This window comes from Strigops habroptila, chromosome 7 (genome assembly GCF_004027225.2).
Source record: "Strigops habroptila isolate Jane chromosome 7, bStrHab1.2.pri, whole genome shotgun sequence".
NCBI classification, from domain to species: domain Eukaryota; kingdom Metazoa; phylum Chordata; class Aves; order Psittaciformes; family Psittacidae; genus Strigops; species Strigops habroptila.
The window spans coordinates 55,327,828-55,399,016 of NC_044283.2; the positions used below are offsets into that span (position 1 = coordinate 55,327,828).

Sequence of the window (71,189 nt, forward strand, 5' to 3'; positions counted from 1 at the left end):
CCATGAGTAAAGTTTCAGCTTGAGGCTTTTCAGCTGTGTAGCAAACCACTGTTTTTCTCTCCTGGGTTAAGAAGACAAAGGCAGAGGCAGCCCACTTTGCCAGATGTAGGGAAGAGAAAATGGGATGGGCTAGAACTGGGTCCCTGTGTGCAAAATCCTGGGGATGGAGGCATGTCACTCCCAGGCTGGCTGATGGTGACAGCCCTGCTTCCTCGCCAGCCTCAGCTGCTGCCACCTCAGCCCTGAGCCCCTTTCTGGGTGGAAGCAGTAGCCACCTGGCTTTGCATGGCCATGGGAGAGGTGATGCAGGCAGCAGGCTGAGCTGCTTTCCACTGCATGCTCTTCACCATTCCAGTGACGAACTCTAACCACAACCACTGTTGTCGCCTTCCTTATCCGTGCCAGTTGCCTGGTGATCACGCTCAGAAACTCCAGAAAGGATACAAGCCATTGCAGTTCTTCCTAATGCCACAGCACCCTTGTCCATGCTGTCTCTCATGGCCTCCAGCTAGGCATGCCCTTCTGTCTCACGTAATCTTTAGCTCTCCATCAGAGAAAGTGCTCATCCCTCCCTAAATTTCAGTCTGATCTGGATGACTTAATTCTTTTGGCAAGTCTGCTTTACAAAAAGTGGTGATTCCAGCCACTGCTTGGCCACAAACTCTCCTTCAGATCTTCCAAGCTGGCCAAGGACAAGCCTGCCCTTCAAAAGGGCAGCGTGTGGGTCTGTTTGACAGACGACTGTATGGTTCTGAAAAGTGAAGCAAGCAGCAGCCCCCACCTCACATCATTGCAGGGAACCAGCTGGGAAGTACTGCAGCATTTTGGCTTTGTAACACATCGATGCATGTTTCCTAAAGCAGCCGTAGTCTGATGAGAGTTGGCAGGGCTACAGCACGTGTAAGCTTCAGAGAATTTAGCTGCACAACCCTAGCAAGTCTCTCCAGAGTAGAATTTCTAGTCCAAACTAGAATTTCACAAATTTGGCTGATATTACTTAGGAAAGCAAAAGGCATGTTCCTGACATCAGAGTAACCCCGTCAACAAATTCACATCCCTGTTCCCAAGTACATACAAGCCAGTGCTTTGCAGAGGGATGGAGGTGTTTTTCTCCCTTTAGAAAATGAGTCAAATGACAGATTAATTTCATTATCCCTGGAAATACTGGCTTAGCCATTTGTGCTGAATATTTAACCAAAAGACAAACAAGTCATCAAGCAAAGATAGTTGTCCTTCATGGATGTTTTTAGTATGAAGGAAAGTATGGAAAAATTTTAAGTGCCTAAAATAGTCTTTTACAAAAGACAATTTTACATTCTTATGGATGGAATGGTAATGCCATGTTTCCTAATAACAACATTTACTATTATAGACATCTCTGCCACACCTTTTGCCAAAGTACTTCTTCAAGGAACAGGAAAAAAGTTTCACAAGTAGTGTTAAAAATAATCCCACTCTTCTTAACTCACTAGCAGTGAAGTTAAATATGCTTCAGCATGGGATCTATCCCCCAGCTGCTTAGGTCCTGTTATCCAAAGGACCTCCTATGTGCTGTCTTCCCCTCTTCTACAGAGGCAAATTAAGCTGTCCCTATCCCATTTCCATCTTCTCCTTCTCACAGTTGTGGCAAGGCAGTTTTACAGTGCAGAAACAGAGTTGCAGGCAAAAATATCAGTGGCTCCTCTGCTTGCTTGGAGGCATCTAAGAGAATAAAGTGTGGTCTAGGGCTTCACCATGGGACCAGCATCATCGTCCCCCTCCAGGGCCTTCAAAGCAGTTGTGACCAACAGCATGCAAGGAATGTAGTTTCCATGCAATTCTTTTTGACAGCAATGTCTAATCTACTGAATAATATGATCCCATGGGATTCACAGCTCATTGGGGATAACCTAGATACATTGAGAAAAAAACTTCTCCCAAAATCTTCACAAGCACATCCCTGGGAGGGTCAAGGGCCTGAGTCTATGGCAGAAGGAGAAGCATCTTCCTGTGAATTAGAAATCATTGCCACCTTTTGCATATAGGTGCATTGAGGAAACGAGGTTAAGTGACATACCCTGGGTTACAAAGCAACCAAATGGTAGAGCAGAAAAAGAAATCTGGCATCCTGACTCCATATTTGTCTCTACTTTCTATTCTCTCATTCACTGATGCTTTCAAATCTGTAGTTAGCCTTGTAATAATGCATTTAGAAATTAATACAAATAAATATTTTTCTTGTGGGCAATAAAGATCAGTTGATTTTGCACAGCTGTAAAATTCTATTATGTATAAAGGATTCTCTATTTTATAATAGCTATTAGAATGTTTGTTTGTAGGATTTTCTTGGGCTGGAAACTTCAGAAGAAACATTACTTTGAGCTAATCATTTAGCAAAGGACAAAGATGCCTTAGATTGCTGACTTGTCCTAAAGTTAATGGTTCTCTCAGGCTTTTCTCTGTCAAATGTGGCAACTATGACATCAAATGTTATCTCTGTAAACACATGCCAACTCAAAATAGCACATGGGGGGAAGGACAAAGAGTTCCTTATCCTATATTTTAGCCAAGATTATGGTCACCAGCATGTTCCTCTCACCACAGCAAAAAAATAGACTTCAGTCTATGCTTTCCAAAAGTTCATTTTTAAAAATAAATGACCAATCCAACAAACTGTTTCACTTTCAAATTAGCCACCTTAAGGGATTACGCTCTGAGTGCATAAAATACAGAATTCTTATTTCTGGGATGCCAGAGTTTGAGTTATGATACATTATTTGCAGAGGCTCACTATGGGCACGGGGCGAGCTACAGCTACTAGAGACGTTTTTCCAAAGATTTCTCAGGACAGTAGGCTGGCAGTTCAGACAACCAGACTGTTTTGTTGATCTGCCACTGCTCTGCCATGTGACCTTGAGCAAGTCTTTTCACTTTTCTCTAGCTCTGTTTCTCCTCCTACAATTTGCCTTATCTATTTAAATGGCAGCCTTTCTGAGCAGGGAATTTCTCACCTTGTGGTAGCTAGCAGCGCTTAGCTGAATGCTAACCCATCTTCCTTAGGATTACTGTATTGCAAAGCTAGCAAGTAACACTACCAATTAAAAGCACTGGTATAAAATACTAATAAGCTGTATTTCCAGAGGATCTTAGTGCAGTCAGAGGAGCAGTAATGCCCCCTTCTTCAGTACTTCACTTCTGCTGCTCTTCATACCAAAGAACTGAAGCTGTGGCATGGCATCACCAACACTGCCACTTTACAGTCAAGTTTCTGGAGGCAAGCCTCAAAACCATGAAGATGTGGAGTGCAGCAGAGTGAAGCAGAGTGAAGCAGCTGTGGCTGCTGAGCCACACTTGGCTTAGGAGCAGATCAAATCCACTCCCATGCTGGGGTTTATCAAGGAGGATGAGAGGTGCTCCTAATCCTGGCTGTGAGTGAAAGTGAGCCTGCGGAACTGCCAAGGTTTTCCTCTGCCTGTGGTGCTGGACCTCAGCCATCCGTACTTGCAGCCCCACGCTGGCAGCATGCATTGTCCCGGGAGTTGGGTACCGCCAGCAGTGGCCAACTCCAAGGAGAGTTGGGCTCACAGGCGACACAGCCCTGCTAAGCCACAAAAAGCAAAGCTCTCTCCCTTTTAACCTGCTCACCCAGGTTGAAGTGGCAGAGGACAGATAACTTGGGTGGTTCACGGCCCACCAAGACCCCTGTATCTGAGAAGGTAGCTAAGACACAGCTGAGCAACATGCCTGGTGTTCAGTTTTTCTGGTGCGGATAATTGTCACTGGCCATGTCTCATAATGAAACACATCATGAATAAGAACAGGCATAGTGTACAGAGAGTTGCCATGCACACCTTCAAAGTCCTGGGTAACAGAGGACCTCTCCAGAATTTATATACAAGAGTCTTACATACCCATCTAGGAGGGCATTTGCATGTGTGACGTCTGTTCCGGAAGACTGGAAAAGGTATAAAATAAAACCACCCTAATGACAGGCTTTTCTTCCTTCTTCATGGCACATTATCTGTCAGCATTTCTGAGCAAGTAACCTGTACAGCCTGTGGAGCCGTATACTGCCAGACCCTTGGTTAGAGGCTGTGACCTATGGACCAATGATTCAAGGAAACTGTTTTCCCCAGAATCAGCAGCATTAAACACAGGTTGGAGCAGGGAGGTTTTCTGTGGCTGAACCATGATTTTTGAATGGAAGGTATGTTTTGGTTGGGGATATAGTGTGTGCTGCAGCTTGTGTTGACTTTGGCGAAGTAGCTTATTATCCTAACTAGGAGATGTTTGTAAATATGCCCAGAAATGTCTAATATATTTTACAAGCCAGGTGCAAGCTGTCAGCCTGCAACACATCCACAGCAGAGCCATTTCCTTAGTGTTCTTTCTATAAATTAGTAGAATGACCAGCGGTTCACTTCACAGAGCAGGATTTCTTAATACAGGTCCCAGGAGAAATACGCCTACCTACCTTTTTGGCACAATTTTGGGAGCTGAGGCTTTCTCCCAAAAGGGTTGTTCAGCTCACCATCTTCACAGCATCCTTTCCCCAGCCAAGCACACGCTTCCCCCCTGCATCTGCAAGCTGGGAAGAGTGAGCATAGGGGAGTGCAGGCTGCGCCTTTCTCTCTTGAACACATGGCAAATCCCAGAGCTTTCTGCCTGGAATACCCCGGAGTCAGCAAACAGCTGGGATTCTATCCCAGTCAGGAGGCAGCTCTCAGAGGAACATCTGGCTCTGGTCTCTATCTTGTCTGCCGCTCCTTCACACATCTACTTCCCTACAAAGAGCTTACTGGAGGGGAACGGGAGGGGAAACTGGCTCCAGGTTCTTCTGGCTACTTAAAGAGGACCACCCTGACACACTGTCAAACAGAAGTTATATATTTCCCACAAAAAATAAAACACTTAAATAAGGAAGACAATTAGATGTAGTTGGACTTGCCTGTTGCAATGCAACTTCAACATCTTTGGGATGACTTGGAGGTTTACATGCAAGAATGCTGTGTGCAGCTCTTCTCTTCAGTTCAAACTCCCAGAGTGTTAAAGAGGGGCGTCTGCATAGAAAGGGCTGAGCGAAACATTGGGGGAATTGCATTAAACATTAAGCAGGGATGTCAGTCCATGAGCCTTCCAGACAAAATCTGCTTTGCAAATTGCCTCAAAAGAAGCCAGTGGCAATTTTTTAGAGTCTCGTATTGCTTACTGTGAATAACAGTGGGCAAGTGTCTTCTCCGACAATTTCCAAATAAGCACAAGCCAAATGAGTGAGAAGAAGAACAAAGGACACTGCTGTGGGAAAATAGATTTGAGGGAAAAAATTGTGATTTTGTGGTCAGTCAAATAAGGAATGTGCTGATGGTTCCTTAAGATTTTCTAATGGAAAAATCATAAGCTGCAAATAGTTAAATCAGAGTCTCTATTTCTCAGCAAACATCTTAAATTACACATAAAAATCTCTTAAATGCTTCAGCTTAAGGGAGGCCCTGGCTAGCTCTAGATCCTTCACCTTTTGGGGATTTCACAGCAGACCACCCACTGGGGAAATGAAAATTTGGCATCTCTACCACCGTGGCACTTTTTCTGGAGACAAGTCCCTAAAATGCTGTGCTCTTTTCCGTGGGGAGATGAAATGAAAATGTCTAACGTAGTCAATGGGATTTGACAAAGTAGGGAGGTATAAATCACCCATGACATGACTTTTTCTAAACTATTAGGTATTCTATTTACATGTATTCAGACCAAATGTCCTGCTTCACCCCGCTACTTACATGTAATGTAATCAGCCCACACTTGTGCAAATAAGTCTACAATTTCACACAGAGACATGCTATGTGCTATAGATACCTTGTCTCAGATAACGAGCAAGTTGTATTAATTATTATAAATCTGTCTCAGCCTATTAAAATCTTTCCTTAATGATGTTGCAGTGAGGTGGCCGCTTCATTCTGAGTCAGTTTCTCCTGTTGCTACAGTTGCATTAGATTGAAACCTTTTGTGGCACTCAGTGGAGGTAGGCTATTTCCAGTTTATAGGCCAACAAGCCACTTTGTCTCCAAAGACTTTTGTGAAGATTATTCTCTTCACCTGAATAAAAGGCCTGGAGTTGGAACTGCTAATCTTATGTATGGAAAAAAAATAACAAAATTGCATGTATGCATTATGCCCAATAAGTGCCCATTGCTAGGTAGAAATTAGGGATTTAGTCTGCTGTCCATATACTGAAATTATCTTCCTTACCATGTTAGCTGAGTGTTTCACAACTACCAATGCGCTTTTATCTTCACACCACAGGGGAAACAATTGTTGCTCTAGTTCAGGGAAGAGCAGCTGAAAGTGATACCCTCACAAAGTTTGTCTGAACCAAGCCTGCATGGCATGTGAACTACACAGGGCTTTCCAGGTGCCCGTCTCCTCTGGCACACACCAAGGACCTGACAATAACACACTGTGTCTCCTTCTTACCTCGCTTGCATGCCTGGCTTCCTTCCCATGGTTAACTGTTCAACATGGTTTTCACTGCTTAAAGCCTTACACCAAGCTAGATAGCCAGGATATGCACCTGGATCTGAAGGTTCAGAAGCATCCCAGATCCATCAGTTTAAACACAGTCTTAGAGGCTTGAACTTGTCCATGTGCCTGAAACATGAACTAGCACTGGTGTCCTGCATTTTGCTGAGTTCATCAGATGCAGGGCCAATTTGACACCTTGTTAGCTAGGCTCAGCTTTGGGAGCTGCAATTTTGGGCCAGTAACACCACAGTCAAGGGCCCTATATGTAGAAAGGTCCAGGAGACATGGTGTGTCTGTCTGACCCTCTGTGCTAAAGGCATAAAGTTGTTCTGCACTCATATGCATAATGTCCAGCAACAGTCTCATCCTTTTGGTACTGGGGGCCCAAACTCAACTCAGCCCCCAACCCCCTTGAGTTTTATTGTTTGCTGGCAGAGGGAGTTGGGAGAGAAGAGCTCACTTTCCAAAGAGAGATCACATCCATACACACTTCACAGGGCAAACGGGAGAGCGGGAAGCATCTGAAAGACTGGTTAGTACAGTATCTCTCACAGGAGTCTTTTGGCTACAGTCTAAAATATCAAGAGCCCCTCGGGGTACTGTAAGCACTTCCAGCACCAGTTACTAAGCTAGATTGCACGACAGCATTTTAATCACAGAGGCCACAGAGCCAGGATTACGTATCTAATGTCATGCCCTTAAGAATTAAGTAGCGTTGGACTATAGCATTATGCGTAGATGAGTGTCAGATGCAGTCTTGAATTTCTTGCCAGGATATCAATAACTGCTTTTTGTGATTTTATACTTTTCACTCATTTGGCTAAAGTCCATGTTTGCAGCCTCAAATCAGGCATCTCCTAATGGACAGAGTAAGGATTTTCTTTGTCCTGCTGAGATATCTCACTGCACTGAGGTCAACTCCTCAGGCAGGTACCTTCTCAACAGGGAGCACCCCACAGTTTCCTCCAATGGAAACGATGGAAGAGAGGACCAGTGGATTTCTTCTTAAGGCTTATGCTAAGCTCTGCTATTCTCCTAGTTACAGCCTGGCATTCATAATCCTCTGGGATAGTCGGGGTGGGCATTCTGCCCACAACTGTCCATGTGCTCTGCTTGCACATATGTGTAAACTAAATTTTGCAATGAAATTAATCAGATGCCATGAAGAATAACAAAGAATAAATTATGAGAATCGTAATTACCTTTATAGAAACTGCATTAAGATTACTGACTTAGCAGTCCCATTTTCCCTCTGCAAGCTTATTTTGACTAGATTTCTTTCAAGAAAGTGAAAGTGTGCCATTAAAGTAAACCAGTAAAACATAATTGCTTGGAAATCATCACCAAAGTATGAAATTCAGAATTATCACTCCTATAACATACCACCCCTGAGCTGATATAAAGAGCACATAGACATCTCTTAATATGGCTGCACATTGGCTTCAGTGACATTATATTTGAGAAAGGTTTCTTCTTGTGACAGTTTCTGCACAAGACATCTCACAGGAACCAGAAATAAGATCTCTTTTCTTCTTCTCAAGGTGCTCCAATTTTTCTTCTTCCTCCTCCTTTGGCTTCATTTCTCCAGCCAGAAGAGAAAAGTAAGAGAACTGCCCTAATGATGTGATTTCTAATACAATGTGTTTCTAACACAATGTGTTTCTAACACGAGACTGCATTGGTGCCTGCTCATGCTCACAGCCTCCAGACAAGGCCAGCATGGTCTTTGTAGACTGGGCTGCAGGTTCTCTTCCTCACCCCATGAAAAGCCTTCACAGAGCTCCTTCAGAGGATTTCCTCCAGTTTTAATTCATCCATTTCCCTAAACATCAGACATACCCTGGTCCCAAACAGCTGATCGATTTCTGTGGCAGGAGATTAAATATTTTCGGGTCAGGAATTCTTTTTTTTTTCCAGGCATAGTGGAACCTGCCCACTTATTCTCCTTGCCTAGCCATGCAAGATGAAATAAGCCTGTCTAAGGCTGTAAGAAGGGAAGTCCTTTCTCTTCAACCATGGAGCCTGGTCCTGACTCAGCATGGCCTACAGGCACACGCTCCATCCCTGCTGTCTTCCAGTAGAAGATGAGCATGTGCTAATTTTTCCTTGGAAGCCGATGGGATCTAAGCATATGCATACATGCCCCATTGGATCGATGAGCGCATCATGGCTTCTCCTTCCAGCAAAAGGAGGAAAACACTACACTGACCAGCGTAGGCCCTTAATATTTCCACTTAAACAATGCTCACTCAGGTCCCCTAGCTGTATTATGTCCCCAGAACTGCCAGCTTCACCAGAGGATTTCAGTGGCCTCTAATGGCAATGCCTGGCCATCTCCATTGTCATGGAGAGAATTGTTAGATCTGATCTCCAATTGTTAGATCTTAGCCTCCAAAAAGGCTTCAGAAGCCTTTTTGTTAAGAAAACAGAAAAATGCAACATTCCCTGTGCCCTAGGCAATTAAAAGGAAACACCCTGTAAGATGCTGAGAGCCTACAACTGTCACTAAGTCAGTGATGAGGCTGCTTCTTGGGGTAATTAATATCCCTTTTTGTAGGGAAAAAAGAAAGTAGAACCAAACCCAAACAGCCATTTCCCTTGCTCTCTATGGGGAGCTGAATTTCTAAGCAGCATCTCAGGTGCGTGGGCCAGGTCTTAATAAAAAGGCCTGTGCTATGAAATGTTCCTTCCCTCATCCTTTGCTCAGACTCTCTGAGCCACAGCTGTTGACATGCGAGAATGGCTGTCGCCCTGATCGTGTCACACTGACATTATTTGCCAGGGACGTTGCCGGTCACCCACTGATTACAAGCTAAAGTCTCTGACCTCCTGGCTCAGCCAGCAGTTACAAGTACATCAAGTAGGACAAAGGTGTCCTTAACATCCAAATACACCATGAGAATAAAGCCTGACTGCATGTTGGTGTTAACAAAACACATGGAGTATTTTTATCTCTGGAAAGCTATTTCCTATTTGTAATACTACTTGAAACCCCTTCCAAGTCTTCATTTGATGTTACTCGTATTCATATATTTTACATGTCTTGTTTTCATTTTCCAAACATGTTTATTAAAAATGTTCTCAGGGTAATGGCGCTTGTGGTAGGAATTTCTGTTTTGGGGGAAGAATACCAGAGTTGGAGGTTTTTGCCAGCAGGATGTGAAAGCTGAAGGAAATAACAATGACTGGGGCTAGAGATTTGTCACAGGGAATTAGAACACGAAAATTTACAGTCTGGCCATGAGACAGTCCAGGCTAAAGCCATGAATTTATAGGACGCATTGCCAAAAGCTGGATATTATTATTTTAATCAAACTCTGTTTTACTTTGTAAAAAAAAAAAAAAAAAAAAGAGGGTTGCCAGAGCCTTTGACTATGCAGATAGAGGAGAAAGAGCAGAAAAGCCACCTCCATCCCCACTGCTCTTCCCATCCTGCCTTGGGAGTGGGAAGCATGCATGACCTTCCCTGGAGAAATCATGGGAATTCAACCACCCCAAATCTCATGAGGAGTGTTTCTGCTTGCTTGGGAACTCCCCTCGCACTCAGTGCTGCCAGCTCAGGCTCTGCTGACTTCAAAGGAGCACCAAACGGGCTGGGACCCACTCTGACACTGACATGCTGTCCTCCAGCCTGGCCAGAAGTTGCTTCATACCTTAGCTCTGCATCCACAAAAGCGGGTGAAAGAATTTGCAGCTCAGAAGATTGAAAACAACTTCTTCGGTACAGGGCTTGTAGATTCCTGCTCCTCTCCATATAATGCAGCCTTGAAAGCACCTGGTGAGGATTTTCATAAAGGAAAGGCTTTATGCTCCTTTATGGTTGTATTGTCCTGGTGACCTTAATTGTTGGTGAGGGTTTTTTTAATTGAATGAAAGAAAAGAGTTCTCTTCACTTTTATCTTGAAAGTATAAGGTCTGCATCTGCTGAAAAATTAGTTGTGAGACCTCTGGACCTCTTATTTGTACAGAAGTAGCCACTTATATTTATTGCTTTACATATGGCCACAATCCAGCAAATCACTCAAGCATGTGAATAACTTTAAGCATGGAAGTAGTCCCCTGTGAGCCAGTGGAACCACCACCACACTAAATACACACATTAAGTGATGAGCCCGGCTCCACCCTTGTGTTTTCCCCAGTGCTGCCATTTCTACACACACACCCACCCAGCAGGCCAGGGGCTGGTTCCTCGGGTTCCTTTCCAATTGCATAAATCTCGGTCGCGCATTTAAACTGTGGGCTGCATTGACTGCTGCACACTCATCGATCCTCGCCTGCCGCCAAGCCTGCGCAGCACTGTGTTCCCTTCAGATTAAATATTCTTCCTTTTTTTCCCTTTAATCCGGGGAAAATGTAACGAATCTGCAGGGGGAAGCCTTGCTGAGTTTTATAGGACCTTGCTGCCATATACAACTATCCCTTCTTATCGCACACGTAAAGGCGCAGTCCCCCTGGGAGGGCGGGAGCAGCAGGGACATCTGCGAGCCGCCCCCCTCAGCTGGCTGGAGGAGGGAGCTCCTGCCGCCCCACAGGGTTCAGAGCAGTGTCTGTCCCGCTTGTTGCTCTCCCTCCCCGCCGTTCGGAGGGAGTGGGGCGGCCCCAGAGTCCCCGACGGCTGCGGCCGCCGGCACCTCGGGGGTCCCCCCCGTGGGGCCCTGTTCTCCTCCAGAGGTGGGGGGGTGGGGGGCGATCCGGTCCGCAACCACCGAGGGCATGCGGTACCGGAGTTAGGGCTGCACGCTGGATTTCGGGGCAGAGAAAAGTGGGGAGAGAAGGGGATGGCAAATACCCCGCAGCAATTTAAGACGTGAAGCCGAAGCACTAAGTGCATACCAGGACTTACAGATGGACTTTACGGGATGTTTTACTACAGCCTGGGAGATGATACTTCTTATACGCAGCATGTTACACCGAGGGGCCGCTCCTGCCGGTTAACGTTCAACACGGGCCGGGCAGCCAGGGAACGGGATGCGGCCAGAAGCCCCGCTCCGCGCCCGGCCCCGCAGCGGAGGAGCTGGGGGAAAACCTTAAAACAAGGTCAAACGTAAGAGTGTGGCAGGCGATCACGGCCACCCTTCTCCTCCATCAGAGGCCGGGTTTCACCAACGAGGGCTGTGCGGAGCCAGCCTCTGCGTGGCCGTGGGGAGCTACGGCCGCGCTCGTCTGCGACAGGGCACAGCCCGCACAGCACTCGGGGGTGCGCCTATGTGTGTGTGGAATACATATGTATGCCTACAGATGTATGCCTGTGTGCATATATGTGTGCGTGCGTAAATCTGAGACGGCTTCCCGCTGCACCCCAGCTCGGTGGGGAGTCCCGCTGGGCCGGAGAGGAGTCTCTTCCACATTCACACTCGTACACAGACACACACACACTGTGCTCCCACGGCTCCTTCCCCAGAGGTTCGTTCTGAGGCCGAAGGGCTTCCGCCTCTTCCTCACTGCCGGAGCGAGGCACCCGCGGGCTCCTGCTCCCGGGTGGGCTGCAGGAGGCTTTGTGGCTTTGTGGTTTTATTTACTTTCCTTCTTCCATTGCTTTGCTTTTCCCCCGGTCGCGTCCCACCTCGCTCCCTCCGGCGGGGCTGGGGCCAGCTCGCCCCGATCCCCGGGCTCTTCCAGGGCTCTACCTGCCGGGCGGCCAGGCCGCCCTCTCCCTGCTTAGAGCCGTCCAGGGCTCTTCCCGAGGCGGTGCCGGGAGATGACCTGCCTCTCCTCGGTCACGCCGCCGGCCCCCGAGGCCCCGCTCGCCGCCATCGCTGTGCGGGGTCGCGCGGCCGGGGCCGGGCCAGTGCCCCCCCCGGGAGGGCGCAAGCCCGCCCTCCGAGCAGTCAAGGCCGGCGCTGCTCCCGCTTTGGCCGCGACGGCGTTCTCTGTCCCCCGCCCGGCTCTGCGTCGGCGGGACCGACCCCGCGGCCCCGTCGCAGCCCTCCGCCTCCGGGAAGGCGCGGGGTGGTCGCAGCCACAGGGGACAAGGCGAGAAAACAAGTCCCCCCCCCATCCCCGAAACCGCGGATCGACCGGGAGGAGGAATTCGTCCAGCACCGGCGGACGGGCAGCGCGGAGCTCCCTGCGCCCCTGCGCAGCGGCGCGGAGCAGCGGCCTGGTTCTGCCCGCTCCAGTCCCGCGGCTCTGCCGGCACAAGCAGGGTCCGAGCTCACGAAACGCGGCCTAAACCGCGGGTTTATTTTTAATTAAAAATTAAAAAATACCTTGCGCTAAAAATTTGCAAGTGAGCGTTTCTTTTATTTCCCCTCTTCTCTTCCCCGGGAAGAAGGAGCAGGCGACCGGAGAAATTATTTCCAAAAAGGGTTAGCGTTTAGAAAACTCCAGGTTTAGTAATCGATTAGTCCGGCACTGTATGGCGCTCCAAAGGTGTAAATCCTCCCAGGATCCTGCATTATTAACTGCTATAGTCTATCGGGTACTCAATATTCAGCCCTGCACATGTATAACAGGGTACCAAAACGGGCATTTAGCAAGATAATTCATACTCCCAGAAAACGCGTAGTTTTGGGGGCCGGTGAGCAGTGAGCCGGTCCCCGTCTTGAACCCCACTCGCATGTCGTGTTCCCCACAAGCCCCTCCGCGCCCGCGCAGCCCGGTGGGGCATGGGGGGTGGCAGACCTGCTCCGCAGCGCGGAGAAACGGGCCGGTTCGGCTGTTAACTATTTCCCCAAGGAAGTTTCTTCCCTCTAAAAATGCTAATGAATGTCGTAAGGGGGGGGGAAAAAAAAAAGAAAAAAAAAAAAGAAAAAACCAACCAAAACAAACCCAAAAAAGTTTCTTTTATTTCCTGGTACAGGTATGCAGAGGCCGTTGTGTCGCCGCGCTGGGAAGGCACACGCGGGCTGGCGCGCAGGAGCACAAAGCCGCGCAAGGAGACGCCCGCGGGAGAACCGCCCGGGACACACCGACACCGCGCCTCGCCCTGCCCTGGGCGCGCCGCCGCCGTCCAAAGTGCGGAGGCCCCGTCCGAAAACAAAAGAGCGGAGCCGAGGCGGGGGGCGGCGGGGCCAGGGCCGCGGCGATGCCCGGGCCGGCGGGGCTGTGGGTTGGGATGTGGATTGGGATGTGGATTGGGATGTGGATTGGGAGGCAGACGGCGCTGCCCGCTCGCACGCCCGGCGCGGAGGGACGCGCAGCAGGCCCCTTGCCGAGGGCCCGGGGGGGTTGGGGGGTGCGAGGCCGGTGTTTCACCCCTCTCCCCCGCCACTTCTGCAAATAGGCACTTTGCAAATCTCTCATTTCGTTGTGGCTTTTTCAAGCCGTCTCTACGGCCTCCATTGTTCCAGGTTCGCGTTGCCACCGCCGATAAGGGGAAGGGAAGCCCCCGGAAAAAAAAAAAAAAAAAAAAAAAGAATCAGAAAAAGGAAAAACACGAGGCAAGATTTTGATTTACGACCTAATCAAAACATTATATCTTTGGTCAAGTGGCGCAGAAAAATGATGACCCTCAAGGCTTCAGCTAGGGGGAGAAAGAGAAATTCAGATTACACTCGGAGTGATTTATGTCCTCTCTGAGCGGTCACGTTGATTTTTCATCATTTGAGCCATTACACAGTAGAGTGGAAAACTCTGATCCAATTTTTTTTTTTTTTTTTAGTCTGGAAACGGTATATATTATTCTTCTAAACGTATACGCCTATACTACATATTAGATATATATTCTTTCTCTATCACACTCATATTCTAAATACATACATGGATATTTTATATATAGAGATATATAAAAGAGAGGAATATAAATAACCAGTGCCGCTGAGAAGAAACGAGAGCCGAGAAGAGCGTGTAAAACACCATGCCGATACCCGCAGCGAGCCGCTTGCTGGTTTCCGAGCCCGTCCCGCCGAGAGAGTTGGGGCAGAAAAGCACCCGCGTTTCTCCGCTTCCCCGATCCCAAGGGGGGTCCCGGCTGCCCGCCCCTCGCCGCCGTCGCCCCCAGACCTCCCGCCCGCGGCCCAGCAAGGAGGGAGAGGACAAGGAGGAGGAAGGGGACATTTTTGGAAGACCCTGTGGCACTCACCCGGGCGAGGTGTTGACACGGCGCGGAAAAAAACGACGGGAGCAGCGTTGGGTCGGGACGGCGGGAAGGCCGGGCATGGAGCGGGGGCGCCCGCCTCCCCCCCGCCCCAAGCACGGAGGCTCTAACTGACCCCCTGGCAACAACACAGAGAGGAGAGCAAACAGAAAACGGGTTTAAGAAAAATAACACACACACACAAAAGGAAAAAAATAGAAGAAAAAAAATTAAAAGCAACTCCTCCCCCCGGAAAACAAACAGAAAAAAAAAAAAAATATTATGGAAAAAATAAAAAGAAAATAAAAATTAAGGAAAACATATAAAAGAAAAAAAGTGGGGCTGGGGTCTGTGCACGCTGAAAATGGGAACATGCAGGGGGACGACCCCCTTTTCGGGTGGGGGAAGCATTTTCCCCAGCGGAAAGCGCAGGGCGCTGGGGCGCTGAACTCTCCCCTCTCCCTCTCTTCTCCGCTCCTCTCCCCGTCTAACCGCGGTGTCCCCCCGGCCGCACAAAAGCGCGCGAGGAGCGCGCAAAGGCCGCGCAAGCAGCAAGCTCGCCCCCCACCGCCGTGAGTTTCCTCCCTGCCGTCCTCTCTGCTGCTCGCCAGTTTACGCGCCTGCGGAATTTCTTCGCCGGCTGCCGCAGGAGCAGCCTCGCACCCCCCCTGCAGCCCCTCCTTGCCCGCACGGGGGGTGAGGGCCGCCGGGAGGGAGGGAGGGCCGAGCGGCAATTCATCTTGATTTGTTTCAATCGTCCGGGGCGATGGCAAAGTTATAATCCTGTATAATTTCAGGAACAAGCAGGTTGAGAATGAATGGGTCGATATTATTTAAAACAAAACACAGGAGAGCACGACCTTTCCCTTCAACGACGTGTTGCAGCACGAAGTCGCAGGAAACGCGGGGCTAACCTCTCACCCCCGCGCTCCGCAGGGCCGCCGTGGTTTGGGCTGCTCTTTGTTTCTCTTCATGTCTGAAAGGGGGATTTGGAATAGAAATGCAATAGTACATGAAGGATCTCCCCGCTGAAGGGAGAGAAGGTGAGCGCTGGGGGCGGCAGAGGGGACAGATTATTCTGAACAGGAGCAGTTTGTTTGCAAACTGGCTTTTCTTTGCCTTTTTTTCTGTTCTTTTCCCCACCCCCTCTTCTTTAATGTAATAAAAGCTTCCTTCACAGCGGGAGAAATTTATGCTCGAGATACAGCAACTTTGTGGCTGATAATTCCCGAGGCCAACGATGTCAAATAATCCACTTTCTCAGGGCTGCGGGAGGGAATAAAGGGATCCCGCGGGTCCAAGCCCCGCGTTTCTCTATCATGAAGCGTTAGCGCCTGGGATCTATTTTTACGTGGAAACAAAAAAATGCCGGCACTTATTTGTATTGCAATAAAAAGTACTGCCCTGTGTTTCTAGAGAGCGAGATCCAGTGTCAGCGACCAGTCAATTACTGCAGACCGGTTACCGCTGCGCAGCTTGGCTTGGTAAATAAAAATCCAGACAGAACTGTATGCCGTATATTTTACTCCCATGAAATAAAACACATTTCATTTTTTTTCATGTTTGCTGAAAAGTAAAACAATAATATTGTACGAAATGTTATACACAGGGCATGTTTTACATTGCAATATCAGAAACATCATTGCATCCACCAGAGGTACTATTCTAAAACCGATATTCACACAAATTTTTTTTTTAATAATTATATGTTAGAAACATACAGTGTCGCATTTAGTATATACATTCCCTTGCTCGCAAGCGAAAAAATCCTAATCGCTTCTGTGTAACATGCTTTATTTTAAAGCCTAACCTTTTAAAAACACTGTTGTGATATTACTAACAACTGCTTTTATAAAATTAATTTGACATTTCGATATATATACATCCTTTCAGTCATTTTTATGTTAACAATGCTAAACTTAAAAAATAACAAGCTTATAGTAACATTAAAATGTCATATCATATCCAGTCAAACATTTGTCCATATATATATATATATGTCCTTGTAACTGTTGAAATACTCTTAGTGAAAGAAAGATCTCAGAATCTGTAGGAGGTCCTTTGAAAACAAAGGAACTATCTTATTTCAGTGGTTTCCTCTTTTTTCCCCTTCTCTCTCTCTCTTCTTCCCTCTCTCTCTCTGTCTGATTTTTCCTCCTGTCTCTTTCTCTCTAGTGCCCATTACTTTCTAGCGTGATTCTCAGTCTCTGCGGGAAGCGGGAGGGATTCCCAGGCAGTGTTTCCTACTTCGGTGCCTCACACGGGTCTGTCCACCGCGTACTGGCAAGCGCTCAGGTTGGAAGCAGGGTTCTGCACGCTGGCGTAGCCAAAACTGGAGTGCTGCTTGGCTTTAAGTCTCAGACTCGCCAAGCTCGAGTTGCATGTGTCCCTATAAACATACGGAGGTGTTGGAGGAGCATAAGGACAGGCTGGCGTCGGCACAGCAGAATTCAGGGAGGGATTGCTCAAGTTGTTCAAGTTATTCAGGCTGTTGAGGCTGGAGCCGGGGACCCCGGTGACTGCAGAGGGTACCATGCTTGAAGACATACTCATGGAGGAGATGGAGTTTGGAGGGGAGAACATGCTCTGAGAAGACAGAGGGTTGACATTCATGGAGTTGAAGAAAGGAAAGCTTTTGGTGGAGAGGGAAGCAGAGGTCAGGCCCTTGGCTGCCCAGTTGTTGTATGAGTAGCCGGGGTACATGTCATCGTAGGGCTGCATCAGGCCGTTAAACTGTGGACCGAAGCCGTTTTTGCAAAGCTCGGCTTGCTGGTTCCTTTCTCTCTTTCTCCATTTGGCTCTGCGGTTCTTGAACCAAACCTTTGGAAGGGGGAGGGAAAGGGAAGGAGGGAGGGAGATGCAAGACGCGAATTAGTCAGGAACCACCACCGCAGCCTTTCACAAGCTCTCGGCAGCAGCTGAGCGTGTCCCTATATGTATATATACATATATACACGTATACATATATACATGTGTACATACATGAAGATGTGTCCGTACACACATAAACACACACAGAGGTTCGCCTCCTCCTCTGCGGAGCCCTGCACTGGGCAGGGGCAGCGATGCGCTGCCGGGCCCGCCGAGCACCCCCCGGGCCCGCTGCCGCCGGGATTCAGCAGGGAACGTTCGTGCCCCCCTCCCTGGACCCCCCGGCACAATATGCAATGCCCTGATTCGCGCCACAGCAGCAAACGCTTCCTTCTTCTATCTTTCTATTGTTATTGCTTTGTTCCTCGTTTCTCTCTCTTTTTTGTTCCCCTCCTTCCTTGGCTTATTCCGAGCTGGAGCCATCCAGGGGAAACACAAAAGTGCAAAAATGAGGGCAAAACGCCTGGAAACCCGCGGAATTTTAAGGCGATGTTTCCTATTACTGGGAAGCCAGCAACTAATAAATCCTTGCTCCAGTTTGTTAAAGCTAGAAAGCTTCCAGAGCCGAAAACCACTTTCTAAACAAACTTGTTCGACTGCTCTTTGGCGAAAAGAAAAAACCAAAGTGACCGAAAAAAAAAACCCAACCCAAAAAAATCGCCATTTAACAACGTGCTAAATGAGACCTAAGGGACCCTCCTCAGACAATGGGGACAACGCGCCCTTCCCAATCCACATCTGGGTGCCTGACCCGTCGGGCAGCAGCCAAGAACAGCCTCACCCGTGTGTATTGGAGCCACCCCGGGGTGTTTGCAGGACCCCCCAGCACTGGGCCGGGCGGCGGCCTCCCGGACACCACGGGGACGGGCCCCCTCTGGCCGCTGTGCACCGCCCGAAACCAAAACCTCCCGCAAAAGCCGCGCCGCGACCGGCACCGCTCTGAACTCCGGCGTGGCCCCTGCAGGGCCTCGCTCCCGCTGCGGGTCTGCGCCGGCCCCGCACACCGCCGGCCCCACTCGCTCCGGCCCTGACTGGCATTGCATCGCTTTCCCTGAGCGACCGCAGGGAGAGGATTTACGTGGGATTACCGAAAATCGGGGTTTCGGCCAGTTTGGGGCTTTTTTTTTGGGTGTCGTCCTCCCCTTCCAGTGCGGCATTTGCACGCCAGCAGGATCCGGCCTCGGCATCTCTGCAGCGCCGTGATGGTTCCATAAATCTCAGAGGGGGAAAGGGCGGAGAGAGACGCCCGTCGAATTGTGAAACCAAAAGAAAGAGAAAATGCAAGGAAGGGCACGTCGGGAGTGCCTCGGAGAGAAATAAAAGCCCTTGTGTATTCTACGTCTTTTTCTCATTAGAGGCAGCGCAGGTTGTAGCCTGTTCCGAGTTGCTTTCTTGGCTAATGTTTTCATTAGCGTTTCGATCAAAAGGAGCAGGACGCATTGCGCGGCGAGTGCGAAACGTGCAGCAAATAATATTCCGGGGGAGAGAGGGAGAGAGCGATCCCAATCTATCTCGCTTTGACAGAACTGTCCTGCTCTGCCCTGCTTTTGTGCAAAGGCTCTGGAGTTTGCATACAAACCGAAATCGAAAGCAGCTGCAGACACCGCAGCCCTCCTCCCCTTTCCTCCCCGCCCCGACCCCCGCTGCTCGGAGCCGGCGTGTGGTGTAGCGACTTACCCTAACCCTGGCCTCGGTGAGGTTGGTCCAGACGGCGATCTCCTCCCGGGTGGACATGTCCGGGTAGCGATTCCGCTGGAAGGTGGCCTCCAGCTCCTGCAGCTGCTGGCTGGTGAAGTGGGTCCGCTGCCGCCGCTGCCTCTTCTTCTTGGAGGGGTCCTCGGGCCCCGCATCCTCACTCTTGCTCTGCTGGCTCTTATCTTTCTCTGTAAGGGGGGGAAACAAAAAAACAACAAGGCGGAAAACGAGGGCACCTCAGCCTCCGAAGCCTCCTCTCTCTCTCTCTCCTCTCCCCCGTCCGGGGAAGGGCTCGTCCCCGTCGCGCCGGGCCTCGCAGCCTGCCCCCAGCGCGCCTCAGCGGTGTAATGATTAACCGCGCCGGCCGCCCGCACCCGCGGCTCCTCCGCACCCGCGGGCGGCTCGTCTCGGAGAGCAGCCACCTCCGGGGAGCGGGAAGGAGCCGCCCCTCCTCCGTTGTACGCAGGGTTTTCACCTATCGATACACGCGAGTTTTTCGCCGGTCTGTCTCTCCCATCTGCATACACTTAATCCGTATTATTTGCCTATCTGTAACAGCATTACCCGCCTGCCTGTATCGCGCTATTCCTCTGCCTGCATCCGTATTATTAGCGCAGTCTACCCACATCATTCCTTTACCTATACCCATGTGATTTGTCCGACTATACCCATAACATTTCTCCGTCTATACCCATATGACTTGTCTGTCTGTATCTATAGTATTTCTCTCTCTGTGCCCATATTACTCGCCCATCTGTATCCACATCACTCGCCCGCCGCTGTACAGGCTATTCGCCTGTCTACACGTGTCGTTATCTTCCCACACGCCGGCACACAGACATCGCACGCGAAAAGGAACCCTACGAAGCACGTCTCGGTCGGGTGCGGGGCGCTCCCGGTCAGAGGGGCGGCGGCGGCGCACCGCGGGCTGCGAGGCTACCGGCCAGGCGGGCCAAGCCGGGGCAGGGCAGCGGGTCGTCCGGGGATCCCTGCCGCTCGCGCCTTCTTACCTGCGGCCTCGGGGCTGGAGGTGTCGGAGATGGTGTGCACCTCCAGCCGGTGCTTGGCGGACTCCAGGGAGGAGCGCGCCTGCCCCGGAGCTAGCGCCGTCGCCATGGCCAGCGCGGGCTGGTGGTGGTGGCAAGATGATGAAGAGGAGGAGGAAGAGGAGGAAGGTGAGGAGGAGCACAGCTTATTCCCGGCTCCCAGGCGCTCCAGGCTTAACGGGTCCTTCATGCAGTTCATCGGCAAAAGGATGCCAAGGTCTACGTGCGCGCCTGGGGGGTCGGTAGGAGAAGGTGTGCGTGTGTCTGTAGGTGTCGGTACTTGTACGACGGCCGGCGCGGCGGCCCCCTCCACGGGCACGGAGCGGCCCCACGGCTCCGGGGTGTCAGGGCTGCTGGGCGGGGGAGCCGCGGCGGGGCGGGCGGCGGTCGGCTAGCGCCCGGGCGGCACGGCGAGCCCAGGAGCCCCCCGCCGCCCGGGGGGACGCGACAGCGGCGACAGGCGAGCGAGCGAATCCGGTCCTGCACGAACCGTCACGGCGACACGGCTGCTCCCCGGCCGGCCGAGGGCCCCCGGCCCGCCGCGGGGCTCGGCGGGGCGCTGCGCTGCGCTCCGCTGCCCGCGCATGGACCCGCGCCGCGCGCGGCCGGCCCCGCACCGCACCAGCTCAGCCGCTTCCCTCTTGGCCTGACATCTTAAACCGGCGGCGGCCTTCCCCGCGCTGCACGTCACCCGCCACGCCCCGCACCGCCCCCGGCCCGCCCCGCCGCGGTCCGCCCCTGCCCGCGCCCCGCCTCTCGCGCCCCTCCGAAACCCCGCGTTATCCGCCCGGTTTGCCTCGGGGGTCGTACCCGCGCCCAAAGAGCCCAACCCCTGCCCGGCCCAGGGGGCGACCCGTCGGGGCGGCTCCGAGCACGCCCGCTCCCTCCGCGCTCCGCCGCGCTGCCTTCCGCACCGGCGGAGCGCTCGGCACTGACAGGGGCGCTGCAGCGAGAAGGGGGGAAGCGGGGGACTCCGAGCCCGACTCCTTCTGTCCGAAAGGGTGGGAAACAGTCGTGCGGGGTCACGGCCGGAGGGACGGCGGGTCCGCTGCGGCAGAAGCGGGATGGCCACGGCGAGGCACGGTCGGCGGCAGAGAGAGCAGCAGCCCCTCCGCGGAAAGCTGCACACCGTGCAAGAGGCTGCACGCCCGGTCTCCCTTTGCCCGCACCGGAGGCGGAGAAAGAACACGGGGGGAATCCTCTCCCCGTTACTGCCATTGCCGCCCCCTCCCTGCAGCCGGGTTCCCCACAGCGAGCCTCCGAGGGGGCTTTTCCAGCCCGGTTTTACACATTATCCACAGGGATCGCTCCCCCCGCGCGCCGGGGACTCATGGGGGCCGTCCCGTCGCCCAGAACAGCCCCCGAACCCAAACCAGCGCCCGCGAACACCGGTTGCAGAGTTTGGCCAAGCCCTGCACCGGGCCGAGCTCCGGCACTCCAGACTCACCCATAGGACCTCCTCGAGCGACCCTGCCTCCGAGGTTTGGGGGGCAGGATGTGACCCCTCGTCCCCGGGCAGCGACCCCCAGACAGAGACTGCAGAGGGATGGGCTGCGGGGTCTCGCTGGCCCCGCTTTTGGCTCGGGGCGAGGCCGCTGCGGACCCGGGTCCGGCAGGAGGAGGGGGGAGCGGGTGTGGGGCGGGGACAGGTTGTCCTCCGGTGCCTGTTAGGGTGTCCCAGGGTAGAGCAGCCTGTCTCTGAGCTATGCCCCGGGGGGGCCGCGGCCCTGCTCGGGACGGGGAGGCCGCGGGAGCCCTGAGGAAAACGCAGTTTGTGCCTCTGCCTTCTGTCCATCTACATCGAAAAGTTACCTAAAGGTTTCCCTTGCAGTGGCCCTCCATAGCCGCATCCTAGCGCCCAAACTTTCCTGTATCCCATTGCTCTTCTGCACCCCCCCCCCCGCAAGGGTCCTTCTTAGTCTCCGATGCTCGTCCGAGGAACGTATCACCCCCTGCAATCTCACTTATCACTAAATTATACATATTACTTTCGCAGCCTGTTAGTAAAGAAGGTTAAATTAATTTACATTCTGCTCATTATCTGGTGTTTAAATGACGTGTTTTTATCCCTGAGATTTGGCAAAGAATCTCTTTTCTCAGACCCCACAGCGTTTCGACGGAGACAATGCTCTTACATTTGTAGTGGATTTTAATCTGATAAGACTCTAATTTGCTTAAGTCTTTTAAATAGGGGGTTTAAAATGATTCTAGCCGTTTTCTTATTGAATTTCCTCTAATTCCCCCAAGATCATAAAGTATATGTGTAAAGTAAATATTTCCTCCCTTTGCACCGGCAGCAGATGACCTATAACTAAGTCAATATGAATCCAACTCCATTCTGCACAATTTGTTTACCAATCATATCCCCGTTTCTTCTTAACCTCTCGTTACATCCATAGTCCTGCACCCAGAAATCGGACCCCGGCTCTGCCTTCACCCCCCCGTCTCTCTTCCCCACGAGATGTCGAGGCTGCCCAGGTCCCGGCTCCGGTCCCGGCCTGGCTGCGGGGGGCTCCGGGCGGGGTGCGGCCCTTCTCCAGCCCCTCGCCGGGGTGTTACCGGCCCGCAAAGCCCCTGGGAGGCGACGCAGTTCCTTTTCAACGGGGCAATGCATCCCTCCCGCAGATGAGCCCTTTCCCATTCTTTCTTTTTATTTTTTTTGTTTTGCATTAGTTTATTTTCGTTAGTTTGGGGAAATTCTGGCTTCTTCCGCCGCAACTCCAAACGAAAAGTCCCTCCTGGCTCCGCGGCGCAGAGCGCTTTTTACGCGCCTGGTGTCCTTGCAGGGCGCAGCGGCGGTGCCTCCTGTCCCAGGACACTCAGCGGGTCCCGGTCCCCCCAGGGAGTGGGACAGGGGGAGCAGGGACCGGCTACTGCGCCGCCCTCCCGCACTTTCCCAGGCTCAGCGGGCACAGACCCACCGCCCGCTTCCGCATCCCCAAAAGCGGGGCGCTGCCCCGGCATGGCCCCGCAGCCCGAAGGGAGGGGGTGCAGGCATTTTCTTATGCGCCTTGGATTAAAACTCCCCCAGCCCGGGCAGGAGGGGAGCTACCACGCAGCATTAGTTGTCATGGTGACCATAAATCACGTAAATCCAAAAATACCCAGCTATAATCTGAGATGAAGCTTTTATTTCCCGAGTGAAATAATATTTTAAAAGCTGTCAGCCAACCGAAAAACAACCTAATTGTAGTCAACCAAGTAATATATTAGCGGTAAAGATTTCAATTAAAATGTCAAAAGTGTTTTTCTTTTTTTTTTTTTTTCCCCTTTTCTTTTTTTCCTCTAGAAGCTTTTGCCTTCTAGGTTCGGGTTCTGGCCGCAAAGCCACCCCGGCCGACTCACTGTCCGCACCTGCTGCGCGGGACTGACACCCCCCAAAAAGTAATGATTTCGGTGTGTTCCTCTCTTTGCCTTTGCCCGGTGCTGCGGGGCTGGCCGGGGGCGCGCCCCGCTGCGCCGGAGGGCAACTTGCGGCACGAAAACTGGGGAACTAGGGCTGCTCCGCACCCCGCTCCACCTTCTGCATTTCCTTTTTAATTTTGTAAATATTAAAATAAAATATTATTATTTGCTCCCGAGGGTGTTTTCGATCTCCCGCTCCCGCCGGCGGGCCGGGATCCGCGGTGCCGGCCCCGGTGCAGAAGGCGGGCGGGCCGAAAGCGGGGCGGGAGCTGGGTTGGGGGTGCCGGGGGACGACCAGACTTAGGATGGGTATTTATTCTCTCACTTTTCCTTTATCTCCTTACGGGATCGTTGTTTTTAGGCGTAATGCTCTCCTAAATGGATAAATCAGTTCTCATGTGGAGTCTCTAGCTAGTCCTGTTGTCTTTTACCTTTGGCTTGTTGTCTTTCGCCTATCTCGGATTACCGGGTATTCTCCTAGATGAAGAGCCATTAATTACCCATTCAGTCAATATTAGGAAGACTACAGAGCTTTTTACATGGGATTAAGAAGACATCAGGTTGTTCCGTTAGTTTATTCCTCCTCACGAATAAGCTTTCGTTATACATTTAGTTTTCCCTGGGGTGAGGCTAACAACCGCTGCATATATTATTCTGAGACGACGGGGCGGGAGGGGGGGAACTACGGCACAAAATTGTATATCCGAAGCGCAATAAATAACTTTCAATTAGCGCTCTTCGGCTGCTGCAGGAAGGGGCGCGCAACTTCCCTGCAGCCGTGCAGGGCAGCGCACCGGCGGAGCAACCCCGGCTCCACCGCGCCGGTCAGCTCCGGGTACAGATTTGGCCATGTCCGGTGGCAGGGAGGGGGGTGCCGCTCGGCACCGGCTCCTCCTCTTCTTCCCCCAGCGCCCGCTCCCTCCGCAGGGGCGGAAGCTGCGCTCCCATCACCTCCTGCCGGGGTCAGAAAAGGCACCGCGGAGCTTTGCTGTGCCCGCTGCCGTGGATGCATCTGACCTGGGCGGAAAACTGAACCGGCGCTGGGGTTTTGGATTTAGTTTTGAAAAAGAGATGTCGGGTTACGAATATTCAAACCCGAAGAATATATATAAATAGAGGGTTGAAACAATCAATTTGTGATGCTGACTGGTGATACAAGGGGGGATGTAATTTCAACGTTTGAAGTTGGAGGCTGCTGTTTCAGCAGTACTCAGATTATCGATTACAGGAAATGATTCCTTAAGTAGAATTGGCAGAGCTCACAAATCGTACAGATTAAATACATATATATATGTAGCCCCCAAAGAGTTTACTCGTCTTCCAGCCGTGCATAAAAATTATCTGAATGAACCCACCACAAACCCTTGCACGTGCTGTGGGGCTGTCGAAGCGTGCGCTGAAGTTCCCCTAATTTTGCGGGACTGGGCACCCAGCAGCAATTTCCCTGAGTCAACGCGGCTCCCGCCGGGCTGCTTTTCACACTCCAGGATGCAGTAATATTTTCATACTTCCCCCATCTTCCTTTTCCCGCCAGGGACACCTTTCTGTCGGAATGCCCCGGCTTCCCCGCCTCCCGCAGGGAACTAGGTTTGGGAGTCTCCTGCTGAATTTCACTTTCTCCTTTGCGCAGGAGCATCGATTTAACCAAACATTCGCGTTTTTTACTATCATTACCAATGCTGGTAGTTAGTGATTATTCTCCCTGTGCCCACCGACGGTGCCTAAACCGGGAAATTCCCTGACCGCCCTCGGAATTTCCCTGCCCGACAAGTGCCATGTGGGGTCCCGAGTCCCCCCGGGCTTCCCGCGATGTTCATCCCGCAGAACACGGGGCCCCGACGTCCATATCAACTAACACCGCCGATTAAAAGCAGATCAAAGCCAAGCCCCAACAAAACCCGCCCGGACGGCGAGAAAACACCCGCGACTTCTCCGATTTCCAGCGAGTCGCCCGAGCAGCCCAGGGCGCCTCAGGACTTGCCATTGCCCCGTCGCACAGAGACAAGGGCTGGCACTCACACAGGAACCATCCCCGCACCTCCAGGGATATATCCCCACACCACAAAGGATATATCCCCATATCTGCAAAGATACAGCCGCACCCGCGGTCCTCCGCGCTTCCCTTCTCTATGAACGAGAAGGGTTTAATGGCCCAGCAACCCCAATGGCCAGGCAACGTTGCTTCTTCGGCCCAGACTTCTATTTTAATTAACGGCGTTAAGCGCGTTTAGATCGCAATTCCCTCCCTTCCCCTGCAGCCCGACCAGTAAAGAACAGACCGGCTGATACGGTAACGAGGCAGGAAATTTTGCGTGTACTACAATAATCCGGGTCCATAATTGATGGTTAAGAAAATAACCATTTGTTTCTCGGCTGGGGAAGTAAAAGTTACCGTGTCAGGGAGCATATGTGGATATTACTTTTATAAATACTTAGCCGAATAAAGTTGACTTGGAAGGGCTCATAAATTTATCCTATCGGAAAGGTCCCCACTTTCCCATTAGATCGGGCGAAGGGCTTTGATTAAGACCACCTGTTCCTCTGGAGGGACTGCAGGGGAGGGCAGGGAGGCCTTGCTTATTCGCAAACCGTATATAAAGCAATGTCACCCTTCCTTTCCACGTTATTTAACGCTGATTGCTGGCCGAGGGAAAAAGCGCCAGGCCCTGGTAAAGCCTATTTGTGCACAATTTAATATCGCGTATGTTGCCGGGATTAAAAATTATCGGCTCGTATTAACTTCGCGTTTGGCATTACCCCGGATTTTGCCGGCTAACTTTCCTTTCACCTAAGAGTTTCTTCTTCTAGGGGGGTTTGACGTCTGGCGAGCAAACCCTGGCTAAAGTCTCCGGGGGAGGGTGGACTCGGGAAGGGGACGTGGCTCCTCCTGAAAACACTGGGTGTTATTTGAGAAACAGAGAGCTGTTTGGCCAAACAGGGTTAATACAGTATTCTTACAAGGAAGTGTTTAACCACGGGACCAGGAATACGTGCATTATTAATTCGCTCTAGTTTCCTGTATTATTAATTCAGGTTAATATATTTTATTTAAACAAAATTACGTTAATCTTGGATTAAACAGTCTCTAGAAATACAGAGCGCTTGTTTTCTTCTTTGTAATGTGTTTGCATTGCTGTTTTGCTTTACCACCCCTTGGGCTCGACTACCAGACCCCCTGAAGCGGACAGAGGAAGAGGGGGCAGGAGCTCGCCCTGCCTGCGGGCGGGGCGCGGCGGAGGCCGCCTCTGGGGGGCAGGACCGGCCGGCAGCGTGTTTACGGGTGGTGGGGACACAAAAAATAGCATCAATAAATACGAGAGCGGCGTTGTGGGCGTCTGAAAGGCGCGCTGACAGCCGGGATGGTTTTGGCGACGGGTGGGGGGGACGGACACGCTGGCGGCGGGTATCAGCGCGCCCCTGCCCGCGCACCCCCCCCCTTTTTCTTGCTCCGCGGCCGCGTACCATCAGGCGCAAATGGCGCCCGGGAGCAGCGCTGCGCAGCCAGCGGACAGCAGAGGGCGCCCTGGCGCCGCGCAGGCGGGCCCGTCTCGGAGCTCCCGCCCGCCGCCCCAGCAGCGCGGCCCGCGGAGGGGCGCGGAGGGGCCGCCGCTTACCATTGGGGCCGGCGGGCGGCCGCCCGAGAAGCTTGCTGCCGGCGGGCTCCTTTCGGCCCTCCGGCGCCTCGCTGAGCTCCCCCTTTTTGATGTCCGCCTCCTTGGAGAAAAGGCACTCGACGGCGGCGGGCTGCACCCCTGGGGACGGGGACACGGGGACACACAGGGGAGAAGTGGTCAGCGCCCGCTGCTACGCACCCCTCCGCGAAGGTGGCTCCTCTTCCCGGGGGCTGCCCTGCCCGGCTTCGCACCCGCGCAGCGCGCCGCACGGCAGCGGGGCCGCTGTGCTTCGGCCCAGCGGGAGGAGGAGGTTTCTCTTACCTAGCTGAACACAGGCGGAGACAAGTTTGCGGCAGTTGGACTCCATTACCCGTTATCTGCAAAAGATGAAGGCATCGGAGTTTTAAAACAATTACTTTGGGAGTGAAAAATCAATGTGAAAAAGAAGCCCAGCCGCCGCAGGAGTCACGTCGCGAGGGTGCTGCAGGAACCTCAACTTTGTCCAGCGCTGTCCGTACCGTGCCCCCTCATCCCGCCTCCGCCTTGGGTCCCACCTGAGTCACGCCACGGGGTGGGCGCAATCCCCCATGGCTGTTCCCCAGCCCGCCGGACCGCTCGGCCTCCCTCTGCCCCCGTTTGAAGGACGTAGAGGAGGGCCCGTAACCTCTGGCTGTGCGCTGCTCTGGGACACCCCGACCCCGGTCCCAGGGGTGCGGCGGTAGCGGCCACAGGGCCTCCTGCGAGGCGCAGCGGGAGATGCGCGGTCGCGGCTGGGCCCGCCGAGGCCCTGCTGCCCGGCTGTGGCTCCGCGCTCCCCGGCCGCCGCCGGCGCCACCCCCGGTCTGAGAGCTTGGGCAGTAAAATCACGGGATTAGTGCCTGATTGAGATGTCTGTTCGTGAGATATTACAAAATTCATTATCACAGCTCTCTACTAACTCGATATGAAGTAACACAGATGGGATTTTATTAGTCCAGGCTTCGAATGTTTACTTATGATAATTTCGGGGGAAATTTGCATGTCACCATCATTTCGGTAATCTTTCGCCTTCTTATTCTTCGCCTCTTTTTTAATGTCTGAACTGGGCGCATTATTAGCTGGCGCTTAGAAATGCGGCGGCCGGGAGCCGAGGCACGTTTGGGGTGAGCAGCGCCCGCCGGCCGCTCCGGGATGGGACCGAGGGAAAGAGGAAGGAAAGGGAGAAAATATATAAATATATATTAATTAAAAAAAAAAATGGGGGGGGGGGGAAGAGGGGGGAAATGGGAAGGTACGGTTATCGGGACTCCTCCGGGTCGTTCCCTGATACGGCGGTTTCTATTCAAAGCCGAAGGGCGCCAGGAGGAAACTGCGTTTCCCCGGGCCTCAGGGCCTAACACACGAGCTGCCTAAATTGAGCGGGAAGGCGATTAAGAGAACCTTAATTCTTCGCCGATGGTCCTTAAATGGGGATGGGTCTCCGTCAAGATTAGTCCTGCGGGACAAACTCAACCACCCTCCTCTCCCGCCTGCCTCGGTGCCTGATTTCTCTCACGAGTGGGGACACCCCGCTCCCCCACGCACACGCACCACCACCAAGGGCAAGTTTTTCCTCGCTCCTGAACCGCCGGTCTCCTCGGAGAAAAGTGTTTTTCCCTGCCGAATTCCTATGCCTTCTCCGTTCTCAGTTGCCCGCACTGCTCCTTCCCTTTCTCCCATCCGTATCCAATTTTTATTGCAAACCACATCGCAGCGCGGGGCTGAGGGGAGCGAGAAGCGTTTTCGTATTGTCTCCAGCCCGGCGGCTCAACTGAAAGCAACTCCACTAGCATTTTTCCATGTATCCGAGCACCCCTGTGCTCGCAGTTAAAGACTTCCGCGCTTCCGCGGCCGAGCCCGCCCTGTCTCCGCACTTCTCCGGGCCGCTCTGCAGCAACCTGCTAGAAGCGCCCGGCTGCTGCAACCGCGGGGAGCAAGGAGAAAAGCGGTGTCACACCGGGTTATTTTTGTTCTTACTGGCATCTACCGGTATGCTTTCGAGGTGAAAGAAACCCCAAACAACAAAACCACAAAATCTAAAACAACCCGCCTCAAAAACCCAGAGTCCCCTGGCAGATATCTCAGCACAGCCCGAAACGCCGCGGTCCGTGATTTCGGCGGAGGGTGTTTGTCAGAGGCCGCAGCCGCTGCCGGTGGCTTTTAAACGAAAGAACGAAAGGGGGGCTCCGTGCGGGGCCTCCCCCGCCCCGGTGCCCGCAGCGGCAGCCGAGCCCGGACGCTCCTCCGCGGGCGGTGCCGCGGGTGTCCCGGCCGCGGATCCCGCAGACGCGTCCGCACGATACTCCAGAGCACCGAGCCACTGCCAGCGCCGATGTCTTCCCCCGCCCGGGTGCGCGGCTTCGCGGAGGGATGGCGTTGCCTGCGCTGCCGCTCCGCGGGACCGAGCGCGGCGGGGCCGGTCCCCTGGCGCCTGCCCCGCCGTGGAAGGCCGACGCCGGCACGGCGGGGAAGCGGCGCGGGGGCCTCCTTCCTTCCCCGGCCACCGGTCCTGCGGGACGGGCCGCAGCCACCCGGAGGACATCAGCAAGTCGATCCCGCAGAACCCTGCCCGCCGGCCCGCGCCCGCCCCGCGGCGCACAGAGCCAGGACCGGTCATGTCCGTAGCCCCTCACCCGTCCCGCCGCCACCCCCCGAAACTCCCCCACTCACCGGGGCCGGCCGCGCTGTCCGCCCCGCCGCTTGCGCTGCTGGTGCCGGTGCTGCCGGGGGCGGCGGGGCCGCGCCGGGCTCCTGCGCTGGCTGCCGGGCCGCGGAGCCGCCGCTGGCTCCCTCCTTCCCCGGCCCTCCGCTCCCCCGCCCCGCCCAGCCCGCCTCCCCGGGCCCTGACGTCACGCCAGCCCCGCCGAACGCGCCCCGCCGCCGCCGAGGGGCCGGGCCGGGCCGCTCCGCAGCGCTGCGCGGCGCTCCGCGGGCATGGGCGCGGGCGCAGCGGTGGCGGCAGCCCCCAGTCGCGAAGGGGGCAGGGGGCAGGAGGAAGCACAAAAGGCGGCTGAGGAAAGGCGGCGCGGCTGCGGGCTAGGTAGCCAGAGGAGAACCGAGGTGAGCGGGGACGGCCGCGGTCCCTCCGCACCCGCGCAGGGCGCGCCCCGCTCCGCCCGGCTGGGGAGGGGGGCACAGTAACTGTGGCCAAAGTTTCCCGGGCCGGGCTACGGCTGTTCTTGCACCAGGTGTGAAGAGGGATCGCCAACCCAGTGGGAGAGGTCTCGGTTTCCGTTTGAACCCACTTCTTTTATTTTCCTTTTTTTTTTTTTTAACTTCATATATTTATTTTATTGCCCCCGTCCCTCATTTTCTTTTTAGTCCCGGGGTTTCTTGTTGGTGCCCGTGGCCCTCGCGCACGGCCGTGGTAGCCGAAATCCTGCCGCTTACCCCTGTTACTCGCCCTGCCTCGTTCACGGCCGATGGCGTGGAAACAACTACGGCAGAGTCTCTCTCCCATTCCCCGAAACGACACCGAGCTGGCGCCAAGGGGAAATTTATTTTCGATTTTGTGATGTTTTCCGTGTTTAAGAAAATAACGAAGTCGGATATCTATATTTAAACCAAAGTAAAGCGATGGCTTTTTCTCGCAGCGTCTCCGCGGCTTTGTTTGTAGAGGGACCACGCGAAAATAAAACAGGGGCTTTCTTAACCCGGAGGCTGCACCTGATTTTTTGGGGGCTATTTTAAAATTATTTCAGCCTGGAGTGAATTTTAGTTATTTCTAGGGTGGGGCAGGGGGCTCAGAAGTCGTTGCCGGGGGTAGCAAGTCCGGAGAGGTAGGCAGGTTTCCCGCGGGGGGCTCGCGGGGAGCCCGGCCGCCCTCGTCCCGCCGGCCCGGGGTAGCCCTGGGAATGCGGCCGCGCCAAGCAGAGGGGGTACATCTTCTCGCAAGAAATGAAATCAAGGGGCAGTTTTAATTTTTCTAAGGAGAAATCAATTAATTCACCGTGTCCTCGGCTACCTGCGTGTCTGTCCGCGGGAGCGTTGTGCCCGGTGAAACCCCGCGCTCCCCAGGACGGAGCAGCACTCGGCTTTCCCTGGGAAAAAAAGCTAAGTGTTTGCGCTGGTGCGCATCTCCTCCACATCGCTAGCCCCACTCTGTTTTGGGCAGGGAAGGCAGGGCAGGCTGCGGCGCCCGCGTTAGCAGCGTGGCCGCGGAGAGAGGCCGCTCTCGCAGCGGCAGCGGGCTCTGGCCGCCTCGGAGCCGGAGCGGCTGAAGTGAGCAGCTGGTGGGAAATGCAAATGGCTCCTGGAGAAACATAAGATCCAGGGTGATTTTCATTCCCTCCTCGAGTGTGTGGAAGGAGCTGGACATACGTTTCACGCTCCTAATCCTTCTTTTACATTTTTAGTCATACTTCTATTAAACAACTAATTAATGCCCAGGATCACCAGGGAATACATTAGACATGCTGCCGTGGAAGAGGGGTTCCAGGGTGTCTGGAAACTACGGAGCCGACTTAATACGCGGATTTCTTTTTTTTTTTTTTTTTTTTCCCCCTTCTGTCAAAGCAATAAATGTAATAATAGATTTCAGAGCGAGCAAAGGCCGCGGCGGCTGTATTTATAGCCTGGCTCACCCCTCCCGCCAGCGCGGTGACAACAGCTTTAAAAGCTCTGCGGAGCCCACGGAACCTCTCCTCGGCGGGCTGCAGTGGGAAGCGGAGGCGGGCCGGCCGGGAAGCCAGTGCCGGGGCTGGGGGCTCCCCAGCAGACCCCCCGCCTTGATGAACGGCTTGGAAAGAGGGCCGGGGCTGTTCATGGCCCCGACAGCCGGAAAAGCTGTTTTCCTAAATGCTTTCGCGACTATCCGTTGGCAGGCACCTGGCGCAGCCAGCGGTGATCCCGAGGGCAGAGGGACCCGCGGGGCTTCTCCCCGCGTGACCCCGGGTCTCGGCACGGGCGAGCACCCCGGCTGCTTCCCGCTGCTGCCCCTGAGAGTTTTGCCCGGGGACGGGGGAAGGAAAACAAATATCCAACAGTAATAACAACAAAAAAAGGGCAGAGCGTATCTAGAGGTGGCTAAACACGGAGCCGTGTTTCAGGCATCCCCCAGTATCTTGCACCGGCCGCCTGCGCGGGGGGACCGGCGGGAACGGGAGTTATCCTCGAAAGTGTGAGATGGGGCAATTCACGACCATTTACTTTCTTCATTCCCGGATTATGATCTCAGCCCTCGAAAGCATTCCCTCCCGTTTGCCCCCCCCTACTCCAGCCTCTCCTCCCACCTCCCTGAGCTCCTTATCTGACAGCAAACGAGTATGTAAATACCTATAGCTGGCCATGTTTAACACACTCAAACATTATTGATTTGTTGGGCCGCTCGAATATTTTCTTCCTGTCCAGATCTGGTTTCCCAATTGCTCATTCAGGCTCCTGGTCCCGATGCTACAACGCAATAATTGTTAAAAAATTTAAGCATTCCAAACGGACCCGTTGATTTGCATATAAATTAAAATTATTGTCTCGCGTATTCCAGTGTTTTGTAATCATTTCTAAATTAGCGCTTAACCACTCTATCTAAAAGGATATATAAATGTCTGTTTTGACTCACTAATGAATTACCTAATTAAAACGTCCCGAGGACGTCGGTCTTTAGGAAGATTGTTAAATTGGGGCGCGTTAGGGATAAGGATGACGGTGCGAACCGGAGCGGAGCAGCCTGTGTTAGCACTGGGTAATCGAAGCTTCACGCAGTGAGTCCCGTATTTGTTTTCCTTTACTTTGATCCCTTACCCCTTTGCTATTAATTTTTCTTCCCCCCCCCCCCTTTTTTTTTTTTTATTGGAAGAAAGGGAGAAATGAAGAAAGAGAGGAGGAAGCACAAACCTCGCCCGGTTTCCCCGAGCCGGCAGCCGGGTGCCCTCTCGGTTCTCCCCTTTCCTTGCTGCTCTCTCTCGGCTGCTGAGAGCCGGGAGGCGCAGTCGGAGCCGGCGGGGCCCGTCCTGCCGAGTGGGGACGCGAGCAGGGCTCTTACCTTCCTCAGGAGACTGGGGATAAAAAGGTAGCTCGTCCTAGGAGAGGCAGTGCAAAGGAATGCGAGAAGATCAGGAGAAAAAAAAAAAAAACAACTGGGAAAAAAGAAAAAAAAAAAGAAAGAAAAAAAGGCCGGCGGTGCGAAAATCTGTAGCCTCGGGGGCTAGCCAGCAACCCCTTTCATTTCAAGCACTTATCGATTTGCTGTTGTCATCTTTGGCGACGCAGAAGGACACTTGAAAGAATTTCTGATGGGGCTCTGATCTGAGAAACGAGGTGACCTGCCCGGGCTCTCACCAAATTCTTAATTACCACATCAACTGCCTTGAAAATTAAAAAAAAAAAAAAAAGAAAGGGGGGGGGGAGTTTAAGAGGGGAAGAAAAAAAAAAAAGGAGGGGGGGAATCTTTGACAGCAGCAGAGTTTGCTTATCCGAATTTTGTTAACCACTCAAACTCTTCTTGTCTCCCGCTCCCACAGCTGTAACCGCAGCCCGGCATTCGCCCCTCGCCCCAGCCTCCGCTCCGCGCAGCTCCCAGTCCACCGGCGCAGCGGCCCGGAGAGCCTGCAGGCGCGGAGCAGCCGCGGGGCGCTGCGGAGGGGCCGGAGGCGTGAGACCACGCTCCCGCCCGTTGGCCAAGGCCCCCGCCGTGCCTTCCCCCGGCCCGAGGGCAGGTCTGGGGAGCAGCCCTCGGGGGCGGGGAGGGGAGCCTGAGAAGGGAGCTGCCGAATGCAGCGGGTTGCAGGAGAGAAGGGGAGCGAGGTCAGGACGAGGGGTGCGTGTGCCTGCGTGCGTGTGCGTGTTCGTGTTACACTCCACCAGACGTGCAAAGCCTGTGACTTGTCTGCAGCCAGCTGTTTGAGTGTCATCAAAACTAGATGTGTACACTTTGAGTAGGGGAGCCAAAAAGAAAATTCAAACGAGGAAATCAACACTAAAACCTACTGTCAAAGGCACTGGAAGGCAGTGTTTGGTGTTGCTTGCACACAGGCATACAACGCTGACAGATGACAGCAGTGCTCTTGGCTGAAGAGAAATGCGCTGCCTTTGTCCCACATGGTGCATACACACATGCAACATTCCTTCTTCTTCCTGCTCTGGCTGTCACTTTTTCAGGACAAAGCAAACCATCCTTTATGGGCATCGTCTTCCCTCTCCCCCTTCTCTCTCTTTTTTCTCTTTTTTTTTTCTTTTTTGTTTATAACCTCCCTCTCCTCTCCCCCCAATGTGTGTTTGCTCTTTAATTTGGTGTCAGAAAGCTGAAGGACAGGATTAGCACCTATTTTGGCATCTCTGTTTCTGTCCACCTCGCAGCAGCAGCCAGACCCAGGCTGTGAATGCTCAGCAGGCTTTTGCTTCGCGTTTTGTACTCCTGTTAGCTTTGAAGGGGCATTGTCCATTCTGAGCAAATGCCAGACCCACCAGTTCATATCTCCAATCAAGCAGGGCTGACGACATTCCTGTTGTCTGTGCATGCCACCCCTTTCCCATTTCCAGTGGGTTGGCTGCTCAGCTATGTGTTCAGCTATGGCAACCAGGACTGTCTGGTTATACCAGAGTCTTACACACTCTGTTGAGCCTCAGCTCCTCAAAGTGTGTTTTGCAGGGTGGCAACACTTATCAATAAGGATTAGATGGCCTAGCGCTTGTTTTCAAGCCTCATTGTATGGCTTCAGTCATTTGTGACAGGACTTTTCAGCCCATAGCTTGCTCATATCCCGTGTCCGGCACACTATACTTAACATGTCTGTCTTCTCCCTACGTGCCTGACGCTTTGCAATACTGTCACTGGACTTCCTTCTCAGCAGTGTCATGTTGTGGCAAAGGGGATGAATGAAACCACCCCTTGTTATCTTACAGGAGATGGATTCAAATTTGGGGGATATGGGAGCTTAGCAGAGAAACCCTAGAAGGGGTGCCACTTGGATTTTTTTTTACATAGCTTTCTATGCTGCTTTGAAGACCTTTTTCAAAGCTTACGGAAACCAAGGATTGCTGTGTAGTTGCTTAATTCATTTTCATCCATACTTGGTAAAATTAGACCTTCTGGTAAGAGCCGCAGGTGTAGGCTGAAGGGGATGTCACATTTGTCAAACAACAGGTATGGCAACAACAGTGCTGCCAGTGTTGGAGTGTCACAGCCTCCCCGCTGCTCTCATCTGGAAAGCAGGCAGGTGTCACACCTCCTGTCCGGCACAGCGCGGAGGGACTCATCCCTCATGCTGTGAGTACTGGCAGTGTTTGTGCTCACCCTCTTCAGGGAGCCTCTGTCACTCTCATCAAGTGACTGCTTCTCCTGTGTCTCACTTGCTGTCGTTGCTGCCAGTCTGTCCTTCAAGCTTCGAAATATTCCACTTAAAGTGTTCACATGTGATCTCCGGCTGTGGTCTTTGAATGTTTCTGAAGGAGGAGGAGGAGGAGAAACCATGCCAGAATGACCCCAAATTATCTGTATATTCTGATTTTGTTACAAAAGTGAGTACCTCTTCTTTTATTTTGTTTGCTGGGCATGACTAATTGTGAAGGAGCTTATTGAAGAAGATGAGGTAAATGTTCAGTGCTTAGGGTTTGCTCTCCTCTCACACATGGCTTCGTGGCCATCCAGCACGATGATCTGTGATTGATCTGTTTCTGGGTTTGTTATCTTTGTTGAACTACACATTGCTGAAAAGGTACATGCACACAGTAAGTATTCATCTGTGTCTGATCTCACATCATCCCTTACAGCAAACATTTTATCTTCTTTCTGCTTTCTTGAGCTACCCCTGCCCCAATGCGAGCCATCCGTGCCTGCGGTCCCTCATGATGCTTGCTCCCCCTTGCCATGGAGACCCCAGAGCACATCTTCCCCCTCTGTAGCTGCTGGGGTTTTTGGTAAAAAAGTCTGGGAAGGGATGCTGTGTGTGCTTTGAAGTTTTGGGGTAAGATTTTGGGCACAGAAGTCAGGTTTTGGCACGTGGTGGGGACACCTGCCACTGCCTTCCCCTATGGTGGCAGGAGATGGGATGTCGCCAGTGTCAAGACAGGTTTCAGTGATGGCTGAAAGCAAGGGAAACAGAGCTTAAAAGCAGTCCAGATGCTTAACTGGGACAGTTGAGTAACCCATGTCACTGAAAGGGGGGTTCTGGCTCCGATGCCCCCACCCCATGGGAAGGCCTCGCCGCCTTGGTGCCAGCCCCTTGGCAGCGCTCCCTCCACCCCAAAGTGGCTGCCGGGAGGTCGGGACGGGTGGTCAGGCTGTGTCCCAGCCTTTGGAAAGTCTCAGTACCCTGGAAAGGTTAAAGCACTAAGTGGCATTTGGGGAAATCGCTCTAGGAAGGGCAAAGGCAGCAGCACCCGGTGGCCATTCTCCACCTGGGAGTGTGGCCAAGCTCTCTTACTCACTGTAATACACCGTGTCAAAGAGCTGGCTCCTTATTAGACACTGCTTTTGAAAAGAATTTCACATGAAAACGCAATGGTAAATTTTCTTCCCCAGCTGAGGGCTGTTTCCCTGCTGTATTATATTTTTTCTCCATTCACTACTTTTATATGAAACCGTTCTGACATCCTCCATCAGAGAAAATGTTGAATGCTTTCAGAAAAATATTTGTTCTGATGGAATTTATGATGTGATCTGCTATTTAAATTTATGGTTGGCTTAATGTGGTAGGTTAGGTAAAATGGCTCTTGATGACATCGTGGCAATCGCATAAAGCCACACTTTCAGGCATGTTTGGACAGCTTACCTGAAAGTGTTTGGAAACAGAACGTAGGTATAATAAAATGCAGAATAGAGCTGGAAAGCTCGCCAGGTTAGAAAAACCCACACAGCCCAAACCCTAAACTAAAAGACAAGTTTATAGATATGTTATAGGAATGTCTTAATTTCCCCCAGGCAGAAGAGGCACTGACTTTGAGGTCAGACTTGAAGAGGAAAGGTGGGATGTACTTAGTGCTTCTTCTGGAGAATCATGAGAAAAAAAAAGAAGTGTTCAGTGTGTTCAAACCACTCCAGTAGAAAGAAAGAGGAGACCTCACCAGCAGGTTTCTCTTCCACATTGCTTTCCTCTTGGAAACCTTGCTTCCCAGGAAAGCAGTGTGCCTGCTGGTTCTGCTGGTGTTGTACCACCCTGCTGAGCCCAGGCATGGCTTGGTGCAGCAAGGAGCAGGCTCCTTCCCGACTGCTTTCGCTGATGGTATTGATATAATCTCATGGAGACAGTGAACCAGCTCTGCATTCAGCTGGGCCATGCCTGTGCCGTTGACCCTAACTAGCTATGCTCCGTGGACTATCGTGGAACATGTGTTTATGAAGTCGCTCGCGGTGACTACAGCCATCAATCTCACAACTAAACTTTCTACACCAGTGTATTACACTTTTTCTGTTTGCTGTCTTCTGGCCTTATTTTGCAGGCTTTCACCATCCTGTGCAAGGTTCACTGATGCCACCTTTTCTGAGGATAAGAGCCATGCTGCCTTCCTCTGTTTAGAATCACATTATTTAAATTAATATATTCCCCATGCACCCTTTTGGGGAAAAAGAATGAGGCCTTTTAATTTTGGCAGAAAAAAGTTGCTGAGAAGGACATATTTCTGCAGCAGATTTCTCTGTCTCTGCCTGCGACTGAGGAGCTGTAGCTGATTTTGGTTACTGTTCTCCCTCCTGATTTCTGAGTCCAAACATTTTCACACAGCACATTTGTCTTTATTTTCCTTTTTGCTTCAGAGCACTGGGAACACAGGGGGCCATGAACACTTTGTGGCAACCACCTTGTGGTGAAATGGAAGCCCAAATATAAGCAGGGAGGCTCAGACAACACTGGGTAATAAGAACAGCCAGGAAGTTATTTCTGCCTTCTCAGATTTTAAAAGCTACTGAACATACCTGTGATTACAAGTGAGCTGTAGGTCAACAGAAATGGCTGTTAGTGCTTTCATTATAATCTCAATTGTTGGGAGTTTACATAGCACAAACATTTGCTTTGTGGTGAAAGTACAGCATGTAAGTCTTTTGATCTGCAAGCAGTGAAAAAAAACCCAACTTTTTTGCTTTGTTTTCATTCCCTTCAAACACACTTTACAAACTGGGTTACAGCAAGAGTGATCTGAAGTTTGAGCTATAAAACATGGCATGAATATAGATGACATTGGTCACTCCCACTTCGCTTGGTTTGGGAGAAAACTCTTTTTAAAAGGCACGATAAGATCTCTTCTGAGTGTGCTCAGTAGCAGACTGCACTGTCTCTGCAAAGAGATGAGAAGCCTGAAATATGGGCTTTGCCTCATGTATAGCCCTGCAATGAGTAATAGGCAGAGACACTCCCTCTGCTGCTCTGAGACCTGTGAGACAGCAGAGACACTCAAAATATGGTGAGCATGAAGATTTTGAGATTCTTCAGTTCGCACTAGGCAAAGGAGCAAGAAAATGTCTCAAGCTGCTTTTCTTTCTTCTTTTTTTTTTTTATTTCAGTTAAAAAGGCTCCTCTTCTCCCACAGAATAGAAAGGCAGCCCACTTGCGGCTTCTCCAGGCCTTCCCAAAGAAATCAGCAATGAAATGCTGAACAGCTGGGTTCCTTCTTGGCGCTTCACAGACAGGGGGTGAGAGAAAAAGATTTCCAGATACTAAAGCAGGAGCCGCAGCTGCTGTTATGGCAGAAGTTTTCCTGGGAACAAGCAGGTAAGGAGCTCTGTAGTGCCTGGGCCAGCTGAAATAGCAGCAGTGGGCACAGAGATGGGTGGGATGGGCAGCAGCATCACTGCGTGCCAAACTCCATCCCTGTCTGGTACCCGAAAAGGCCAGGCAACATCAACTCTCGTGCAGCAGAGGCTGTGGCTGCTCAGTTTGTCTCAAATGACGGGCTGTTTCTTTAGAAAACCTGTCTGTGGGTTTTCCTAATCTATTGAAGCACAATGAAACACAACACGTTCCACGTTTGGGCTGTTTGTCATGCCTGCTGAGCTGTGGTACAAACAGTAAGTAATCCTGTATTTGCAGATGATACGATAATACAAAAGGAAGGCATCATTAGGTCATTTAGGCATTCCTTAAGTTTTTTTGTGGTTGGCTTGGAAGGACGAACTACAGAGTTGATTATAATCTTCCTATCCCAGCACCCTGCCAGAAGACTGACTTTTTGAGACTCTTTCCTTGTTTCTCCAGATTTTTGGTCTTGCACATTTACTCCAGGTTTGCATTCTGGGGACGTTTACACACAGTTTATATGAGGATTAGAATTTAGCCTTATGCATTTTTCCTGGAGATACAGAAAACTCAGTCTGGTGCAGAACCTCACTTTCCCCCAAATGCTATGTATTAATGAAAAAAACCCCAGGTGCTCTGAAACTTTTCAAGATTAGAGCCTTTTCTTTTTTTTAACATGTAATTTTTTAAGAGAGAAAAACTATTTTGCCTTTCTCTTCTTGTGATAAGTTACTGGCTTATCAAATGTTGACTTTTTTCACTTAGAACACTTCTTCAACACAGAAAAGTGCTGCCTGCCCAGTTAAAAATCAGCATTCTTACAGGCAACCAAAAATACTGGTCTTATGACAGGCAGTGCGAGGGAACCGTGAGTACAAGAGGAAAACACACCCAGTAGTAATCAACAGCACTATTTCCATAACTCCTAACACCTGTTAACCTCAGTCAGGTGTTGGTACTTTAAATACCAGCTTTGAAAGGACTATTTTTATTGGGGCTGAGGGTCTGTTCGTCTTAGGAAGTTGAGGGTTTAGGTAGGCTTTGCTCCATCCCAAAAATATATGGTAAAGGAAGAGTTTATTTTACTTTTAGTAGTTTGTTTTGTTTTCTTTTCTCCCCTCTCTTTCTTATCCCTGAGAGTAGTGTGAGTGTGCACGCATACAGGTGCATGTATATATACATTTACAAGAAAAATCTGATATTCCTGCTCTTTTGATGAATTTGATTGCTGGAATTTTTTCTCTTCCACTGAGGTAATGTTTAGTTATTCACACTTCTTAATAATCTCTAATAATAAAGCAGAATTAGCCTGTGAGTTAGTATCTAGAAAAGGACTTTAAGTTCAAGAAGGTATGCTATGGATACCTGAGTTGATGTCTTAGCCTATTTCTCTGCCTCTTGGGTAGCTTTATTGTATAGGTGGTTAAGTTAGTTCATGTCTTCTAGTAGTTGTCTTGTGTAAGCTAGAGGAGACTAGATTATCTTTGTTATTGGGATACCAACTATGTCTTCTGACTGGGTAATGTGACAAGATGGGTGTTAGGAAGAACACACATGCTTGAGGTGTGGACTAGGCTGTCCTACCCTATGGTCAAGAGGATTTTACCCATGGTGGTGTGGTAGGCAAAAGCTTGTGGACTGCTCTTGGCTAACAATATTAATTCTGTGCATGAAGCTTCTGCTTTTCTACAGTCTCATGGCCTCCCATGGTCCCAAAGTTGGCAATTTCTGTGTATATTGAGATGCTGAGTTTCCTGTTTTGTGCTATCATTTCATTAGCTCTCTAGGGGGTATAAAGTTTTGAAGGGAAAGTGGCACCTTAGTACTTTAGGGAGTTTTTGTTTCTGCTTTGTGATGCAACAGCCCTTTGTTCTCCTTATTTCCTTTATTTTTGTGCAAGAAAGGAAGGCAAACTAGGTTGTGCCCCCACTCCTGGCTTTGATATTAAGCTTTCTGAGACTGTACGCAGTGCATTCAGATTGCTAAATTTCTGACTTGATAGTGTTAATACTTTGAATATATGTAAATGAGTACACAAGAGAATTGTGCTCTATTCTTAAAACAAATAACTGAAAAAATAATTTGCTTTATTCTTTCTTATAGTACCCCTCTCTTAAATATGTAAAACTTCATTGGCCTCTTCCTAGAGGTTAGACAGTCCTAGTTTTAGCAGGGCATAGGAGATGGTGGTTTTGGGCAAAGACAATCTGACTTTTAGTGTGTTAGAGAAATTTCATCTTATATTAACAGGCTAGCATTTAAAGGATCTTTAGCAAAGTCTTGGAGTTCTAAACCATAGAGCTGTTATATTTTAGGCATATTACACAATAACTTCAGTTCCAAGTATTTTACAAATGTTTTTGGTTTTTTTTTTTTTTTTTTTTGGGACTAATGTATGGGTATGTGTTCTTGCTGAGTAAAAGAAACTGTGCTAATTCAACACACGCTGTTTGAAAACTGGGATTTTTTGGTGAGTAGGCTAGAATACCAGTTGGGTATCTGGAGGTTGCTGCATCTCTGATGGGGGTTTTTTACATATACCTGTAATGAAGATATTAAAGCATACCCTTTAGTTCTGCAAACAGTCTGACCTGAGGGGAAGGAGGAAATGTAATAATCAAAATACATTTAGATATGTCAAAATTAGTGCTCAGGTGCTTAAGTTCTGGCAGCGATCTTGCTGATACAATCTGTAGATGCACTAAGTGCCTAGTGCTCTCATTAGTGTCAATGGAATAAAGATGCTGTGGAGTGGCACAATTATAAAATTTACTCTTCCTAAGCAGGTGATTAGGATAACAATGCTACTTTTACGTTTTCATCCTAGCTGAACTTCACATGTGTAAGTGTATCTGCAAAATAGAGATACCAACTTTTTTGATAGACTGCAGCTGTGAGCCTTCTAACTGGAGAAGAATGCAATTGATTCGGAGGCAGAATTAGAACACAGACTTGGTTTTTTTTTTTTTTTTTTTTTTTCTTCCACACCCTTCCCTCTCACCACCCCACCCCCTCTTTCTGCACCCAATTACCTTTTGTCTTAGTCTATATAACTGATATTGGGAAGATTCAATGAGGATTTTCAGGTTTCTGTTTATATTTATGACTCAGCAGCATACTGGCTTCTCTATAGTTGTTGTTTGAAATCTTGGATGGTTTCTGGTGTACCAAGGCTATTTTAAGACTGAAAGACCAAGATGCTTTGGTTCATGTGCGAATAGAAGCTGTTAACTGTTCAGCAGAACCAGGATACCTTCACTTCCCTAACTGAAGGCTGCCATATACTTTCAGCATGTTCTTGTCTGTCTGAAAAAGTTCACAGATAGTTAGTTGAATGACACGGGGGGACTTTCCTCTTTTGTTATTCAGGTGGTGCTAACTAGTGACTTAGCAGTGTGGGAGAATAAGGATGATGAAATGCAAAGAGGAGCAAAATGCTAATTGAAGCCCCCAAAATGCATGTTTGGAGGCTTCTGTAAGTTGTGATTCAAAATCAGAGAGGAGAGACTCCTGTTTCCTTTTCTGAATTCTTCTAGATATCAAATTAAGAGTATGGCAGTGAAGTGGCCCTTTGCTCCATTCCCATAGTGTTTAAGTATTTAATTCAACATGGTTTTAGAGGTAGTTTTTCTTTGTTTGGAGACTGTTTTCTGCTCCTCCCTAAAGACAGTATTTTTTGTACTGGCTTAAAGAGGATGCCTAAAATTGCTAGTTGCTTTTGAAAATCCTTCTTTTTTTACAAGTAGTACAGATGTATTCTCACTGAGTATTGTCTGTCATTTTACAAGTGCTTTTTAAATTATGATTTCTTTCTAGTGGATGCTTAGCTTCTTGGCCAGGACAAAAGTTTGTTTCCTTTTGTTGTTAGTTCTGTGTCATCGCAGAAAGTAGACTAACTTTATTTTGAGTTTGTTGTGGTGTTTCCCCCCCCCCAACATATTGGGCCAAATAGCTGAACATAACAAATTATTCTATATGCTTTAGTTTCAAGTTTTTCGTGTAGAATCCAAGTTCTAGCATCAGGATTCAATTACATGATAGTTTGGTTTGACCGAAAAATTAGTGGTCCAGAACAGAAATCTTGTAGTATTTTTTGAAGTTCTTCTGTTCAGTACTCCTGTTTTAAATAAAAATCTGGACTCAGCCCAGCAACATAAAGCTACATGTTCTCTCATCAGCTAGACATACATAATGATTAAATTTAATAGTGACTGTTTGCTTATTGCTCCTTTTGGCTACATAGGTATCTTTCTGCATTCATAAAACTAACTCCCTGGCTATAAGTGGCACTACACCGACCGGCTGTGAAAAGTTTCTTGCTACTGTCTGTTGCCCTTTTCAGGAAATAATGATTTGCCAAGTACAAATCATAGTCTATAATTATATGTCATCTTCAATGACAGCTTGAACATTCAACTCCTGTTTACGCTTGAATCGGACATATTGATTTTTCATTTTAATGATAAACAGATTGGCATGTAATACATCTGATGATACATCTGCTTAAAATGTGCTAAGATCACTGAATGAGAAAAAAGGTTGCAATGTAGGCTAGTGGAGGTATTCAGACCAAACATAAAATGAGGATGCATGCTTCTCTGGGTAATTCATGCCAAAAGAGAGTGCAGTTCCTTTAATCTAGTATCCTTACAGGCATATTTATAATTTGCTTTTCTTTGTATATTTATAGTTTGCTTTCAGTTTGTCTTTTGGCCAGAAGAGACTTTGCAGTTGAGAATACTGAGACTATTAAGAAAATAAAATAAAATTACTGTGGCTTTACTTGAAAAATATTTTTGGTTTTGAATTTTGATTAGTTTTCATAGTCAGAATTGACTGCAGGTTAAAATGGAAATTGACCAAATGGTGCAGTTTAACCTCTTGTTATGTGTGCATTCACTTCTAAATGGTTTTCTTCTTGGTGGTGTTCTATGCAGCTGTATAACCTTAACATGTTAGGGAAATATATACGGTACTAACTATATTAAAAATATCTTCTATGAAACTTGCTTTTGGATAAAGATGAAGGTTTCCAGGAATACTCAAATTTTGCTGATGGTTATGATGTTTGCTTAAACTCTTAAGATTTCTTTAGAGAGTAAGTAGATACCTTAAAAGATATTTGAGTGTTTAAAATATTGATGTAAATACTTGTTTCCAAGTGCAGTATTTTTATCAGGTAGCAGGTACAAAATAAAGATATATAGAAATGTGTATATCTATACACAAACATATGCACTTTGTGTGTGTGTACCGTCATCCTTTGACAAAAAAACCTCAAAGAAAACTCACCCAAACCTATGGTGGAAACAATTGAGAATGTAGCAAGCATCTCAAGTGGAAAAAATAATGAAAGAATGTGTATTTACAATAAAGACCTTATGCTTTCTGTTTTGTAGTTTGCAAAACATGGAACTGAATGCTTAAGATAATTGAGACTTGTACTTCTGTGCTTCATGTCACAGAATATCTTCAGGTCCTTCTCAGTCAGTGAGGCCATCACACTGCTCTGTCCTGAAGTATCTTTGTCCATGGTGATTTTCAAGGCTATTTTCTCTTCCGGATTTCCATAATTTGACACTTGAAGCCAAGTGGTTCACAGCCCTGTACCACAGAAGAATGTATTTTTATTTTTTTAATAAAGCGCAGTTTCAGAGCAACAACAGTTATTTTTCTTTTTAAAGTGGCGTGAACCCTGAATATCTGGTCTCCCTGCTCCCCCCAGCAGAGTCTGTCTTTAGCAGGCCTTTCATAGGCTGACCTTCGTGTGTGTTCAAATTTAGTCTTCAACATGATGCAACGATTCCACTGCAAAGTCCAAGGGCACCAGATTTCTAGTGTTTATTCTCATAGGACTCCATGCTCTTTCCTTTGTGTCATACTAATTCTTTACTCTTTCTGTTCTTCCTCCACGTTCTCTTTGATCTCACTCCCTTTTATTTTCAGGGTGTTACTTTTATAAGTACAGCTGTATTTGATCATGCAAAGGATACATTCATGGTCAGGTTCTGTGGTCTTTGAGCATGGCTCAAAGACTGTCACTGTCGTGACTCTTCCTGTACCACTGAAAATACACAGAATTTAAGACTCCATATTGTCAGTATGCTCCTGTGTTTCATTCAGCTGCTACTGTGCAGAGCCTGGGAAGTGTGGTATCCATGCTTGTCCTACAAATGTTTTTTTTTTTTTTTTTTAATTGAGTATTGATTAGTTGAGGCCAGTTAATAGGGAAGGTGTAGAGGATGCTTCAAGAAATGTAGACACCAATGGAAAGACATTTTTTTCCATTCAAGAGCGAGCCTTACACATTACCAAAACAAAACCCAAACGCAATCCCAGCTGCTAAAGAGAAATAATAAGAAGCACGGAGCTGCTAGCTAAACTTGATTATATCCTTCCCCTAGCCAAAGTTCAGTACAGCAGTACATCCAGGACATAAATCCTTTTTCTGTGAGTGAGACTCCTGTGAGAGTCATGTGGGGAAAAACAATTGGCTCTCCAGATGTTGGTATCATTGAGTTAATTGCTAATGTTTGCTTTTGTTCTTGACTCTCTGGTCAGAAGTTGGCAGGTCCAATTCGGGAAGCCTTTTACCCATAAGCTCTGGTTTTGTGTGTGTGACAGTGGGACTTGTCATGGTTAGTGCAGGGGAAAAATTTACCTAACTGAAAAGCTATTTCATTGTCTGTTTCTGGATTCCCCTTGTCCCCACTTCTTTTAAAACTCTATAACACTAGTGCTCTATAACACTACTCTCTGCTGCTCTCAAACATTAGGATGAACATTTTTCTCTCTAACCCTCAAAGCAGGCTACTGTTAAGCACTTTATACTGCTGCCTGTGGGGAATGTGTGTGGAGCCCCATGGGGTCTGTGCTCCAAACAAGGGCTGGGTGGGAGTGAGGAATTCATCCTTAGGAGCCCACACCTCAGGCTGGTGTGCTTAACTGCACCAATATAGGGGCACAAAAGCTAGGAAATAATGTATATTTTCAGAATATGTTATCAAGAAGATTCTAGTAAGCGAACTGTATTTCTTCTGTGTAAATATGAGAAATACGTGTCACTTTCTCTACAAAACTTGTTATATGGAACAACAAATGTTGTTCCATAGGTTGTCTAATGATGTACCTCTGTAGATCGCCCTGCTGAGAATGTGGCTCTTACTATCATCGCTTAGTATGCTAGAACCTGCACCTCTGCTGGGGTCTCTGTGCACTACTGGAGTATCTCTACTCATACTCTCCATATTATAAGTGTGATCTTTTCTTATTAGCCTAGGAGACACTCATGAAATCTTTTCATCATCAGTTTTCAGTTAACCTGTCATGGATGGAAACCCACTACTGCTTCCAAGATACAGTGGTGGTATGTTGTCTCAAAGAAACATACTTTTCCTGCCAGTCAGGCATCTGAATTGGGGGTGGTGGTGTATAAAATAGGCAAGCTTTCAGGCACGTAAGCCTTTCTTCATGCTTGACCATATACAATACACAAGTATAACAGATCCTTTAGGCATGCAGGTCTTTTACAATACACTTTCACAGCAGTGATGTAGGCTTTTTCATATAAAATATGAATTTAAGTGTATAAAATAAGAGATGGGATCTTAAATTAGTTGTTAGTAAAATATATGTCAACTTGTCTTAATTTTCTCATTAGTGAAATATGTGATAAGTTACTGGAGACATAGCCCCTGTGGCATTATTTATGTTAACTGATACACCAAAATAGTGTGATGATGAAAGAGATCTGGGAGAGAAAGAGGGAAAGCAGAACTTGGAAGCTATCTACTGAAATGAATGGAATCTTGGCCGCCCACTAGGTTTTAAGTCGTTCTCAAGTGTAGAAGAGGTGTTTTGATTATATTAATAATAATTAACCGCCAAACCCTCACAGCCCAGAACCTGGGTGTGGGTTTTCTTCTGGCTAGACTTTAAAATGTTCAGCAGCTGTTTTGATTTGGATTTGCATCTTGTCCTAAATGTCAAAATTTAGAATTGCCATTTAAAATAGGGATTCCCCCCCTCCCCGCCCTTCCTGTGACTACTCCAATTTTGGGAAAAGGTTAGGAGCTCCTTGGTGGGTAGGTGCCTGACTATTGATACATAGCTCAACAAAGTAGAGATCTAAGCGCCAAATGTGAATAGTAAAGAGTCTGTACATTTTATTAAAATACCTTTGCTAGCTACAGATAAAAGGGTAGAAGAGGAGCCACCTGGCAATGTTCCAAGTACATCTCAGCAGAGATGGAGTAGAGGAAGGCTCATGTCATACCTGATTACTGGTGGGGGGAGGGTTGAAATATGCGTGCATTGGCTGAGGGTGACTTGCTGTCAAGAGCACAGCCCCAGAAAAAATGGAAAAATATGATTTGGCTTGTGACTTGTGTTTGGCACATAGCAATGATCAGGAATCTTGTTGGCAGACCCCTGCTCTTCTCTTTAGCAGAACCCACAAACATAATAGAAATGGGCTGTTGCTGGGAAAGGAAAGGTGGATGTTTGTAAAGGGCACTTGAAACTGGCACATGCTGAATGGCACCGAATAGCTGAGCTCTTCCTCCTCCTCCTGATCTCATGATTTGGTTGTTACTTCAGTTGTTCCTATAGTCAGATTACATGTGGGTATTTGTTATCCCTGCTATTTCTTTTCTTTGTGGATTTTAATCTTTTGTCATGCTTGTGTGCATTTTGTCTCTTCAGTTAAGTTGTAAACTCTGAAGAGAAGAGGAAGGATTAGCTGTCTCTTCACAATGCCATAGGGCTAATCTCTGGAAGGTAGCTGGTCTCTGAGCTTAAAATATACAAGAAGAGAGCAGATATGAGGATGGCTGGCTTCAGGCACCCACATCCTCCTCAACCACAGCTGCCTCTTTTCACCCTAGTCTTTCAGAGCCAGCAGCAGCCCTAATCCTAATCTAGTCGACAGTCTCCTAGCATGCCATACTGTGGAGCAGGCAAACGCTTCCTCTGTTTGTTTTAATTTGTGACTGAGCACAATGAAAGCAGAGCTGTGCCTGCTGCTGTAATGCTGGATTGAAGTGCCACTGGACGTTGGTGCATTTGAAATACGAATCCAAACGTTGCTGCTTGTATCCTTTTCTGCTTAAAGATGCCTGCCCGTGTGTCTGTTTGCTCCCACTGCCTAATTCAGCAGCTGTGAGCTGCAGGCAGTAGCACATGTGCACTTGGCTAAAATAACCAGCCAGCCTGTCCCTTTGCTCTTGCCAGTCTCATGTTGTTGAAGAGAGTTTTTAGGGTTGGGTCCGGCTTCTCAATTAACTTTATTCCTTTGCCCAAGACTAGCAGGAAGGCCTCATCAGGTTGGCCTGCCTTCTTATTCTTTTCCGTATTAGGTTTAAAAAAAATAGTAATTTGGGGAATTTAGTACAGTATCTAAGTGCTTCTTATTTTAGCTTTAATATTGTAAAATCTCTTTTGGGGACAGGCTTTATTTGAAAATGCCCATTTTTATTTTTATTCTTTTCAATATGCTAAAATACTGTCTGAGTTTTTGGATGACCATCATGTTATAAAGCAAGGGCTTTTGTTCTTCAGTTGCCCAGTGCAGATTTACAAGACAGGTAGCTAGAAATGCACTTTGCTTGCTATTCTCTTGAAATTGATCCCATGTGTGTGAATGGAACAAATAGAAATTTTGTAAATGCAAATAGCATCTTTTGAGAGAGACCCTGGACCTTATGACCAGATGAATGTACTCTCCCATGTCTGTGGGCACAGCTTGTAAGTATGTTCCATGCTGAGCATTGTCATGGCAGGGTTCATCCTGAATTAAATTTTTATGCTTGAGTTATAAGCCCCTGAAACTACTTTTATGATACAAATGTTGAAAGACCGTCAAGTTTAGGTCCTGGCACAGGTATAATTTTACAGGCATTAGGCATTCAAAATAACTTTGTCTAAAGATTACACTGGGATTTGTCCCCCATTTTCTAGAAAATACTGAACATTGAACTGTATTTTATGCACACTTAAAGACTTACTTCATAAGATAAGGAGCTCAGAGATTTGTGTTTCAGTATTGCACAGAGCCTTGGGTGACACGGTCTAGTGTGAGGTGTCCCTGCCCATGGTAGGGGGTTTGGAACTAGATGATCTTAAGGTTCTTTCCAACCCAAACCATTCTATGATTCTATATTCAACCACACTTTTAGAAAGTGGGTTTGGTTTTTTTTCTTCACTCTTATAATAGAGCTGTCATAAAATATGTATTTTTAAACCATCTCAAACTATGCAAGAAAATTCTATGTGGAACTTTGATTCTACATATTTGATGTGGAAAGTGTCCCATAAAGTTCGGTCGGCTTTTTAAAAACTACTTCCATTAACAGAGTCTCATAGCTTATTTTGCTTATTATTTAATCAATTGCCTTAAACCATAGTTTTATTTATGAATGCTTCATGTGAGGAAGATTTTTCTGAGTCTGCATCTTGACACTGGGAGGGGAAAACAAAAAAAGGTAAGAGTTGTCCTTTCACCGAACAGGAGAAACACTTGCAATATGTTTGTGTGCAGTGGAAGAAATTCTCCTGACAAGCTGGAATGAAGGCAAGGCTCGTAAGGAGGTTGTATTCCAGTGAAAGGATGTGTGTCCAATTCCTGCATCAGCCAGATGTTGAGATGTGTGTTCCCTTAACATAAGGAACAGCAATGCATCACTGTCAGAGTATCATGCTGGCTTTTAGGGGTCAGTTTTACTTTGCTTGGATGTTTTTAGTGACCAAAGCTCTTTCATGTAGTGTCATAAAAACAAAAAAAGCAACCAAACAAAAATTTTTTTCCCCAAGTATGACTTCAAGCAGTGCCAGACCTGCTATTGCCGAGTGATAGTCTGATTCCTCAGTAATGGGGACAATCTTTTGCAGGAAAAGATATCAAAATGCTCTCATTTGCTTGCTGTAAATGACGGAGAATGAAGAACCTGTCATCTGCCACAGGCTTCTGCACATGAGTTCGATAATGTGATTGAATCAGTTGAATACCATCTCATTGGATGGCATCCTCAAGGAGTATAACAAAGATTGAACACCAAGTGGAGGCCTAAATGTTGCTGGCTGTGTTGGGATGTTTGAAATGCATTTTCATATGCTTTTGTTACAGATTCAGTTAACAAGTGCTATTTCATGCACCTTTTCTGTGCAGAATTTAGTTCAACATGGATGTGGTAACATGGGGGAAGAGGTAATCCTGCAAGGGTCTTGATGCATGTCCATATTTCACCTTATTTCCGCTTTTATAGTTGCTCCTTTGGAAGTAACTGCTAATAGTTGGGATGATATAGGTGGTTCAAAAAAACCCCAAACCCAAACAAATTAATAATTCATTGTTAAGACTACTGCAGAGTTAAATATTGCAGAGATTTCCTGTGATCTGGAAAGGTTGCTGCTACAGCAAGGAATATCCAAGGGAAAGCTTTCATTAGTTGAATACTTAAGTGAAGTGTGAGCTCAACCACGTGTGAATTTAGCAGTGTAAAGTATTGTAGTGATAACATAATCCACTGAAGGGGTGGACATTGCCATCATTCTTATTGGTGATTAATCACTTCCCAAATTAGGGAGCAACTGTAAGTAAAGTTGGTTATATCGCCACTTTTGCCAAATAAGCAGAGGCTGTAGGAGTTGTCTACCTGTCTTTGGGAGGTAAGCATGTGAGGAGAAGTAAGGGAGGAAATTTGGTGACTCTTAAGTTGTGTAACTATTTCTTTATACTAAGTATAAACAAAACAGCATCTAACTCTCTCAGCAGTTTCTTTTCCCCCTTTTTATCAATAAAAATCTTACAGATCTTGTAAGACTTACTGTATTTAAACACTAGATATTGCATACTTTATTTCTTTACATGCATGTTTTAGAAATTTGTATCTGCTCAGTTCTTGTAAATAGGTAAACTTTCCCACTATCCAATAAATCATAGCAATCTTGCTCTAAAATAATTTGCTTGGGCTAGAGGAGACAATGTTGTCCACTTAAAGCTCTTCCCTTCTTCTATGCCTTTTTGTCAAACATCAGTGAGATCTCCATGCTTTCATCCTGCTCAGAAGAATCCCATTTTTGAAGATTTCAGGTAAGATCTTGATCCTTCTGAAGATGTTGTTGAAGTTCTCCTGGCAAAGCTACAATTTTAACCCATTCATGCAGAAACTGGTTTAAACTAGTAACATGGGTCACCTTCTCATGTTCTTACATGGCAGCATACTTCTAGGTTAACTTGAGACAAGAGTGGGTATCTTTTGTTGTGCACGACCAGCTTTTGGTCTCACCATGGCTATGTGTTTGGATGGGTTTTTTGGATGGTTTCAGTGTATACCTGTTCTGTGCCAAGCAGCATAGTCTACTCGAGCAAGAAGCAGCTGAGCGGAGTCTGTGAGCAGCTCCTTTGTGTCAACAAGGCACTGCACCAAATCAGTGTGGGCCCAGTGCTGTACTGCTGGGAACCCCAGATCATGCTGTGTGTGTAGCTTTGCTGTTTTCTCTGAACTAGCTCAAATGTCCATTGAGTGTGGTGTTGTGTTGCCTTGTGTAGGCAGGTCCTGAATGACCTGCCAAGTTTCTTGTAGGCTGGGAGGTAGGAGTAGCTTTATTATTGCATTTTTGCAGATAATGGAGATGACAGCCTATTTTGCTCAAGGCTGTCATGGAAGTTTCTATGGCAGAACTAGGTGTTCAAATCCTTGGAGTTCCTTACCCATGATGGCTCTACCAGTTTAATAGGCTTCAGGTGCAGATACTTTAACCATTTGGCTGGTAGATTTTCACACCTGCTTTCCCATGTTGTTGTTGTTGTTTTTGTGGTGTGTTCAGTTTTTTTGTGGGTGGTTTTTTTTTTTTTTTTGAGGGTGGAGTTATCTGGAGAAAACTGCAGATCAGGTGAAGTTGAAACCTGAGTAAGTGTCCAATAAAAATGATGGTAAAGACTTGTAAAGGTGACAGAAGTGAGATCAAGATTGCAGTTAGATACGTGAGTGCCTTTTGAAGAATGTACACACAAATATGTATTCAGAGAGGCATATAGATTCAAGTGTAGGAAGCATGGAGCGCATCTTGAATAGTTGGAGGTATGTGTTTCATTTATCAACTTTGTGAAGATGTGTTAATTAGTAAAAATGGAAGCAGGGAGGTGGTGGTAATGTTATGTCTAACTTGCTTTCCTTAAAACCCTGAATGTGAATCATTTATAAGAGGATCCAAAAAAAAAAAAAAAAAGAAAAGATTTGGGTTGAATTGTACATATGTTTCAGTTCATGGTCTGTTATTTACCTACTGTAGACTCAAATAATGAGTAACAGGGATACTAGAGACCAGCTGTCCTGGAGGTGCTCGGGAGACTGCTTTATTCTCACTGCGAATTGTTTCATTTCCTGAATGGTACAAACCGATGATTTCTTCCCAGCTTAGGCATGTCTAAATAAGTGCAGGAAATCATTCTGTGAACCATAATGTTATGATACATTTTCTATTAAGAGCTGAAAACATTTCCGAATAGGCCCAAGACTCTGAAGTTCGCGAGGTTTTGAGGAATGCCAGAATTGACACTAATCAAATTTACTACTGAAGATTTCTCAAGATACTGTATGTGTTTGAGCAAAATATTTTAAATGGAAGAGGAGTTAGTGAAAGATTTGCAAAAAAGGAGTTGAAGTGAGGCTATGCATGCTTTTCGTTGTAGGAACAGGAATTTTGCAGTGAACATTTGTATAACTGATGTTAAAAAAAGTTACTAGTGGGTTTTGTTTTATAATGTTGTATGAGTAGCTAAGAATGTCAGTCCAACTCAAATGTGACTTTGTACCTCCAGTGTTAACATGAACTAAAATCTGAATCTAAGAAGAGAGTAATCAATATATTTTTTTCTGCATCTTTGTCTAAGAATAGGTTGAAAATATATTTTCAATTTATTGAATGTAGAAGATTTTTATTAAAAATTAACAAACCTCCAGGAAAGATAAGATGCATACGTGAATAATACTTGCTAGTTTAGTAGCTGATTGATAGGTATTAGTCTGGTGGAAACATAGAGATGAGGGGCAGCCCAGCATAAGGACTTGAACCTATTGCAGTGAGTCCAGAGGAGGGCCACGAAGATGATGAGAGGGCTGAGGTACCTGTCCTGTGGAGGCAGGCGGAAAGAGTTGGGCTTGGAGGAGTCTCTGGGTAGACCTTATAGCACCCTTCCAGTACTTAAAGGGAGCCTACAAGAAATCAGAGAGGGACTTTTTACAAGGACATGTAGCAACAGGACAAGGCTTTAAACTGGTAGGGGGTAAGTTTAGTAAAGAATTTCTTCCTAATATCTAATCTATGAGGGTGGTGAGGCACTAGAACAGGTTGTCCAGAGAAGCTGTGGATGCTCCATCCTTGGAAGTGTTCAAGGCCAGGCTGGATGAGGCTTTGAGCAACCTGTTCTCGTGGAAGGTGTTCTTGCCCATGGCAGGGGCATTGGAACTAGATGATCTTGAAGGTCCCTTCAAACCTAAGCCATTCTATGATATTCTAGCTCTTTTTTTATTTAAGGCACTGAGACTTTGATTTGTTATCACCTAGTTTGTCACTAGTCAAAATTTTAATTTAAATAGCTGTTGATTTGGGAACTATAACAATCACCTTTGGTGGGACTGGGGCAGCTCTCTATAGAGTGCTAATAGAAAAAACCAAACACAACAACCTCAGTTGCATTGGAAGGGAATATTAAATATAACACCTTTTTGGCCTGTGTAATACTTGAATGCCTCTTATTGGCTTGCAGAATTTTATCCACCATTTCAAGTGTCCTGTGAGTGCGTGGTTATTGTTATTGTATGTTTTGTTTTGAAGACATAACTATTAATGTTTGCAAACATGTGCTTTAAATTTTATTTCTAAATCCAGAGATGGGAAAGAATAGAATTTTAAAAACACCGAGTTTCGACAGTTCCGTTAGCATCAACTCTAATGAGTGTCGTCTTGTGTGCAATCTAGCAGTTATCAATTCTGAGCCTAGAAGGGTTTGCAGAATCTGGTAAGTACCTGCAATAAAGCTGGCAAATATCTGTGCAGCAGCAGGGATGCAGGAGCAATCTTAAAACCTCCTGCACCTGCCATATGTGTCCAGTCACTGCAGATCTGAGTAGGAAAAGCTTGCTGGTTACCTGTGGGAGGGCTAGGCACGCTTGTGCTCCTGCTGCACATTGTTATATCTATGTCAACATATCGTATCTGTTGCTAGATTTACATGGTGTTACTGACAAAACATACTCTGTTTGTGCTCCCTGTCAAAGGCCTTCTATTTATTTTTTTCCTAGATGAAGTCTTTTGCAAGACTGCAGAAAAGATGGGCAGACAGGTCACCAGCTTAGCTACCTGTTAGTGTGAAGTAGCTGTAATGTTGGCTTAACCCATGCCTGGAAGACTCCTCTGTTGACAGAAGGTCACTGGAATGGCACTCCTACTGCCTGAAAAAGCTTTTGCTTTCCTGTCCAGAGTAAGCATCCTTTCCTGAGCAAAATCGAGTAGGCTGTAACATTTCACCATGCTAGGAACTCCTGGCTGCCAGAACAGCAGTCTGAGTCCATATGAAGCTAGGTGTCAACTGTTGTGGCTGGGACTGCCTAGGGATGAAGAAGGGCAAATGTCAACACAATATAAAGCTTTTATTGCTATAAACTTTCTCCTGTGAGGAAGCACAATAAAAATAGACTTAGGGCCAAGCTCTCTACAGCAGAGATCTTGTCATATAATTTGGTGTGGTGGCGATGAGTGGGAACAGCATAAAATAGAATGACAGGGTAAGGTGGGGGGAACTTACATCAACTATCTTGCATACCTAGTTCAGGCACATACCATATTGGTTGCTTTTTATTTTGTTTCTTCTTTCCTTTGCTTCCTGATTATAGATAGTCTATCACACTTACTTGATCCAGAGGAATACTAGCTTTAAAAAGAAATATGTCAGTATAAGGAAGAGAAGCAATCAGGTCGTAGTACATATATATATCTCGGTACAGAGATACAATACCAGTTGTTGAATGAACAACAGTACACGCACAACTTCTCTGAAAACATCTGAGATCTGAACTTTCATTGACTTGAACGGTGATGTAGTTTCATGGTACTGAGGTTAGCACTGTGTATCAGCACCTGTAAAACTACCATGCTTCTCTGAAAGGTATTTGTCCATCACCGCAAGGTTAACAGCTTTACATAAGAGGCTGCCTTTGTCTAGTGCTTTGTAGACTAGCAGCAGTCCCCTTTCTGACAAGCTGCTTCTCAGTGCTTCTTGAGGCAAGTGCAGTTTTTGACAACTGGCTATAACATTGCTTGTTTGATGCTTTAAAATACCAGGTTTACTGAATGTGGATTTTAGTGCTCAAGTGTTGGCAAAAAGTAGCCATTGAGGATTCATGGAAGATAAAACTTCCAAGACTTGCAAAGGATGTGGACTGCAAGATGCATGTTTTTTTGGTGGTTTGTTTGTTTGTTTGTTTTTGTTTTTTTTTTTTTTTTTTTTCCCCTGGGCATCTTGAGCATGTTTGACCTATCTTCTGCTAATAATCTAAATATTCAGCATCAATATTGCTAATCTTGAGCCAAGATGCCCTGTGCCAGCTTTGTAGCAGCCACTCTTTCAGCACTGTTGGACAGGAGAATATGGAGATGTGGTTGCCCAAATGAGCCAACGGGTTTTTGGTGATGCGGGATGGAAAAGGATTAATTAGAAGAACGAAAATAATCCTAAAAGGTGTTAGTTCATTTGTTCTCTCTTAGAAAATTAAGGACATAGTCCAACTTCCCCCTTATCAAAGGAAGTAATTCCAATAACTTCAAGCATTTCATATGTAGATCTGGGGCCTGGTTTAATTTCAAAAATAACGAGTATTTCTGCCAAATGTTCTGTGGGTTTTTACTGGAAGCCCTACAGTAGACAGCCAAACAAATGGGAGGCCAGTAGTTTATACCTGAGAGGGAATTTTGAGTGGCAAATATCAGCAAGCTCAACTCTTGCAGAAGCTGTGGGTAGCATTGTAAGCTGCAGAGAGCTAAAATGAGCATTACTAACCTGACTGAAGTCAGAGCTTTGTAAATGAATGCAGACTGTCTGAGGATCTTGGACAGATGTTTCGGATGTTAAAACAAGACAGGGTTTGCCCATCGTGACAATCTGTCACTGTGCATGTGTTCAATAGGCAAATAAGAGGGAATGCAAGCTTTTTTCATGTAAATCTCCAGGGATTTTCTTCTAGGGTTCAGAGCTCTGGCAAAAAGCTGTCTGCAGGGATAATTAAAAAGGAGGAAAAAAAAAAAAAAATCCTACAAAAATAAAATATCCAGTTCACAAGCACAGCGTATATGCATCTTTGAATTCCACTTACCAGTGTTTACAATTAGGGAAAAAATCTATCCCTTTAAGAATCTCTTATAAAATCAGGTATTTTGAGGCAGTCTAAAGGAGCACATAGTTTTGTACTGGGAATTGGTCTCTATCCAGTATGCTTTACATGTATTTGTTGAAGGATACAATGCACTTGTATTATTGCACTGATTTCATTCTTGGATGATTTCCCCTTTGGCATACCAGTGACAGTTTTTTCATTGGTTATTCATTTATATTATTGATTAACACCTACCGGACCAATTTATTAGTCCCTCTGAATCCATTTTAAGTATCAGGATTTTCTAATGGAGAATTATCCCTTACAGAATACTAACATCAAACTTGTAAAACATTCATTGGCTTAATTTATTGTACTGTGTATAACATAACCAGAGTTCAACAATAGATGTCCGTTTGTTGCAAGCCTCCAATGTTGCAAGCTTCCTGGCTTTTTTGATATGGAAATGTTACCTGGAGCACAAGTAAAACCTATTCTCCTGTCCATCGTGTTAGCCATCCTTCAAGAAAAGAGCTTTTGCCTTGCTCGGGTGCGTCTGCAGAAATAAGCACACATGGTCTTGCTTGTTGCATTTGGGGGAAGTGTGGAGATTGCTTCTGTTGTTTGTCTTGGTGAGTAAGGAGTGCCTCAGGAAAAAGGAGGCAGTTCTTTATCTTCCTACTGGAATGAGTTAAACAGAGAAGGGTGCACATATGTGGCAGAGACTTCCTCAGAAAAACTCTTGTGTCAAGATGTAGCTTTGAAACATAAATGTCCAGACTGTATCTTCAGGAACCCCATATCGGCTGATAATATCAAGTACTCTGGTTCAGGAGCATGTGTTCTCTATTGCTCTTTGGGAAATCTCTTTGCACATTAATAGGTAGATATATGTTTTTTAAAGTGTGTGAATTGTCAAGAAACCTTGTGTGCACATGCCAAAATTACTGCTTAAAGGCTAAAATCCTGAATGGTGCTGAAATTCTATAAGCCTACAAAGCTTAGAAGATATTGTTGCTCACTACATCTGTTAGCTCCCTTGGCCCATATTTTCCAGTAATTAGCCATCTAGTTTGTTTTCCATATTATCATAAAAAGCTTTTCACTCACAATTTTCTACCTTTGCTATGCCATGTGATTGACATACTCTTGATGACTGATGTGCTTGCTTACAAGACTTCTGCATGATGCCTGGGGCAGGCCTAGGTATATGGGGGAGAAAGCCAGGGATCAAAAAAATAGGGTATGAATAAGGCCAGTGTCCTTAAGTGAAGCTGTTTCCCTCCAGAATGGAGTAATACCAGAAACAGTCTTTCTCTGCAGAAAGGGTCTGGGGCTTTTCTGACCTGAAGTGACTAAAACAACAAAATATTCAAATTTAACAAATTAAAAGAAATACTATAATTAGTTAAATCACGATTAAGACAAAAAATAGTTGTGGAATTTCCAGTAGTTCCTAGAACTACTCCCAATAGACCCTGTCGGAGTGGGACTTGTACTTTACCAGGGGAACGTAACTGAAGAGAGTTCACAGTAAGGCTGTGATTTAAGACTCAAACAGATGTTGGCCAGTGATGTGGCTGCAGTAGATGAATAGGTGATGAATCAAGAGAGCTTTGCATAGTACAAAGGATAAATGTTGTCAGTGCAAGTTGTCCTGTTTCTTTTCTTTAAAGACACCTCATTTGGGTTGTGCTCTTTTTACTGAATGAAACGTAATGATTGTTTTCTGACTTGGTAACTACTTTGAAACTGGGTAAAGCATAGGCTGCAATTATGAATTAGAATTTACTGAAGCTGAGCATGCAGTTCATGGTGTTATTGCTTTGAAGCCAGGCCTTTCATACCCATTTAATGGGATCAAAAATCAATATTTGAGTAACTGCAAGTGTGCCAGAAAGTCACATGAACTTGAGCTTAAAATTTATTTTTCAGTGTCTTCTTTAGACAATGCTATAAAGTCATGTAGTTCAATGAGATTTGCAAAGCAGGAAACCTTTATGCTAGCATGTTCCCTAACCTTCATATTCAAGCCTCTTCAGAAACACCATTTCTTGCTGCCTGTGGGGTCCAAATGGAGCTTAGGGAAATCTGAGGCCCCAGACTAGAGAGGAAAAGGGCTGGATTAATAAATGTCCATAGGCTGTGGAAAGAATTTGATGCTGACTAGCATTTTCCTCATGGGCCCCCTTGTGCAGTGAGAAACTGCATTTCACGGGGTATTTGCAGAAAGCTCCAGCAGAGCAGCTCCACAGAGTTACACAGTCTGGAGTGTGCTAAGAGAGCAACAAATGTTAAGCCTAGTATGGAGCAGAGGAGCGCCATGGAGATAGTATGCTGCACCTTCTAGCAATCCATGGATTATTTCTTTGTAGAGAGATTGCATCTCAGCCATCTCTTCTGAGCATATATTTAGGTTTTCTTCTTCCTCTATCTGCCTCCAGCATTCCTCATTCAGTGCCTGCCATGGTGGGGGTGGGGAGAGGGTGTGCGTGCAGAAGAAATGCAGGAAGGTTGTCTGGACACAATGTACTGTTTTCTTCGTGGGTTTTAGTGGAAGGCCCTAAGAAACTTAAAAGGCATGGGTTCTCATGACTGCAATGATTCATACTCTCAGTAAGGGAGTATAAACCAGGCTCTTAGTAAGCAAATTAACTTTTATGTGCCAGTGACTATGTAATTATTTGGATTTACTAATGTTTTAGAGCTTGTACAAGGTAACCTTCTAGTTTCTTTTTGCTCACTTCTTTTCCCTCTGCTTGTGGAAAAGAGTACTTGGAATAAAGGTACAGTGTGCTGAATAAGCTTTAATTCGATTTAGTTATCAGCTCTGTATAGTCTAATGCATGTTGTAGGACCCCTAACAGACTGGACATTTTATCCTGGGTAGACGGCAGGTAGATTACAGGATGTCTGTCTCTAAGTGCCATCAAAACTGGTTTACGGCATGCCTTTACTGGGAAATTTCTTGTCCTTGTGCTGCCACAAGAGCCATTTCTAAGTTCTTATCTAGATTTCTGAAGTCACCCATGTTGTAAAACATGAACACAGCATGCATTTAATGTTTTGCCTTTTAAATTCAGGGTCCCTTCAAAACATCTGGTTGTTTAGAGTCTAGCCTCACAGGCAGGTGTATTGGTGCAATGAAGAGAATGATAGCTTCCACAGATCAGGTAGCTCTGACTTGGACAGGGCTAAAGTTGGAAGAGGGAACTGCTTAAAGCCTGTTTACCTGTAAAAGAGCAACTTGGAGTTAAAAATTTAGTCTGTGATTCAACAGTTCTTCCTACCAGATCTCTGCTAATACTAATTAGGTCTGGATCAGCGTGTGCGCTCAGTTGTGCTGTGTTGAGTCAGGCGCAGCACATGCTGTGCTGTCGCTACCAGCCCAATGCCAGCTGTGGTAGCAGAGACGATATCTGATCCAGCATAAAGTTAAGAGTGGTGTAGACAGATGACACCTGATCTTGCCTAGTCTGCTAGGACATCTACTCCCTGAACATTTTTAGCAAATCTGAAATGACAAACAAGTTTTCACTGGCTCTGCAGTCTGTGTCATGGCTTCAGCATCCCTGATGCAGCAGTAAGCATCTTAAAACAATATTCTTCATTTCATAAAATCATACCTGTTTTGCCTCAGTAAACATCTGCCTGTGACATAGAGGGCTTAGTGAATACAGCTTGTAAACCAGGTAGATTAAAAAAAAAAGGCAATTTCTAGTCTGTTTGGACATCATTATTGCTTAGTTGACAGGCAGTTTTGTGCCAAATGCCTGATCCTGTAAACACTTAAGAGTGAGTACAGTTTTGTTGGCTTCAGTGAACACTTTAGTTATCAGGCTAACACTTGTTAGCTGTTGGCATGATTTGGGTCCTAAGCCAAAGAAAGTTTTCCATGGTAGGAAGGTAAACCCCATAGACATCAGTGATTTTAATTTAATTTGGATTCAGTTGGAGTCTAATTGTGTAGTAATATCCTTTTAAGAACTATCCACAAATTCCATTGAAAATTGGATTGAGATCTAAAGCAGTAAGATTGCATTTTTTGATATATGTTACTATTAGTGTCTTGTTTTTACATCTATCATCTAAAGGGGAGTTTGATGTTTAATAAACAGCAGTCTGTCTGTAAGTAGATTCAGGGACTGCTGTTTTTTTTGGGGGTGCTTTTTTTTTTTGGTGGGGTTTTTTTTTTTTTTTTTGTTTTTTGTTGAGGTGCAGTTCTGTGTTAATAACATAGAAGTGTGGCTTGTCTTCTCATAGCACTAAAAGTGAGATAATCCCTGTGTAAGGAATCAGCAAGTATGGTCTGCTTAATCTAGTCCCAGTGTGAAACTGTTGACATTTGTTCTTTTTTTTTCTATCATTATGTGACTGGGCCTGTTTTGTGCTGGATTAGGCACAAATCTCCTATGCAGCACATTTGGCATGTTACTAGTAGTTTAACTTCATTAATAATGTATGAAGGAAATGTAATCCATGACAAGGAAGGAAAGAAAAGTATTTTTACAGCTACCAAATCCTCTGGAATGAGTAATTATTCAAGATTTGATGTTTGATGTTATAGTTTACAATTGAGCTCCTTGCACAAAAGTATAAACCCCCCCCCCAAAACCCCCCAAAAAACCAAACCCATACATACACACAAATAATATAGCGGCACTATAAGAAACATGGTCCTTGCTGTTTGAGGTTGCATGTACTGGTTTAGAATGCATCAAGTGCAGAGAGAAATGTAGATTGTAAAGAGAATGTCTTAGAATGTTGTAAGCAGCACTGTGTTCTTGTCTTGAAAACAAATTCAGACAACAAAGCAGACTTTTTAAAGAAAAAACAAAACAAACTAACAACCCAAGCAGCTACTCGCTGCACTATGCTGACCTTACGTAAGAAAGACTGTTTATATGCCTCAGCTAAAAACCATAAATACTGGTTTATGGGCTGTTTTAAACTAATTTCCAATTCAGAAAGTCAATGGTATACTTCGTATTCTCTCACCTGCAAGTCAGTCCTAAACAGCCACAATGTTTGTGGTGGCTGAGAAGTCACAATGTGCTGCAGGGAACCTAAACCAGCCCCAAAGCAGTGGTCACTTGCAACTACTTTTGTGTTCTGCACTCCTGTCACATTTGTGCTATCAGAGCAACAGCTGGGGAGACTTTTTCAACAAAGATGAGTGTCAGATAATCCTGATGAGATTCCACATCCAACATCTTTTGTAATTATGTCACATTCAGCTGTAATGGAATAATTCAAGCTGAAAGGACAAGCTTTGATCCTTTCTTAAACCTTTCCCTGTGGACTGGCTATCTAAAAGATTTAAAGATATTTCTGTTACAAGATCTAGCGTTTCCTCAGAGAAGTCATGTTTCTGAAGCAGTGAGATCTGTAAGAGCAATATTATTTGCCAAACACATCTTTCAAAGCATTTTTGCTAAATAAAGATGTCAATAAAAGGATGCCCTTCCATAACCAACAAGGAAGTTAGAATTCATTTTAATATTCTTAAACCCAATTGGATGCACAGAAAATGGACTTTACACCACTGTGACTCACTATCAAATAATCTATAAATATTGGTGTATAAATGTGTTTGCGCTGAAGCAAATACAAATTTGTTTTGGAAAAGATCATACATATTGGGAACATCTATTTAGTGAACTAAATGTTTCTGAAGATCCACTTTTTATTAATAATTAGTTTACACTAGGATTTTTGAAATAAGATTTAGTAGCCAGTCTCCTGTTGAATTTCAATACAATTTCAGTACTTTATGCCCCTAGGCTCTTTTGGAAAACTTAATTCAGTTGGAAAGGCCTTTAGGCCTACATACATATATGTGTGTGTGTATATATATATAATATATAATATATATAAATGCTTTTCAAAAGAATCTTTGCTTATTTCAGGACAATATTTTACATTCAGTAGTGTTACAGAATAAGGCACTAGCTATTTTACGTTTCTGAACTGAATGATGTGGTTATGGATATAGACACTGCTGTAGATGATCTTTGCCTGGGATCCCTTTGGCCTCAGTTTGCAGGACAGAGTTTGGATCTCTAATTTTTCTGTGTGTCAGATTTATGCCAATGTAAATCCCTTGACTTCAGCGGATGTTTTTCATTCATTTCCTGGCCTCCACTGGAAAGAAAACTGTTTCTTAAGGTTTTCACACATGGACTACATTAAGGGGTCACATTCAGATGATACTCCTCTGGCATTTCCATCAGCCAGGGGTCAATAAAGTGCTATCTGGGCTAAGAATATAGGGTTGGGCATGTGTTTAGTCAGCTCCAAATCTCCCATCTGTCAAGACATGAGAAATTCAATGTCTTTTTGTGCATTCCAATTTGTTTAGGGTCTGAGAATCAGTGTGGCAGGGGTCACTTCTGAGAGCTGTGCTGGTGAAGTCCTTTGGTATGCCTCCCAAATAACCTTGCTCCTGTCCTGTGCCTTGCTCCTGTCTCCTGGTGTTTAATGCTCACTGATCCTTAGGGTCCTGAATTTGTGAGGCCTATGATAGAAGCCGACCTATTCAGAGGTATACAAATGGGACAAGCCTGCTTTCACACAGTGTTACAAAGCTTCCTGCTCTCCTCCAAGTTTCTGCTACACATGTAGAAAGTTATTAATTTTGCCTTAGCTTAAGTTTGGTTAATAAATAAAATCAATAACCAAGGTCCTGGGAGAATGTTTTTCTCTCTTTCCCAGGATCTATTTCAGTTTATCTGCAAGCTAATAAATGGTAGTGACTAATGATTGGTATGAGCTAAACCTCAAGAGCATCAATTCAGAAAGCAACCTTGAGTTTGGACATTCACCCGAGTTAGCTGTGTCTCTTGAGTGATCAATCTGGTCTGAAAGCTTGAAGGATTTCTTCCTCCATTTTACTGGTTGAGAGGAATTGCTCTGCCTCTAGTTCAGGAGACTAAAAATTCTGGGATGTAATACATAAAGTTGGTCTGTGCCTCTGAGGATGGGTACTGAGAAGGCGGAAGTTTTTAACTGTTTTGTATCCATTGTTACTGAATGGGGCATTTGCATGCTGCTGTCCAGTGCAGTTAATACCTCTGAAAAGGGGGTGATCGTTCTGCATATATAGGAAAGTAAGCCTTGGATTTATCACATGTCATCTGGATCTATTCTTGACCATAGTGATCTGTTCATTTGACTAATAAGCATCTCTTTAAATTTTGTGGAGGGTGGATGAGGTATAAGCTGTGGAAAAGGACATTTTTTGCTTATCTTTCAAAATAGAGGGGTTGGTGAAACAAGAGGAGCAGGGGACCTTGTAGACTAGTCAGACTGATTTTAATCTTTGGTGAAATTCTGGAACAAATTAATGTACAGTTTGGAAATATCTAGGAAAGAGAGGATGAAGAGCAGCCAGAAATATCTCAAGAACAAATCATGTTTAACTAATGTAACCCCTTTCTATGGCAGGGCAATGTATCTGTGGATAGAGGCAAAGCAATAAATCCCCCTCTATCCTGGCTTCAGAAAAGCTTTTAGAACAGTCTTACACAACACTTTCATAATGAATTCAAGACATGTGAGCTAGGTGAAACTATTGTAAGGTAGGTTCAAAATCAGTTGGGCAATTGTACTATAGAAGAGCTAACAGTGATTTGTGGTCAAAATGAAAGACTCTACCAAGCAGAATTTCCCTGGGGTCTGTTTGTTGACGACTTGGCTATTTTATTAAAGGCTGCAGTGAACTGAAGATACGGTGAGCTGCAATTGTGTTTGAGGGTGGGAGTAGAATTAAAAATATTTTGGTAAATTAGAAATTAAATTATCTGAAAAGTACAAGATGAAATTCATTGGGGTTGACTGATTATTTGGTGGTAGTAATTGCCTGCATGAATATGGATGAGAAGCAGTGGGGTAAGCAGAAGTTCTGCAGAGAAAGATCTGGTGCTGAGTAAGTCACAAGAGAAGTGTAGAGAAGTGTTTCAGCTCTATTGCTAAAAAATTGAACAGGACTTTAACAGGAAGGACACAATTTCTTTTCCTCCCCTCTTGTCACTGTAAGACTTCAGCTGGAATGCTGTATCCAGTTTTGAGCATTATATTTCAAGAAAGACTTTGACTGGTTGTGGGGAAACAGAAGGAAAGCACTGGGAACCATTAGAAGTTAGGAGGGTGAGGACAGACTGAATGGATTTGGTTCTTTAACCTGATGAAAGGAGTACCAGAGGGGATGACACAATAGTCCGCAAGTCTGTTCTAAAACCAAAAAGTCTTACCTCTGTGGTGAGTAGGAGAAGTAGTAATGGACTTGAACTGCAGGGAGATGGATTAGAAGTAAGGTTTTAGAGACTTATTTTGTTAGAAAAGAGATGAAACACTGAAATATCCTGTTGGAAGGCTGTATTGTCTGTTCTTGGAGAGCACTGACAAGGTAAGTACATACCTGTCAAGAATAATCAAAGCTTGGTTGATACTGAGCTGGGAGTAAGGTACAGATCATGGAATCATAGAATGCATTGGGTTAGAAGGGACCATAAAGATCATCTGGTTCCAACCCCCCTGCCATGGGCAGAGACACCTTTCACTAGATCAAAGCCCCGTCCAACCTGGCTTTGAACACTGCCAGGGATGGGGCAGCCACAACTTCTCTGGGTAACCTGTGCCAGTGTCTCATCACCCTTACAGTGAAGAATTTCTTCCTAATATTTAATCTAAATCTATCCTCTTTCAGTTTAAAGCCATTCCTCCTCGTTCTGTCACTACGCACCCTTGTAACAAGTCCCTCCCCAGATTTCTTGTTGGCCCTCTTTAGGTACTGGGAGGCTGCTGTAAGGTCTCCCCTGAGCTTCCTCTTCCGAGACAAGCCCAACACTCTCAGCCTGTCTCAAGAGGAGAGGTGCTGCAGCCTTCTGATCATCTTTGTGGCCTCCTCTGTACTCACTTGAGCAGGTCCACGTCCCTCTTGTGTTGGGGGCCCCAGAGATGGGTACACGTAGGGTCTCACAAGAGCACCTATAGTTTTTCTTGTTGCCATTAACGTCCTTGGCCAGATTGAGTTGTGTCAGAGCTTTGGCTTTCCTAACCTGCTACCTGGCTGCTTTGATTATTTCTCTGTATTCTTGCCAGGCTACCCGTCCTTGCTTCCACCCTCTGTAGGCCTCCTTTTTGCGCTGGAGTTTGTCCAGGAGCTCCTTGTTAATCCACACACATCTCTTGGTAGCTTTGTCTGACTTACTCTTTGTCAGGATGCATTGCTCTTGAGCTTGGAGGTGATTCTTGAATATTATACAGCTTTCTTGGGCCTCTCTTCCATCCAGGGCTTTATCCCATGGCACTCCACCAAGTAGAACCCTCAAGAGGCTAAAGTCTGCTCTCCTGAAGCCCAGGGTAGGGAGCTTGCTGCTCACCCTCCTTGCCGCCCTAAGGATCTCAAATTCCACCATTTCATGGTCACTGCAGCCAAGGCTGCTCTCTAGCTTCACACTCCCCATCAGCCCCTCCTTGTTGGGGAGGACAAGGTTCAGTATAGACCCCCTCCTTGTTGGTTCCCCTATTGCTTGGAGAAGAAAGTTATCATAAATGCATTCCAATAACCTCGTGGATGGCTTGCATCCTGCTGTGTTGTCCCTCCAACAGTGATTGGCGTAGTTGAAGTCCCTCATGAGGACTAGGTCTGATGAACATGAGGCCATACCTATCTGTCTATAGAGGGCCTTATCTGCTCGGTCTTCTTAGTCAGGTGGCACGCAGCAAATCCCCACTGTAATGTCCCCTCTCTCTGCCCTTCCTTTAATCCTGATCCATGAAATCTGGGTCTGCTTTTCATCCATCCCCAAGCAGAACTCCGTGCACTCCAGCCAGTCATTGTTGTAGAGGGTGACACTCCCTCTTCTTCTCCTCAACCTATCTTTCCTGAACAGCCTGTATCTTTCTGTCCTGAGTTCGGCTTAAACCATGACACTTTCCATTCCAACACTTCAGTTGCAGGAGGCATCCCACCATGTCTCCAATGCCAATGAGGTTGAAGCTTGTCAGGCATGTGAATACTCTTGAAGTCTCTCGGCAGTATTAAAAAAGCTGTGGTCCATTCTCTGTGATAAAACATTGTATTTGTATAACACTAGAAGTATAGCTGGGACTTGTGTATTGGTATACAAGTGCCAAGGACACCAGTTTGCTGTGTATGGTCACGGAGGGGTCAGTTCTTCAGCCTTTGGAGTGACAGACAGGCTGCTGGGGGTGTATTTACAGGGATTTGGTCTTGTAACTTTTGATGCGTTGGCCAACCTAAAAATTAGTCTTACGTTTAGTAAAAGCTATCATTAAAGCTTAGGTGTTGGTGTAACCACAAGGGAAATATGGATTTGGATCCACTGAATAAAACTTCACTCAGTTGAAGACAGATTTAATTGCAGTTGGGCAAAATAAAAACAAATGTAACCAGTTCAATGCACTGAAGCATCATTTGAGCAGTAAACTGACAGTTGTGCATGAGGACAGTGTAGGGAAGCTGCCTCTGCATGTTAGTATTTCCTGTGCTAAATTACTTTATAGATAATGTATTGCCTAGCGAGAAACTAGCTCACATCATTTTACCTTTTATCAGAATGTATGATTTTAGTAGAATCTAGTCATTCTAAAGGGGTAGAAGACTGATCTGTCAGTTAACTGCAGATTACGTCAGGTTAGTGGGCAAAGCCCATAGGGCTTGTGTGATGTTGCAAAATGCTCATGACAGGAGGCTATTCAGAGGAAAGCAAGCGAGAAAGCCACTCTCCTTATTGACTGGCTATAATGGTAGTTATAAGGCTTAAAGACTTCCGATTTAATTTCTACTTCTGCATTTCGTCTACCTGCTGGTGCTTTTTTATCAGCAATAGATCTGTTATTCTAGAGTTTAAATTCAGTCTGAGAAGCTTTTTGGAAATGTTTGTAACTGGCAATGGAATTATCCAAATGAATGGAGTTAAGGGCTGAGAAATTCTCTGGTCATTTTATTATATTCTAATATGTTGTATATTTTAATGAAAGATAATGTAAGGTATCTCAAATATCTAATCCCCTTTGTGAACTGGGGCAAAATTAAATTCTCTCAAAGCTCAATCAGGTTTAGCTATCATTGGGCAAAAGTGTTACTAGTACATATATTCTGTTGCAAACTGATGTGTAAGACATGATGACCAGTGGTGTAAATTAAGTCCCATTTTGTTCTTCTGTCTTCCTTCATGTGCTAATACCGCATGGTTTATTATTATTGCTGTGACAAAGAGAAAGATCATGTCTTGGTGAGGGGTGGGGGGGAAAGTATCTTTTGTGCTAGTGTAGAAAGTCACTGTATTGTGATTTGGAAAAGTTATCCTTTATTTGTTTACTGAAAAAATATTTTAAACCCGATTGGTTAAAATAACACAAGCAACATTTTTTTCTTTTTCAGGTGGGTTACTAGTGTTGTCTGTTTAGTGGAGATGTGTTTAGCTATTTTGATGGATCTAAAATTTGGAGATTTTGAAAAATCTAACCATTACACTTGATCAGCTTTCTACATTTTGTGCATTTGGCCCCAACATTCACACTCATGCTTGATGACTTGGATGAATAAATCCCACAATATGCTCCAGTAAGTGAGGTATAGAGCAGTTTTAAGGGCAACCTCTCTCTACTAACCTCTCTCTACTACAGATCATGTTATTTTTACTTTTCAACATGAAGTCTGCGATTTCTTGCAAATGAAATGCATCTCACTAGTAATTTAATACAGTAAACCACTGTGGTTTCAAGGCACTTGTAAAGGTCAATATGCTACCAGCAGTAGACTGTGTTTGAAAGTAATGAGAACTAGTGACCTCAGAACACTTATTGAGATATTATGTTTGCATCTTTAGATGCATAAGAAATCCACAATTATAAGAATATAAAGGATTCTGTGAAACCTTTTAAAAAATAATCATAAATATAGTGATTCTAGACATCTACCCTGTGTGGAGTAAAGCTTCTGAACCAAGAATGTGATCTGAAATGCAATGTGAAAGAAGTTTTTTTTAAAAAACAGGGACTAGTCTCAGAGGTCTCAAACGCATATAGGGTAGATGTAAAATTGGCATGTCATGTTAATGGTAACTTTAAATTTATTGGGGAATTCCCCTTGAAATTAATACCTACTGATTTTTAACTGCTTTATGATTGGTGTCAGCAGAGAACCATTTTGTGTTTAATCTTATTAATAAATATGAATAAAATACAAAACTATATGCTTCAGAAGTCTGAAAGTACAAGAAGAATGCAAGCCCTGTTTTTCATGAGCTTTGAACTACCGGTCCTGATTTTGAAGTGATATAAACTGTTGTGGGTGTTTGTTTTTTTTTTTTTTCTTTTTTGCTAGTTTAAATTTCTCAGATTCTTTAAGTAGAATTAGTGGAACTTCGTTGTCCTCTAACTCATCTTGTGAGGAAATGGTTAACAAACACCATTTTAGTATGCATGGGCCTGAAGCTGCATCTGTTGCTCATCAAAGACATGTGATTAAAAAAATAAGGAAGAGGAAATTAATTTCTTAAACCTTATGGGTATAACTGACTAAATATGGAGAAAGATACCTTAATTAAGGTGTGCCATACTTATGCTTGCTTTTGACCTGAGAAATAATTAGTCCTCTTTTTAGAGTGAACACAATTTGCCCAAGGTGTGCTGGTATTTCCTATCTCATCTGAGTCCAGGAAGAACAACAGCTTATTCCTGTTTAAATCAGCTAAGAATTAACAGTCATTCCAGAAGTCAAAAAGTTACATCATTGCTGTAACTGCTGATAACTTATGTCAAGTCTTTATATACCATTTCATGGTTCCTAAATAGGCTGTGTTAGCTGTGAAGCTTGCTAACCACTGTGTGCCCTTTTGTTCATAATTCTGTGTGCATAATAGGAGAAAGTTCCTCTGTTGCTCTTAAAGCGTACATTTGCATAATTTCACATTTCTCAGTGAGAGCTCCATCGGCTTAGTGGGTACAAAATCTCCCTTTTCGCTTCTTTCAGTTTAAGTATTTCACGGGTGTCAGAAATAATGGTGTTAGCCATCAATTTCATTCCTATGGATCATCCTAGATAAAAAACGTAAATTGTATTTTAGGTTGGTAAAGTCTGTTACATTAAAGTTTTAGGTGATTACCACAGAATAAGCACAGAAAAGGTAGCCCTAGAGCAAGAATCAGCCTATTGACTGAGAAAAGCTCAGATTTCTACTCCTTTCCCTCCCCCCACAAAAACCACTTCTCCCCATATGTTAGAAAGCTGAATCCATTCTATAAGAAATGGAACTAATCATGTCCCTTCCAGCTCCACTGTATCTTCCAAAAAGCTATCTGTCTTTAGTTTCTCCTGGCTCCTCTTCTCTCCTTCCTAGAGCTGAATGCTTTCTGGAGTGTAGGAATGTCTTTCTAACTTGTCCAGACATTTTTTTTTATTATTTTTTTTTTTCCCCCTTTGAGGGTGCTTCAGACAGATGCAGAAACAAATCTGTTGTAGGGAAGAATAAGCAAATATTCAGTGTCTCTAGCATGTTTTTGGTTTTAGACTATGCTAAATATGCGTTAGGCTTTCCTCAGTTTCTCATACTGGGTAGCAACAGAACATTTAGCTGGTTATCATAGATTATCTGAGAGGCTTCTGTGGCTGAAATAAAAATGAATTAATCTTACATAACCCTAGATTATCTTCAAGCTTATCTGCTTATTTTGCTTAGCAGTGAAATTGTTAGTGTGATTGGTGTATTTTGAAGTGCCTTCATTAACATCAGTTATCAGTTGCTGAAATGGATGAAGTTAGCATCACAGACTGTGCTTTCTGAGCCTCTTGAGGCTTGGGGAAGTGTTTCTGCTTTGGTTTATGGTGATTTCATCATAGTTCTGAGGTCTCCTCTGAAGCAGGTAAGCATTGAACTCTCATATCACTTTGGAAGGGACCAGAGATAAGAACCAGGAGAACAAGGCTTTCTTCCTGTCAGCTGACAGAAAATAAGGCACATAGGCAAAACATTGAGAAGTATTTTTGGTCACTGAATAGGTAGAGAGAAAACGGGGAAAATAGCTGTTGATCAAATGAGAGAAAAAAACATGTTACAGTGATTCTGTAGGTGTTATACCTAATAAGACAATTTTTGTATAACAACATTTCAAAGTCACCTGTTACATGTTGATTGCAAAGCCCGTTACAAGGGACATTCTATACTTTCCTGCCTAAGCTGGGGAGTGAAAGCATGGAAATGAAGACGACCGTTCTCTAGTCTCTGGTTAGAGGACACTGAAGATGCTGTGAAAGGCTGTATCTCACTTTTTTGTTTTATCTCTGTTTGCTTCTTACTTTAAAATTTCAACCAAGATCTTTGCAAATGTGTTCTCTTGCATGACTTTTCCTGCTCCACAGGTATCAAAAGCAAGAGAGACTTTTTTCCATGTTGTAGATACTTGAGCTGTACAGTTTAAGCAAGTAATGTATTTCCTCTGCTTGTAAAAGTGTCTTCCCATTGTTCCTCCTACCATTATTTTTCACATGGTTTAGCACATTCTAGGAGAAAAGATGCTAGAAAGCTCACTAATGCTTTTGTGTCCGAGACAACTGAAAGGGCTTTACCACGTTCTTTCTTTCTCCAGCTTAATTGATTTCACTTCAGTCTCTAAGTACCGTGGCAGGAATGAAATACCATAGGTATGTTTAAAGGCTGTCTTTTAAAATATCATTTGTAAAATTGCTTTATTACTACTCCTGTACCGGAACATTGGTTTACATGGGATACTCATTTCACCTGTCAAAGTGCTTGAGAGCAGATCTATTGCTGTCATTGTGGGGTCTGCTCTGATGGGATACTTGGATACCTGCTTTTAAGAATGGATTTGCTTAGGGTCAATCCAGAATGCTGGGCTATATTTCTTCAGGGCATGAATTTAAACGAATTTAAACCTCAGTTTCAAGAACAATGTATTTGGCCTATATTGTATTTTTGCTAAATTATATAAAAATGAAAGAACGGGTA

The 71,189-nt window shown here is 46.4% G+C and overlaps 1 protein-coding gene across 3 annotated transcripts; it reads right to left on the bottom strand.

The window, feature by feature from the left end:
- Positions 1–16,022: 16,022 nt before the first annotated feature.
- Positions 16,023–27,514, bottom strand: PITX2 (paired like homeodomain 2). 3 transcript variants are annotated; one of them, XM_030491975.1, is made up of 4 exons: positions 27,465–27,510; positions 27,144–27,281; positions 19,061–19,266; positions 16,616–17,332 (listed from the first exon to the last, which is right to left on the bottom strand). In XM_030491975.1, exons 1-4 carry the CDS (start codon positions 27,508–27,510, stop codon positions 16,769–16,771), a joined length of 954 nt encoding a protein of 317 aa, XP_030347835.1. In that variant the 3' UTR covers positions 16,616–16,768. The 3 variants fall into 3 exon arrangements, with proteins under 3 accessions (XP_030347834.1, XP_030347836.1, XP_030347835.1); XM_030491974.1 differs by lacking the exons at positions 27,144–27,281; positions 27,465–27,510 and adding an exon at positions 20,089–20,381 and having other exon boundaries at positions 16,023–17,332; XM_030491976.1 differs by lacking the exon at positions 27,144–27,281 and having other exon boundaries at positions 16,243–17,332; positions 27,465–27,514.
- Between the last annotated feature and the right edge of the window lie 43,675 nt (positions 27,515–71,189).

Coding starts and splice junctions, on each gene's coding strand:
- PITX2 (XM_030491974.1), bottom strand. CDS start 20,323: ATGAACTGCATGAAGGACCCGTTAAGCCTGGAGCGCCTGGGAGCCGGG. Junction 19,267..20,088: donor CTCCAGCCCCGAGGCCGCAG/GTAAGAAGGCGC, acceptor CCCCCCTTACAG/AGAAAGATAAGAGCCAGCAG. Junction 17,333..19,060: donor TCACCGAGGCCAGGGTTAGG/GTAAGTCGCTAC, acceptor CCCCTTCCAAAG/GTTTGGTTCAAGAACCGCAG.